Here is a 62,574-nt window from a genome sequence, read left to right on the forward strand (position 1 = left end):
ACTCAGCAAGGCTCCTTTGACAGCGCCTTCCAAACCCACGGCCGCTACCGCCTTAAAGGACAAAGGAGCAGATGCATCACCACCACCAGCAAGTTCCTCTCCAAGTCACTCACCATCCTGACTTGGAATTATACCGCCACTCCTTCACTACCATTCGGTCAAAATCCTGGAACTCCCTCCCTAACAGCGCTGTGGGTGTACCCCACCACATGGACTGCAGCGGCTCAAGAAGGCAGCTCACCACCACCTTCTCAAGGACAATTAGGGATGGGCAATAAATGCTGGCCCAGCCAACGCGCTCATGTCACATGAAAGAATAAAAAACACATGTATTTACAATTACGGAGGGAATTCCAGAACTTAGGGCCCAGACAGATGAAGACACAGCTGCCAATGGTGAAGGAAACTGAGGATGTGGAGAGGCCAGAATTAGAGGAGTTCAGGGATCTTGGAGGAGGTTACAGGCATAGGAAGGGACAGAGACATGAAGGGGTTTGAAAACAAGGATGAGAATTTTAAAATTCAGACATTGGCGGACCAAGATCAATGCAGTTCAGCTATCACTGGGACTTGGTGCTTGTTAGGCTTCGAACAGCAGGTTTTTGGATGAGCTCAAGTTTGCGGAGGGTGTGAGGTGGTGGGTGAACCACGTGGGAATCAGTGAGAGATTGGTCAGGAGTGCATTGGAATAGCTGAGTCTTGGGGTAACAAAGTTATGGATGAGGATTTCAGCAGATGAGCTGAGCTCAGCACAGAATTGATCCTCCTATAGCGCCTGTCTCCCAACCTCTCACCGCCAACTTCGCCAAATGCTGTTAGTCTGGCTCATCGTCTTTGTCAACCGTCCATCACATTAAACTCCGGATTCCATCACATTATCCCTCTGTCTGTCACTGACACCTCCTCTGCTCACAATTCATGCATTTGGATCTCAGCCTCTCTTTCTCCCCAGTCACGGACACTTGCACTTGTCTCTGCAACTCAATTAAAAGCAGAATATTCTGGAAATACACCAGGTCAGAGGGCATTTATTCATAAAGAGAAAACACAGAACTGATTGGAGGATTTACACATGATATAACACATGCAGTCTTGCCTCTGTACAGATACAGACTGATCTACTTTTCACTTGTAATATTTAGTTTTATTTTGTATTTGCAGCCTGGATTCAGTGGGAGCGATCTCTTACCTCAGCACATCAGAGGGTCGGGATTCAGTTTCCATTCCAGAGACTTGTGTACAATAAACCATGACTGACACTCCACTGCAGAGGGACACCTATGGAGTAAAGGGTTAATGGTTATGTTAATTAGACAAGATGTTAATAATGATGTATGCATGATGTAAGCTTTACATCAAGAATCAGATGACCAAAAGGCTCCAAGAGAGCAAGACACAGAACGGTCTGTGTCCAGAGAACAATGTACTTACCACGAGGTCTTGGATGAAAATAGTTCTGAATAAATAGTTTCAGGAAAATAAACACTGACTATCTTCAAGCCACTCATAGAATAGGTGAAAAACCTCATCAAAACACTGTTTTTCAGACGAAATGTTAAACTGAGGCCCCTAGTACCCTTTCAGAATGTAATGGACCCTTTCAAGGAAGAGCAGGAGTTCATGTTGTTGCCTCATTTTGGGACAAAAATGTATCCTTTAATCAACACTTAAAGTAGATTATCTGGTCATGGATGTTTGTGGGAGGTTGCTGGGTGCAAACTGGCTGCTGTGTTTTCCTACATTGCATCAGTGACTGCACTTCAAACATTCCTTCATTGGGGCTATCCTGATGTTCTGAAAGCTGTTGGATAAAATGCAGGTTCATCCTCTGCAAAGAGGGGATTGCCATTGATTCCCACCCTGCTCATCCACCAATATCCATTTCACTGCATATGGCATAAGGAACTTTTCCAATTATAATCCCCCCACCTTTGACCCACCACCCCCGCACCGCACCTCCCCCACCCCCCCAACCCCCCGACCCCTCCACCAGCCCCCCGCACCCCACCACTCCTAACTCCAACTCCCCTCCCCCCACAGCCAGTGACAGCTAAATTAGCTTCAGTGGTGGGCAAGATTCTGGAAACAATTATTTGGGATAGAATTAATAGTCACATGGAAAAATATTTGTCGATAAGGAAGAGCCTGTATGGATTTATAAAGAGGAAATCACGTTTAACTAACTTGGAGTTTTTTGAAGAGGTAACAGAAAAGGTCGATGAGGGTAATGTTGGTGATGTAGTGTACATGGACTTTTAAAAGGCATTTGGCACAGTGCCACACAACTAACTTGTGAGAAAAGTTATTGCCCATGGGATAAAAGGGACAGTAGCAACGTGAATACAAAATTGGCTGAAAAATAGGAAGCAGGGAGTAATCGTCAATGAATATTTTTCAGGTTGGAGGAAGGTTTGCAATGGAGTTCCCCAGGGATTGGTATTGGGACCCATGCTGTTCTTGATCTATATTAACAATCTAGATCTTGGTATGCAGGGAACAATTTCAAAGTTTGCAGATGATACGAAGCTTGGGAGTGTTGTGAACTGTGAGGAGGATGGTATGGAGCTTCAAGAGGACATAGGCAAGTTGGTGGAGTGGGCAGATAGGTGGCAGATGGAGTTCAATGTGGAGAAGGGTGAGGTGATGAATTTTGGCAGGAAGAACATAGACAGACAATATAAAATAAGGAGTGGAATTTTGAGTAGAGGGTTAATGGTTATGTTAATTAGACAAGATGTTAATGATGATGTATGCATGATGTAAGCTTTACATCAAGAATCAGATGACCAAAAGGCTCCAAGAGAGCAAGACACAGAACGGTCTGTGTCCAGAGAACAATGTACTTACCATGAGGTCTTGGATGAAAATAGTTCTGAATAAATAGTTTCAGGAAAATAAACACTGACTATCTTCAAGTCACTCATAGAGTAGGTGAAGCAGAAGCAGAAAGACCTGGGTGTATCTGTGCATAGATCAGTAAAGGTGGCAGGACAAGTAGAGGGACTATATGCTTAATAAAGCATATAGTATCCTGAGTTTTATGAATAGGGGCATAGAATACAACAGCAAGGAGGTTATGCTGAACTTATAAAAGACACTTGCTAGACCTCAGCTGGAGTATTGTGTACGGTTTTGGGTGCCATATTATGGGTAGGATGTGAACACATTGGAGAGAGTGCAGAAGAGGTTTACAAGAATGGTTCCAAGGATGAGAAGCTTCAGCTATGAGGATAGATTGGAGAGGTTGGGACTGTTTTGGAGAGAAGAAGGTCTAAGATGAGATTTGATGGAGACATTCAAAATCATGAGTGGGCTGAACAGAGCAGATAGGGAGAAGCTGTTCCCTCTCGTAAAATGATCAAGAACAAGAGGGCACAGATTTAAAGTGATTTGCAAAAGAAGCAAATGTGACATGAGAAAATGTTTTCACACAACGAGTGGTTTGGGTCTGGATGCACTGCCTGGAAGTATGGTGGAGCCAGGTTCAACTGAGGCATTCAAGAGGGCATTAGATGATTATTTAAATATAAACAATGTGCAGGGGTACAGGAAAAAGGCAGGGCAATGGCCCTAGGTCATAATGTTCATTTGGAGAGCCAGTGCAGACACATTGGGCTGAATGGCCTCCTTCTGTGCCATTAAAATTCCGTGATTCTGAGACTAGGGGTTGAATGTGCCTTCATTCCACATGAAGCATTACAACCACTGTAGGCACTTTGAGCTGCATCCATGTGGATATTTCTAGGGCAGAGCTGAAGAGGTGGCTCATAGCTACTGTGCATTATGCACCGGGTTTATTCTTTACACAAAGGCTACATGTTCCTATTAGGGGAGATATTTTTATTAACACACACAAGATTCTCGTAGAGCGCTTGACAGGGGACATCCTAAGAGGTTGTTTCCCCTGGCTGGGGAATCTAGAACTAGAGCATACTCTCAGAATAAGGAGACAACCATTTTGGACACAGATGAGGAGAAATTTCTTCACCCAGAGGCTTGTGAGTCTTTGGAATTCTCTGTCCCAAGTGCTCAGTCCTTGAGCATGTTCAAGACTGGGATCAATGGATTTTTGGACACTAAGGGAATCAAGAGATTAGACAAGAAAGTGGAGTTGAGGTAGAAGATCAGCCAGTATCCAATTGAATGGCGGAGCAGGCTCGATGGGCTGAATGGCCTCCTCCTGATCCTATTTCTTATGTTCTTAAGAACCTTGCTTCTCAGGCCCCCTTGACAATCAGGTAGTAGTTTTCGGGCTGGTGAGGGATGTTGGTTTGGGGTGGGGGGGTGGGTATGGGGAAGCAAGAGGGAACCACAAAGAAAAAACCTAATCCACTACCACACCAATAACTGCATCTTCTGCAACTGGGATTGTGACTGTCTCCTCTCCCCTTCCCAAACTCCGTCTTTCTGCCGGCTGCCCTGACCTAACTTTATGAGCTGTAGTGGGGCAGGCCTACTGGTCAAAAGAGGGAACAAAGAATTGTTGGAAGCCGGGCAACTACATGGGGTTGGGACTATTGCACCTGTTGAAGATAAACAGACCAACACAGACTGGATGGGTCGACTGGCCTGATTCTTTGCTGCAGATAGGTCTGGCAGGTAGGTCGGATTATACAATCTGCCCTTTCGTTTCAAAACATGGTCCAACAGTAAGGAAAGACTGGCATTTATGTAAAGTTTTCCATAGGCTCAGGACAACTCTAAGTGCTTTATAGCCACTCAAGTATATTTGAATTGTAATCACCATTGTAATGCCCAAAACATGGCAGCTAATTTGTACCAGCGAGATGATCAGGTAATCTGCTTTGAGGGATGTCAGTCAGTTGAGGATAATTATCAACCAGGACACTGAGGGGATCTCCCTGCTCTTCTTCCAAATAGTGCCCAAGGGGCAATCATCTGAGGGGGCGGATGGAGAATCAGTTTAAGGTTTTGTCCGGAAAACAGCACCTCCGGCAATGCAGCACTCCCTCAGCACTACCATTTCCTGCAAAGCTCTACATAAATTTAAATCTTTCTTACTCTCCTGCATGACACGCTCAGGTCTGAAATGGAACTGGAACCCACAACCTACCAACTCAGTGCCAAGAGCGCTACTCACTGAATCAAGGGCCGGAATATTCCAGCACCACCTCCTCCCCCACAAAATGGCGGGTTCCCCCATGGAGGGGCCATTGAAATCTCCGTCCACGTTGGTGGGACCGGAAGATCCCATTGGTGTGAGGGGCTGGAAAATCCCGGCCAAGGTTAACACCACAACAAAAATGTAGCACAACTTCCCCGATTATCCCCAAAACTACGAGAAGTCAAATTGCAGGTACATGTTGATCCAGATTGTTAAAAGAACTCAATTTTGCTCTAGTTTCTGCCTCCATCAGTCTTTAAAATTCTCTTTCATCGCCTTCTCACTTGATCCTTTAATTGGAAGCCATGACTTGGCATGCCACATTGTATCCTAGGTTTAATCATGTATTTAAATTCTGGACTGTGTATGGTCCAGTTAATTTATATTATTTATTGCTTCCCATTGTTGTATGATCATTGTTCCATGTGTTCCTAAGCAGCTACTTTATCACTGCTTTCCTGAAGGCTGCTTTTTCATCTTATGTTCATTCACCAGTGGGTTTTTCCTGTTCATGATTTATGCTCCTACTGACCTGTGCTATTGTCGGAATTTGGATCCTGAGACAAGGACGAAAATCAGATGCACGCTCACGAACAGCCCCTTGGTCTGTCTCGGACCAGGGGCTGAAATTTTGGACCCTGCCAAGGTCGGGAATGGAGGTGGTAGTATAAAGGGTTAACAGATGGGATATGCTAATATGTGATGTAGATGATGATGTACCACTGACATCAGTCAGTCATGTGTTAGAGTCTAGAGAGAAAGAGGTTGAAAACATACTTAGGAGCAATATGCCTTCTCTGTAACCTGTTTAGATGTGGTACTAATAAACAAGTGTTAAGCAGATACCAGAGTATGTCTGCAGTCTAAGAACCAAGTTCCACGCCAAGAGTCCAAGATAGAGGGACCATCTCAGAACATGGTGGCAGCGGTGGAGACATCAATATCAAAAACACATCGGTGTTATCAGAGGAACCACAGAGTGAAGAAACTTTTGTTAGCAGCTTGTAAGAAATCGGCAGAAGGAGGAAGCACACTGGAGAGAGGTAACGATGACCGTACCTAGCGAGCAGGTCCCTGCCCTTGCCCTGCCCGTTTGACTGCCCCTTGAGAGCTGGCAGATAGGCCAACAATGGGAGTTATGGAAGCGTAACTTGCTCCAGTATCAAACAGCAGCAACAGGCCTTCATGAAAAGAGGCCAAAGCTTCAAGTCAGTTCTGAAGAAGTCATATGGACTCGAAATGTTAACTCTGTCTTTCTCTCCACAGATGCTGTCAGACCTGCTGAGTTTTTCCAGCAATTTTTGTTTTTGTTTTAGATTTCCAGCATCTGCAGTATTTTGCATTTATCTTCAAGTCAGTACCTTTCTTTATAAGACAGATCCAGTGGCAGATGACATTCACCTAAGGCAAGGGGTGAAGGAGTCCACCACAGAATTTGAGTCTATTCTTAAAGCCTTTGACACCAATTTTAGCCCGAAGCAAAACTTATTATTTGAACGAGTACATTTTAACCAGTGGTCATAATGACCTGAGGAAATCAACTGAATTAATTCTAACCGATTTATATTTCCTAGCTAGTTCTTGAGGATACAGGGCCCCGAAGGACAAGCTAATCTGTGATTGCATAATTGTGAGTGAGCGTCCGAGATGAAAACCTCTCCAACTTTCTGCAGACCAAAGATGATCTTACTTTGGATCGAGCAGTCCAGTATGTGAAGCAGGCTGAGCTTACAGAATTTAACTGGGCTATAATCTGGTGCAACTTGGAGGTTTCACATGCCTCCATAGACTGGGTAGACCCATGGGCAGCAGCCCCACCCACAAGAAAGCCCACCAGACCAGGTGAAATGGCGGAAAACCCCACGCTGACAGCCATTTTGAAATGCTTGCGTTGTGGTGCGAGAAACCATCATAGACGCCAGGACTACCCAGCCGGGGGTGCAGAATGCTTCCAGTGCGGCAAAACTGGATGTTTCAAGCATTCCTGCAAATCCCACAATTTTAATCAGTCAAGGACAAGAAAGTATTTAAGAAACACTTTCCATCCAAGAAGTTGGTAAGTAAGAAAAAGACAAAACTACAGAGTTCCTAGGGGAAGTTGAGAGCATAGTCCAGACTATTGGTCAGTTACAGTCCAAGTCCAAGGCATTGATACTACTTTTAAAATTGATACTGGAACTGCTGCTAACATGTTAGCAGATGATCTCAACTTGGCTTCAGCCAATGACCTTTCATCCATCAGACATCAAACTACAAGGGCCAGGCAGCATAGACATTCCAATTAATGCCTTGGCTACAAGGGGTGATGGATCATTGATTCTCTCTAAGTTCTTAATAATCAATGTACATCCTGTTATGACACAGCAGCTGGCAAAGTCTGAGTTATTTAAATCCCAGATAGAAACTTGAAACAACCGTCAAAACCTTTATTTTCAATTGGTATGTTGGAGATGCAGCTCTGAATTAAGGAATAAGACCACCAAGCCTCAAGAGGTTCTTTATATAAAACTAAATTAAACATTTATTAACTTACGACAAATTAAACACAGACACATGTCTACAAATTACTACCATAATAAGTTTTAAACAAATCCCCAAATTAATCACTCCCAGGTAAATCTCCACCAAGGCAACATTAGCCCATGGGGAGAATTTTAGCTCGTTGGGCCGGCGCATGACTGACCCCGACTGAGCGTAAAATGGAGCGCAATGACTTCAGGCAAGCTTCCTGATGTCATCGCGTACTCACACAATATTTCGGTCGGCAGGCGCACACCGAAGTCGACAGCGCGCCCGCCGACAGTTAAAAGGCCTATTAAGGCCATTGAAAAGGCAATTGAAAGACATTTTTCGTTGTCCGTCCAACCTTATGGCCAGGCGATCTTTGTATTTTTTAGGAAACCTCATCCACAACCGGGACAAGGTTTCCAATAGCAAATAAAAATAAAATTAAAATGCTTTAAATTTGATTAATGACATGTCCCTGCTCATGTGACAGAGTGAAACGCAAGCGGCTGCCTGTGGGTGGGGGTGGGGAGGGCGAGTGCAAACTTTGTGCACGGAGCTGCCTCAGGGAGATGAACATTTTTCAAAATAAAAAAAAAGGGTTTCTAAAATGTCATAAAACATGTCCCCTCATGTGGCTCAGGGAGATTAAAGTTTTAAAAAGCTAAATAGAGATAGGAAAGAATTTTAAGACAAGTCCCCTCATGTGACAGTGTCACATGAGCTGGGACATGTCAATGAATTTTTATAAAAATGTTTATTCAATTTATAACCACTTCATGAACACTCATTCCGCCCGTGGATGAGGTTCCACGAAAAATGCGAAGGCCGCCTGGGATCTTCGCCTTGCCCCCCCACCCCCCCACCCGCCAACCTTAAGGCTGGACGGACAGCTCAGTTTATTGGTTTAATTAGTTTTTAAATGGCCTTAATAGGCCTTTGACAGTTTGGCTGGTGCGCAGCCGACTGGACTGTGCGCCCGCCAAACTGAAAATCTAAATGACGTGCAGTGCCAGTGGGACGCACGCCCGACATCACTCCGTGTCATTTTACATCTCAGCAAGCCGAAAATTCTGGCCCTAGACACAGACCCCACCACAACTCCATTTTATAAACAATTTCCAATAACACTGGAGACATTAATATCTCTTCATGACAACCCTTATTGAGTGGTGATGTCGGCATCCTTCTAGGAATCCTAGCAAAACCAGATGATGCTCACCATTTGAATGACTCACTGTCCTCTTTGCAACAATTGTCAACCTTTTATTTAGAAGTAGTGGAAATCCTGCCTTCGGAAGCTGAGGAAGTTTAAACAGTCATCAGTAAGTTCCTTCCTTTCACAGAGGTACCATCCAATAGAGCCCGGGTGGAGATTGGAGTGATGAATCTCTCAAGTTCTTCACAAAGTCAGGCCAGAGATGGCAGATACAGAAGGTATTGCAGCAGATGGTGACCATCCCCATGAAGAGCTGCTGGACCTGAATTGGCTCTTCCTAGAGAGTTTTGAGGAAGAATCCCTTGCAACATTGAGTGATCTGGAGGTTGAGGTCCTTGAGCATGATTCATCTTTCCAGTTGACGGAAGCACCACATGAAGTCTCTGTTGTCTTTTTAGAGGAGTCAGCTGAGTTTCTGTTGGCTAAGCAGCATTCAGTTCTTAGTTCCATTGAATCTACCAAAGTATTGCCGAGTCTATTTCTCGTTGTCGATGAAGAGCCTTCCAGACAGGATGCCTTGCCTGAATCCATGTCAGAGTCCATAAAGGATCACACTGCTCAAGAGCTGGCTCTTTCCACAGATGGAAGTTAATTGACTCCCCTACCTCAGTCCCAGCTGAAAGTCTTCTTCCCTCCAGAGCTGGAGACCAGCGCAGAAGCTGTAGCAGAATCTTTAGAACTTCTGAAGCTGCTGAATCTTGTCCAGCAGCTTGTCTCCAAGTTAAATGTCTGCAGAAAATTCATCTTATTACAGAAGATGAGGCTGTCTTGTCTCCATATTCTCAGCAATTCTTCCCACGGACCACAGTGGAGCAACCTCATACAGCGAGAAGTGTGGCTCTCTTACCACTACCTACAGAAAGTAGGTGGTCCTCATGAAATGTCATCAGGAAATCATCCCTTCTACTTTTCCTGACAGTCTTACAGGAAGTTGATCCTTTTTTTTCCCTTCATCGTCTAAGTTCATTGAAATCTCAGATCGTCAATGCCTTTTCAGTCTTTGATGCTGTAGTCGAGGATACAGCTGTGACAGTCTTCCCTGGAGCAGCAGGTCATTCGTCTTCGGGAGGTCTTTGCCTGAGTGCCATGAGGAAGTAACCAGTTCCTCAGAGAGTCCTGAGTTCTTCTCGTCTAGCTCCAGAGGATCCAAAGGTCGATTTTCTTCAGTCTTCTCTTTTAGATCAGTCTTTCGTTGAAAAGTCTTCATTGTTATTGCAGTTCAGTCATCCTGCACCCTACACCCTGCTCCCCAGCAATGCTGACAGCAATGCTACTACAGCATTGTCCTATTCTGAAGATGATGATGTTCTACCAGCTGCAGAAGAAAACCTTCATGTCAACCTTAAGACGTCTTCCCTAGGGGCTGAGAACACTGAGGGAGTTTGAATCCTCCAGGACTGTGACTTGGAGAGGGGAAGGATAGCAATCAGAGTTGGGTAGAATCTGTAGTTGTAAAAAGGGAGTTACAGAAATACAATGTAAATGGTTATGGCTGGAATTTTACAGCCCTGTTGTGGTAGGGACAGGACTGTAAAACACGGCGAGCCATTCTAGATCCCATTGACTTCAGCAGGCAGGTAAAATCCCACTGCCGTAAAATTCCGCCCATTGTTTTGTGTTGTTGTTGAAAATAGGGGAGGATACTTGGGGGAAGGTGTAGTATAAAAGGTTAACAGATGGGCTATGCAAACATATGATGATGTACCACTGGCATCAGTCAGTCATGTGTTAAACTCTGTCTCGAGAGAGAGAGGTTGGAACACCATACCCAGGAGCAACATGCCTACTCTGTAACCCGTTTCGATGTAGCACTAATAAACAAGTGTTAAGTAGATATCAGAGTATGTCTACAGTCTGCCTACTAACCAAGCCCCACGCCTAGTGTCCACAGATAAGAAGAACAATCTCAGAACAGCGGATCGAGCCCAAAAATAGTGGCGCCAGCTGGGGTGCTGGTTTCCCAAACCCATTCCCATTGCCAAGGCAGTTTGGGTGTCAGCAGGGCTACCCAACCAAATAGGTCGGTTGTGAATTAGGCTCATTAAGAGCCATGTTAATCTAATGTGATGGGGAGGGGAGGGAGACGGTTTAGTTGCCAGGAAGCAGGTACCCAACTCCTGTTGGTGAGAGAGTGCATCCATGTTGAAGCCTCCCTCTGCATCCTGCTGGAAGGCGTCTTCTTGTCCCTCCAGCTTTGAAAACCCAGCTGGTGCCATTAATTGGACAGGGAACCTGTCTCCGTGCCAATTATGAGGACATCTCTATGAAAATCCCAGGTCAGTGACGGTTTCCCCCGCAGGACAGATTTGGGACCCTAAAATAGTCCCACTCCCAAAGCAAAAATTCAGCCCCAGGAGTCACAACTTTCCCGTGCTCAAGAAAATGCCCAATTTTTAAAGTCCCATTTGATGCCCATATTCCACCTGATTAACAATTTAACCCCTCTCAATTACTGACAATTTTGCAGCAAGAGTGAAGAGAGGAATCCAACCACAATCTACCTGCCATAATGAAAATCTCTTTAAAACTTTTCAAGCACTTAACGAGGCACTAAATACCAAAATGTTTGTTTACCAAGTTACAGAGTGTCCAATTTTTGTGACTGTGCCGTTCTTTGCCTACATTGTTTCTATTGGTCCTTAATGACCCATCGTCAAATGACAAAGGAAAAACAACTGAAGTTACTGCTGGAAAACATCATTACAGCTGGCAGCGACAAACTTGTGGACTGACTCACCTCCCTCTTCTGGATCTAACCATTTGCTCAATAAAAACTTAAAGGAACATGTCTCTTTGTTCAGATATTCAGTCTCAGGATGTGGGCCTCGCTGGCTAGGCCCATCCCTAGTTTCCCTTGTAAAGGTGGTGGTGAGCTGCCTTCTTGAACTACTGCAGTCCCTGTGGCGTAGATACACCTACAGTGCTGTTAGGGAGGGAGTTCCAGGGTTTTGACCTAGCGACAGTGAAGGAACGGTGATATATTTCCAAGTCTGGATGGTGTCTGACTTGGAGGGGAACTTCCAGGCGGTGGTGTTCCCATGTGTCGGCTGCCCTTGTCCTTCTGGATGGTAGTGGTCATGGGTTTGGAAACTGCTGTTGAAGAATCATTAGTTACTGCAGTGCATCTTGTTAATGCCTGTGTGGAGGGGGTGAATGTTTAAGATGGTAACAGGGTACCAATCAAGCGGGCTGCTTTGTCCTCGATGGTGTTGAGCTTCTTAAGCTGCACTCATCCAGGCAAGTGGGGAGTATTCCATCACACTCCTGACTTGTGCATGTAGATGATAGACAGGCTTTGGGGAGTCAGGAGGCGAGTCATTCAACAGCAGCTTATGTTGATACAGCACCATTAACACAAGGAAACGCCGCAAAACCCTTCACAGAAGCATTATTAAACAAAGTATGATAAACAAAGGAGCTATGAGATCAGATGACCAAAGAGGTAAGTTTTAAGGAGTGTCTTAAAGGGGGAAAGTGAGGTAGTGAGGTGGGGAGGTACAGGGAGGGAATTCAAGAGCTTGTGGCCTAGGCAACTGAAGGCACAGTCACCAGTGGTGGAGCAATTGGAATTATGGATGACCAAGAGGCCAGAATTAGAGGAGCACAGATATCTTAGAGAGTTGTGGGACTGGAAGAGATTACAGAGATAGGAAGGATTGAGGCCATGGAGGGATTTGAAAACAAGGATGAAAATTTTCAAATCAAGATATTGCTTGACTGAGGATCATTGTAGGTCAGTGAACACTGGGGTGTTAGGGGAAGGGGACTTGCTGCGGGTTAAGACATGGGCGTTTGAGTTTTAGATGACTTCAAGTTGACAGAGAGTAGAATATGGGTGACCAGCCAGAAGTGAGTTTGAATAGTCATGTCTAGAGGTTACAAAGGCATGGATGAGGGTTTTAGCAGCAGGCGAGCTGAGGCAGGAGTGATGTTACAGAGGTCGAAGGAGTTGATCTTAGTGATGGCATGAACATGAGATCAGAAACTCATCTCAGGGTGAAATATGACACCAAGGTTGTGAAAAGACTAGCTTAATCTCATACTGTTGCCAGGGAGAGGGATGGTGTCAGTAGCTTGGGAATGGAGTCTGGAGCGGGGACCAAAATCAATGGCTTCAGTCTTCCCAATATTAAATTGGAAGAAATTTCTGCTCATCCAGTACTAAATGTCAGATAAACAGTCTGATTATTTAGCAACAGCGGAGGTGGTGAGGTAGAGCTGGGTGTCATCAGCATACACGTGAAAACTAATGGTGTGCCATTGGGTGATGTTACTGAGGGGCGGCACTTAGATGAGAAATAGGAGAGTACCAAGGATTGGTCCTTGGGGGACACCAGATGTTATCAGTGTGGGAATGGGAAGAGAAGCCATTACAAGTGGTTCCCTGCCTCTGATATGCTCTTGTAGCTAATTTATAACACTGATGCAGTTAGGTTTATATTGCTTCTTTTATAATCACCGAACATGCCAAAGGGCTTTACAGCCAGTGGCACACTTTTTTGAAGTAAAGTCACTGTCGTAATGTAGGATGTTGATGGTGGGAATTCATTGATGATAATGCATTGAATGTCAAGGGGAGGCAGATAGGCTGTTTCTTGTGAGACATGTAGACATGGTCACTGTCTGATGGGTGTGTGGCATTAATGCTGCTTGCCACATATCAACTCCAGCATGAATATTGTCCATAGCTTACTGCAGGCAGGCACAGACTGCTTCAATAGCTGATGGTTCTAATAATGTCCATTTCTAAAAGCAGTTTTACAGAGAGTGGTGGAAATAATTGAGCAGATAACTAGTCGAGATACCATGGGCAGAAAGTAGAAGTAGAGACAATGCAGTCTTAATTACACAGAAAGCCTCGAGTGGGGATTTCCAAAGAGTGGGTGTGTGAGACAACCCTAGGGGGTATAATGGAGGAGTTGTCTAATGTTGAATTTTAAGATCTAATGCAAACATTTAACCTTTTTTCTTCCTTATTCATTTTTTAAATTCAGAATTTTTCATTGTGTGTAAGTGTAAAGAAAATAAAAGTTAGGATGCTTCCCAAAGGACGTTTTCCCTGCCTGGTGTACCTTTTCCAAGTGCAAGGACCTGTGGCGTAGTCCAGGGATGGGTTTGCCTCAGGAGCCAAGTCGCAATACCGTTGAGGAACCAGTGAACCCTCAGCCCATTCTTTCAGCTTCCTAGAGGTTGGTCCTCTTCCAAACCACTTTTAGGGACGGTGTCACCTATGGCAATGCATGGTCCAGGAGGAGATCATCAGCTGTACTTACCAAGCCTTAACTGGTGTCAGCTGTGGCTCAGTGGGGAGGACTCTGGCCTCTGAAACATGTGGCCTGGATTCAAGTCCCACAAAAATCAAGGCTGACATTCCAGCGTGGGTACTGAGGAAGTGCTGCACTGCCAGAGGTGTTGTCTTTCAAATATGATGTTAAATCAATGGCGCCATCTACCGTCTCAGAATCACAGAATAGTTACGTGCAAGAGGAAGCCATTCGGCCCATCATGTCTGGACTGTCTCTGCCAAATGAGCATTTCACCTCCTGCCTTCCCTGCATAAACCTGCAGATTGTTTCTTCTCAAATAATCATCCAATTCCCTCTTGAATACCTTGATTGAACCTGCCTCCACCACACTCTCAGGCAATGCATTCCACTCACTGTGTGAAAAAGTTCTTTCTCATATCTCTTTTGCTTCTTTTACCAATTACCTTAAATCTGTGCCCTCTGGTTCTCGATTTTTTCTGCCAGTGGGAGTGTTTTTTTCTCTTATCGACTCTGTCCAGGCCCCTCATGATCTTGAATATCTCGATCAAATCTCCTCTCAGCCTTCTTTTTTCCATGGAAGAGAGTCTCTACTTCTCCAAACTATCTTCATAACTGAAGTTTCTCATCCCTGGAACCATTCTCTCAGGTGGATGTAAAGGATGTCATGGTCACTATTTCCAAAAAGAGCAGGGGTGTTATTCCTGGTGTCCTGGCCAATATTTACCCCTCAATTAACATCACAAAAACAGATTATCTCATCATTATCACATTACTGTCTGTGGGATCTTGCTGTTTGTAAATTAGCTCTGGGATTTCCTACATTACAACAGTGACTATTCTTCAACATTGGCTGTAAAGCAATGTTTGAGATGTTTGGTAGCTGTGAAGGTACCATATAGATGTAAGGTTTTTTTTGCCTGATGTTACAAGACTGCCCTTTGGCCATTGGTGGCTTCCTGAGTTGGCAGGACTCCCGGCTGGAGGTGCAGTGGAGGGGTCTGAAGAAACACCGGGGGATGGGGGGGGTGGGGGGGCACAGGATGGAGTCAACCACTCCAGCCCACTGACACCAACTGCTGACCTTGGGATCTGGGGGGGTGCCCTGTGTCTCCAGGTTGGCTCCTACATGTGTTGTCGGGCCCCCTGAGTGACTCTCTACACCTCAAGGTGACTCTGGTTCCTCTGGGACTCCATCACCGATTGGTGCAAAGGGACCAGAAGGAGCTGCTGGGGTTGGATGTTTCCCAGCACCGTGTGGTGCAGGGTGGGAGAATCCACTGTAAACTTCACTGATATAAATGAGAAATTCACAGAGTTTTCATACTTTGGTCAGAAAATATGTAATTTGTGATATCATACTATCAGGAAGCCTACACATCATTCAACACACCACTAACAAAAATATAATTTACATTTTATATAAATATGTGCTTGATGGTACCAACATTTAAATTATTTCGGCAACACGATAGCCTGAATACAAATTCGAACACAAGCTTGCATTCATATAATGCCTTTAACACAAAGTAAAATATCACAAGGGATTTTGCAAACAAAAGTTGGCAAGGAAAGGGATATGGGCCATGGAGGGAGAGATTATCAGAGCACCACAAAATCTCTTCTTGTTTTTCATATATAAATGACCTGGACTTGGCTATGACCTTCCTTGGTGCTGTAAGATTCAATGATTCTAAGGGAAGGGAGTGTATGGTTTCCACTTTCATCTCGATCTGTCTCCACTGCGTAGTATGGAGTAATAGCAGACAGTGAGAGAGTATTCCCAAAGCCATGAGAGCATCACAGAAGATGATGAAATCACTTGCAGCTTGGACATACTCGAACAACAAGGAGTCGATCACAAGATTCCCATAGTCAGGCTATTGACAACCATTCGACAGACCTGGGACTGGAAGAGGTTAAAGAGGATGGATAGTCTGCACGGTTGGTGGCCAGGTAGAGTGGGTTAAAAAAGAAAAGTTTTGTTCAGCCAAATGCTGCTGCTGGCAGCTACTCCTACCAGGAGGCCTGCTGTCATGGTATGTCACACTCGTCTGTCCTGTGCCATCCTCACACATCCACCGTAGCTCGTCCGCAACCGCTCGGTGATGTCCATCATCCAACATCCTAGGTCAATCCCTCGTTATGCTGCCCTCCACTTTGCCCTCCAGAAGAGATCTCTGTAGCTTTTCAGCCCTGATCAAGTGGCTGAAATACTGACATTTTCTTTTCTGGGAGTCACTTCTTAGTGTTCACTTTGCTCCTGTAATTTCAAACACCTCTTCAATTGTCTTATGGTCTGTATGTGGAATTTGAAGCACATGTTTTAGCATCCCCATTTCAAAGGCCTTTATTTGCTTCCACAGATCTTTATTTGTCGTCCAGGTTTCTGAGACATATAGGAAAGCGGAAATAGGAACGTAGGGGTAGGAGCAGGAGCAGGCCATTCAGCCCATTCTGCCATTCAGTAAGATCGTAGCTGATCTGGTTGTGGTCTCAACTCCACTTTCCTCTCAGCCCTCCATAACCCTTGACTCTCTTCCTATCAAAAGTCTGTCTAACTCAGCCTTGAATAAATTCAACGACCCAGCCTCCACTGCTTTCTGGGGAAGAGAATTCCACAGACTACTGACCCTTTAAGGGAAAAAAAATTCTCCTCATCTCCGTCTTAAATAGCTGACCTTTTATTCTTAAACCATGTCCCCTGGCCCTGGGATCTCCCACAAATGGAAGCATCCTCCCAATATCTATCCAATGAAATCCTCTCAGGTGGATAGAAAGCTGCCTCTGATGAGATTTTTCCTTGTTACAAGTGTGAGTTTTCTCGTTGTTCACACACATATAGAATGAGGAGCACAGAAAAAACATATTGTTATGCATCAATGTCCAATTTACTGAGTAACTCATGACTCAAACTATCATCTATCACTCCCAACATCAGGGGCCTACGCTCAAACAAACAGCCCCATTCAAATTAGTGGTGAGTAGTACTATTAAACCATTGTTTAAGTTGTATATCTGTATTATAATTGCACATGTTGCACAATGCTTGGCCATTAAAGGGGTTGAAATATCAAACTGGTATCCTGGTAAGGATACACATAAGCAGCTGGGAGATTTGGATATGGTTTAGGAATAAGTGAAATTCAGGAACTCTGACCTAGAGGGCCGCCTGCAGCAGTTGCACAATCCCATTAATCCAATAAACTGCATCAGAGCAGCCTGTGCGCTCCACAAACGTCATCCAAGATGGTTTGGATTAGACCACAGCCTTGGAAACATTCCATACAATCAGTTATTATTTACAGCAATATGTCCTGGGCACTTTCATTGGGGCACAGTTTAACGGGTATTCAGAACATGTTTCATCTGAGCCAGTGTGAATTTTTCATTCAGCTTTTAGAGTTTAGAAGAATGAGAGGTGATCTCATCGAAATGTGTAAAACTCTTAGGCGGGTTGACAGGGTAAAGGTCAAGAGGATGTTTCCCCTGGCTGGGGAATCTAGAACCAGTGATCACAGCCTCAGAAAAAGGGATCAGCCATAGGAATGCAAGGAAGAGGAATTTCTTCACTCAGGGGATTGTGAATGTTTGGAATTCCCTAACCCAGAGATGCTCAGTCACTGAGATGATAGATTTTTGGGAACTAAGGGAATCGAGGGATTATGGGGATCAGGCAGGAGAGTGGAGTTGATGCTGAACAAGTTCAGCCATGATTTTGTTTACTGATGAAGCAGGTCGAGGGGCCGAATGGCCCACTCCTCCTTCTATTTATGTTCCTCCTCTCCCTTTTCTGACATTTTACTGGATCCCCACCACCACCTCACTCGCGTGGTAATGTTTTCACACATCAGCCTAGACTGTGAGTGATAGCAGCCTATTCATCCAAGGGGGATATCATTGCTAATCCTGATCGCACCGGCAGATGTATTTTTCAGGTGTGGGATGGGGGACCAGAAGAGAAAGCCTGTGTGGTGTTCCCCTCCTTAACTAACAGGCATTTACGCCAGGGGTGGCTACAATCAGTTATCTTACCAGAGGCTGGAGATCCGACCTGGATCTTGAGCTTTATGGCTCAGTAATAAATGTAGCATTATCTTTTTTCACTACGTCAAATAATTTGTTAGGTTGTTAGCAATGGTTTTATTAGTTGCTTTGTCTCTCTCTCTCTCTCTCTTACTCTTTGTCTCTCTTGCTCTCTCACATCCCAAAGTGCATTCTTCTGTTAATTCCTGCAACGTGGTTTTGCTCGCCAATTCTCTGAAGATATGCAGTCTACCCTAATGCAAGTTACATGACGTACTGTAAAGGTTATGTTTTCTGGTAGACAAGTTTGGAAAGTAAATGATGCCAGAAGTGGGAAATATTGAAAGCATTTGTGGCTTCCACATTTGAGAATTATCCAGAATTTCTTGCTTCTCCTGCCCTCCCCATAGATCTCTGGCATTGTGTTATTAAGGAGATAATCTTAGAATTGGCACTTTTAAAAAAAGAATCCATTGCCAAGAACAAACATCAACTGTATCAAGAAAGTAACACTTTACAGGACGAATGAAAATGGCTGAGTGAGAAAAAAAAAAGTTCTGCATATCTATAGTGCCTTTCAGGGTGTCCCAAAGTGCATCTCACACCAATAATCTTTCAGGTGAAACCAATTAAACCAAATCAACAAAATTGGGATAAATCAGGCACAGTCCCTAATTCAGGTCAGCTGTAAAACCAAGAACAAAGTTTAAAGGAACCTTACAAACTTTAAATCAAAATGTGATTAAAGGGGTCAACAAAACACCCCAGTCCCCACGGTGCCCACCGGGCACGGAAGGCCTCGAGAGTGCCAGCAGACACCGCGTGCTCCCTCTCCAGGGACATCCGGCCGCGAACGTAGCCGCGGAAGAGGAACAATCGGGATCTCACACCAATGAGGTACTTTCGAAGAGTCACTGGTAATTTAGACAATTTGTGCATAACAAGCTCCCACAAACAGCAATTAGCTAATGAGGTAGCGGCTTTGTTTGACTAGTTTGCTAGAGTTCTTTCAAGATGTGACAAGCAAAGTGGATAATGGGGATCCTGTAGATGTAGTATATCTGGACTTCCAAGAGGCCTTTGATAAGGTGCCGCACAGAAGATTAATACACAAGATAAGATCACATGGAGTTAGGGGTAATATATTAGCTTGGATAGAGGATTGGCTAACCAACAGATAGCAGAGAGTTGGGATAAATGGGTCTTTTTCTGAATGGCAAACTGTAACTAGTGGGGTGCCACAGGGTTCGGTTCTTGGGCCCCCCTATTTACAATCTATATTAATGACTTGCGCCAGGATTTCCTGGTCGGTGAGCGGGGGGGAGGGGGGCCGGGCCTGCTCGCCAACGCGTAAAATGACGCGGGATCATGTCAGGCGGAACTCCCGACCTCACCCCGCCTCATTTCAATCTTCTGGTCGGCGGGGGCTCAGCCGAATCAGCTGTGCACCTGCTGACCTGTCAACGGCCAAATGAAGCCATTGACAAGGTAATTAAAGTAATTAATGGACAGGAGGCTGGGAGCCCTGGCGGGCACTAGAAAAAGCATCAAAACTCATCCACGGGCGGGATGAGGTTTCATGCAGGTTTTTAAAAATGTAATAAAAGTGTATTTAGAAGTGACGGACATGACCCAACTCATGTGACAGTGTCACATGAGGGGACATGTCAGGACAATTTTTTTTTCTGATTTTAAGATTTTTTACTGTGGAGCCGATCTCCCTGAGGCAGCACTTAGCCTGCGTGAAACAGTACCCTTGGCTCAGGGAATCCCCACCCACCTGCTCAGGGAGCGCATAGCGCTTTCTTGCGGACATCATGCTGGGTGGGCCTTAATTGGCCCACTCACGTAAAATAGCGCCGATCGGAGGCATGCCCGCTCCTGAACATCCCCCCTCCCCCCGGACAGGGGGGAAAATTCTGTCCCTGGATTCAGGGATAGAAGGTACTATAGTTAAATTTGCAGACGTCACCAAAATTGCTGGGCAATGAAGAAATAAGAAATTTACAAATGGATATGGGCAGATTAGGTGAATGGGCCAACATTTGGCAGGTGGAGTTTAACGCGGATAAGTGTGAGGTTATCCATTTTGGTCGGAAGAATAAAAAGGCGACTTATTATTTAAATGGAGAGAAACTTCAGAATGCTTCAGTGCAGAGGGATCTGGGTGTCCTTGTGCATGAATCGCTGAAAGCTAATATGCAGGTACAGCAGGTAATAAGGAAGGCAAATGGAATTGTGGCATTTATTGCTAAAGGAATAGAGTATAAAAATAGGGAAGTGTTGTTGCAACTGTACAAGGCATTGGTGAGACCACACCTGGGGTACTGTACACAGTTTTGGTCCCCTTACTTGAGGAAGGATGTAGTTGTATTGGAGGCAGTTCTAAGGAGGTTCACTAGATTGATTCCAGAGATCGTCTTATGAGGAGAGATTGAGCAGTTTAGGCCTATACTAGCTAGAGTTTAGAAGGATGAGAGGAGATCTAATTGAGGTATATAAGATGCTAAAGGGGATAGACAAAGTAAGCATGGAGTGGATGTTTCCCCTTGTGGGGAATTGTAGAAAGAGAGGCCATTGTTTTAGACTAAGGGGTGGTAGATTTAAGTCAGAGATGTGGAGGAATTATTTTTCTCAAAGGGTCGTGAATCTGTGGAATTCACTACCTAAGAATGCAGTGGATGCCGGGACGCTGAATAAATTTAAGGAGGAGATAGACAGATTTTTAATTAGTAATTGGTTGAAAGGTAATGGAGAGAGGGCGGGAAATTGGAGTTGAGGCCAAAATGAGATCAGCCATGATCGTAACGCAGGGCAGGCTCGAGGGGCTGAACTGCCTACTCCTGCTCCTAGTTCTTACGTTCGGCTCAGTGGGTAACACTCTCTTGCCTCTGAGTCAGAAGGCCATGGTTTCAGCCCCACACCAGAGATTTAAACACAGAAATCTAGTGCAGAGCTGAGGGAGTGTGATGCTGTCGAGGTGCTGCCGTTTTGGACAAGACAGTAAATCCAAGCCCTGTCTGCCTCTCGGGCAGCTGTAAGAGTTCCCAGGACACTATTTTGAAGAAGAGCAGGGGAATTATCCCCTGGTGTCTTGGCCAATATTTATCCCCCAACATCACGAAAATAGAAGATGCCGAAAATGCTCAGCAGGTCAGCGCCAGAATTCGAAAAGAGGATTTGCCCCATTCTGCCAGGCTTGAATTTCCTGGTGCCACAGGTCATACCAGCTGGCAAACACTCCCTATCATTTTGTTGATGTCACTTCAATGTGGCTGCTGCAAAGCATTAGAGGGAGAGCCAGGGATTTTCCCTCTGTCCCGGTGGGAAATTATATGGCCTGAGCTGTTTACTTTCTGTTAGTGCCGGAGCTGATTTGACCTCAGCCAGAGGCTTTAGTGCATAATTCAGCTGGCACTCCCGGTGCAGGACTGGAGGAGTGCAGCACTCTCAGAGGTGTTACCTTTTGAGTAAAATGTTAAATCAAGGTCTGTGTTTGTTCTCTCAGATGGATGTAGAAGCTCCCAGGGCACTATTTCAAAGAAGAGAGGGGGAATTCTCTCAGGTGTCCCCGACAACGTTTATCTCGTGACCAACACTTGTGGAATCTGGTCATCTCACTGATGTTTGTGGGAGCTTGCTGTGCGCAAATTGGTTTCTGCATCTTCCTAATGGGGCTAAAGGCCAATAAGTCACCTGGACCTGATGGGTTGCATCCTAGGATACTAAAATAAATAGCTACAGAGATAGTGGATGCAGTGGTAGTAATCTTCCAAGAACCCTTAGATTCTGGAAAAGTGCCAGAGGATTGGAAAACTCCCAATGTAGCACACTTATTCAAAAAAGGGAGACAAAAAACAGGTAACCATAGGCCAGTTAGCTCAACATCTGTCATTGGGAAAATGTTAGAGTCTGTTATAAAAGATGTAATAGCAGAATATTTAGAAATACATAATCTAATCAAGCAGAGTCAGCATGGCTTCGTGAAGGGTAAACCATGCCTGACAAATTTATTAGAATTCTTTGAGGAGGTAACAAGCAGGATAGATAAAGGAGAGCCAGTAGATGTAATATATTTGGATTTCCAAAAGGCGTTTGATAAGGCACCGCACATAAGGCTACTTAATAAGATAAGAGCCCATAATGTTGGTGGTTGTATATTAGCATAGATAGAGGATTGGCTAACTATTGGAAGAAAGAGAGTTGGGATATGGGGGGGGCATTTTCAGGGTGGCAGCCTGTAACCAGTGGAGTGCCACAGGGATCAATGCTGGGGCTGCAATTATTTACAATATATATGAATGACTTAGGTGAGGGAAATGTATGTACTATCACCAAGTTTGCAGATGACACAAAATTAGGTGGGAAGGCAAGTGGCAAAGATGACAAAGAGTCTACAGAGGGACATAGACAGGTTAAGTGAGTGGGCAAAAATTTGGCAGATGGAACATAATGTGGGAAAATGTGAGGTTATGCACTTTGGCAGGAAGAATAGAGGAGCTGAATATTATTTAAATCGGGGAAGACTGAAGAAAACTGCAGCACAGAGGGATTTGGGAGTCTTTGTGCATGAATCCCAAAAAGCTAACATACAAGTTCAGCAGGTCATAGGGAAGGCAAATGGAATGTTGGCCTTTATTTCAAAGGGAATGGAGTATAAAAATAGAAAAGTCTTGCTAAAACTACACAAGGCACTAGTTAGACTACACCTAGAATACTGTGAACAATTTTGGCCCCCTTATCTAAGGAAAGATATATTGGTATTGGAGGCAGTCCAGAGAAGGTTTCCTAGGTTAATCCCAGTTATGGAGGGATTTTCTTATGAGGAAAGGTTGAGTCAGTTGGGCCTGTACTCATTGGAGTTTAGAAGAATGAGAGGCAACCTTATTGAAACATATAAGCTTCTTAAGGGGCTTGACAGGTAGATGCTGAGAGGTTGTTTCTCTTTGTGGGAGATTCTAGGACCGGGGGCATAATCTCAGAGTAAGGGGTCACCCATTTAAGACAGAGATGAGGAGGAATTTCATCTCTCAGAGGGGAGTTAATCTGTGGAATTCTTTACTGCAGAGGGCTGTGGAGGCTGGGTCGTTGAGTATATTCAAGGCTGAGATAGACAGATTTTTAATCAGTAAGGGAATCAAGGGTTATGGAGAAAAGGCAGGAAAATGGAGTTGAGGATTATCAGATCAGCCATGATCTCATTGAATGGTGGAGCAGACTCAATGGGCTGAATGGCCTACTTCTGCTCCTAAGTCTTATGGTCTTATAGTCAGAGGCTTGGAGGCAAAGACTCATTAGCACCTACATGAGAAATGCTGAAGTCTCCAGCATAAATAGTTAAAAGGTTGAAGAGGATGTTTCCAGGTACAATTTAATGACACAACATCAAGTTGCATTTATATAGCATGTTTAATATAGCAACATATCCCACAACCTGCCACAGGAGCATAAATCAACAAGAACTTGTACTTATATAGCACCTTTAGCATATGAACATACGAATTATGAGCAGGAGTAGGCCACTCAGCCCCTCAAGCCTATAAGATCATGGCTGATCGGGTTGTAACCTCAACCTAACAAGACAAAGTATCCCAAGGTACATCACAGGGGCATTCTAAAGCATAGTTTCACACTGAGCCACAGGAGGAGATATTAGGGTAGGTAGTCAAAAACTTGATCATAGGAGGTAGATTTTAAGGAATGTCTTAAAGTAGCAGGCAAAGGTGGAGAAGTTTGGAGAGAGAATTCCATAGATGAGGGCCAAGGCAATGGAAAATGGAGTAATTAAAATGGGGGATGCTCAAGAGGCCAGACATTGATACCAAGGCAAAGAACAAGACATAACTAGAAAAGGTGACCAATGAAGTTGAATCATAGAAATAGCTCGAAAGGAGGCCATTCAGTCCACGATGTCTATGCTGGCCAACAAGGAGCCACCCAGTCTAATCCCACCTACCAGCTCTTGGTCTGTAACCTTTGCAGGTTACAGCACTTCAGTTGCACATCCAAATACTTTTTAAATGGGATGAGGGTTTGGTCCTCTACTACCCTTGCAGGCTCCAGACCCCCTCCACCCTCTGGATGGAAAGAAATCCTGTTCAAATCCTCTCTCAACCTCTGACTCTAACCTATGCCCCCTGGTTTGGACCCCTATCCACTCTACCTGACCCCTCATTATTTTATACACTTCAATCTCCCCTCAGCCTCACCTGGTCCAAGGAAGATGACCCTCAACTATCCAAATCGTCCCTGGTAATTAAAACTCTCCATTTCAGGTATCATCCTGATAAAAAACATATGAGTTATATTGGACTCAACACATTTGCCAGGATTTTACAGCGCTGTGTCTCCCCCACCCCCGGCAGATGCAGCGAGCCACTTAAATCTCCGTTCAGTCCAGCAGTAAAATCCCACCAGGCGGGAGAGGGGCAGTAAAATCCCACCAGGCGGGAGAGGGGCAGTAAAATCCCACCAGGCGGGAGAGGGGCAGTAAAATCCCATTGGGCAAGGGGGAGAGGCAATAGAATCCCATCAGGCGGGGTGGGGAGGGGGGTCAGTAGAATCCCACCGGGCGGGGGGTCAGTAGAATCCCACCGGGCGGGATGTGGGGGAGTGGGGTCAGTAGAATCCCACCGGGCGGGACGTTGGGGGGTGGGGGTGTCAGTAGAATCCAGCCCACCGGTCGGTCAGTAAAATCCTGACCAATAACCCTGTCTGTCTGTCTGTCTGTCTCTCTCTCTCTCTCCCACAGACTGTGCCGGACCTGCTGAGTTGTTTTCCGCCCCGCCCTTTCTGTTTATAATTCGGATCTCCAGCTTCCAGAGTGATTCTGCTTTAATTATTAACACCCTGGAAATCTCTGAAGGGCCAGTGAACGGAGAGGGAATTCCAAATCCCAAATTCGCTTGTGACGCTAAATAACGCACGAGCTCATCGGAATCTTTCCTCCTTTATCACTGCCCCAGGATGGGCAAAACTCGAACATGATGATCCGCCTCTCCCCTGCCCTCTCCCGCTAGTTTGCGGGAAGGACACACTTCAAATCCCCGCCCTTTTCCGTGTCTATAAATGGAACTTCCTAGTCTCGCCCAGGCGGCCTGGTCTCTTATCACCCACCAACACCCCCTACTCTCACCTCCCCGCCCAACCCCCCTCCCCCTCTCCTCACACCCCCCTCCCCCTCTCCTCACACCCCCCTCCTCTCCACTCCCCCCTCCATTCCTCCCTCATTCCCTCCCCTCTTCCCTGCCTTCCTCTCCCCCCTTCCTCCCCATCTCCATTCTCCCCCCCCATTCTCCACTCTCCCCCCCCCATTCTCCACTCTCCCCCCCATCTCCACTCTCTCCCCCCCCCATCTCCACACTCTCCCCCCCATCTCCACTCTCTCCCCCCCCATCTTCACTATCCCCCCCATCTCCACTCTCTCCCCCCCATCTCTACTCTCTCCCCCCATCTCCACTCTCTCCCCCCCCATCTCCACTCTCTCCCCCCCGTCTCCACTCTCTCCCCCCCATCTCCACTCTCCCCCCCCATCTCCACTCTCTCCCCCCCCATCTCCACTCTCTCCCCCCCCATCTCCACTCTCTCCCCCCCCATCTCTACTCTCTCCCCCCCCATCTCCACTCTCTCCCCCCCCATCTCCACTCTCTCCCCCCCCATCTCCACTCTCTCCCCCCCCATTTCCACTCTCTCCCCCGCCATTTCCACTCTCTCCCCCGCCATTTCCACTCTCTCCCCCCATCTCTACTCTCTCCCCCCCATCTCCACTCTCTCCCCCTCCCCCATCTCCACTCTCTCCCCCTCCCCCATCTCCACACTCTCCCCCTCCCCCATCTCCACACTCTCCCCCTCCCCCATCTCCACACTCTCCCCCTCCCCCATCTCCACACTCTCCCCCTCCCCCATCTCCACTCTCTCCCCCTCCCCCATCTCCACACTCTCCCCCTCCCCCATCTCCACTCTCTCCCCCTCCCCCATCTCCACACTCTCCCCCTCCCCCATCTCCACTCTCTCCCCCTCCCCCATCTCCATTCTCTCCCCCTCCCCCATCTCCACTCTCTCCCCCTCCCCCATCTCCACTCTCTCCCCATATCTCCACTCTTTCCCCCACCATCTCCACTCCACCTCTCCCCCTCCTCCACTCCACCTCTCCCCCTCCCCTCAGCGTGAGTTTAATTGTTAAGACCCCAAAAGAAAGTGAAGCTGGAAAGAATACGAGAAGCTGAAAATGATTCCAAAACCCACGGGAGAGGGGTTCCCCCCCTGTACCCAGTGATGGGTGCTGACGTGCCTGCTTTCGCTGTGTTTTCCCCAACTCCGCTTTAGTTACATTGGGAAAGCAAGAGTGTGCGGAAATTACGCTACAGACGGGAGGCGGGGAGAAAGAGAGAGGGCGCAGACCAGTACAGTATAAAAAGCCAGGCGGCTTACACAGGGAGACACTGCAGAACCAGTTTGCTCTCGGAGTCAGTTTCACGGTGTAACTTACCACCACCACCTCCCGGCTGTGACTTCGCACGCGATCGAGGAGGGGGCAAAGGAAATTGACGCAAGAAAACTCGCTCGCAAGTTTTTTTTTCTGTAACGCTCCCGTCCAAGGAGAGGGGAGAGCCGGACTTAATAAGAACCGACTGCGAGAGAGCGCTACCCAGTCGGGTTTTGGACAGAGACAGAGAGCGAGAGGACAAAACAGGAGCCCATTAAAGTTGAGGGGAAACTTCCAACAATGTTGAAATTCTGGGCACTAGTTACGCTGCTTCTCGTTTCCCTCTGCGGTATTTCTTCAGCTAAAACGGTAAGTACCAGAATTATACAGATCTAAACTTTTTCCCACTGTTTTCAAACATCAATCCTTCCTTTATTTATTTATTTTAAATAAAAGCCTCGGGACAGGATCCCAGCCACTCGGCTGCTAAAGGCACGAGTTGTTGGGACCTTTTTTTCGGTTCCGAGGTCTCTTCATCTTTTACCTTTCGATCGATTTATTATTTCATTTTTGACGTTGAAGATTAAACGGGGATCGAGAAGGGGGGGGGGGGGATCAGTTCGTGAGACACAAACCGGTGTCTTCGGGTGAATTCTGCAGTTCATTTGACATGATTCAGCGGCATCTGCTTTACTGTCTCTCACTTGAGTTGGGACTAAATCTTAGGGAGGGAGGGAGGGGGGTGTTAAATTCATCATTTAACGACAGTCGGAGGTATGTTTCAGGCTCTCTCTCCACAGCTTTAACGATTGAACTGGCAGCAAACGGGCTTACAGTACCTCCCCGGGTTGGAGTCTGTCCGCCCCCCTGTATCTGTTTTCACACAGGATCTGAAACGTGACTAACAACACAACTCTGCACTCTGAGACGAGAAGAAATTGGGAGTGGGGAGTGGGGTGGGGGGTCTTGCACTGAATGATTTTCATCCTCTGGGGTTCAGTAGAATTTCCAATGTGGGGTGGGGTGGGGTAGGGGAGAAGGGAGAAAATAATGCACTCGAAAGGGAGGGGGGGTGGTGGTCTGAAACACTTCTCCGCCACCCCCCCCCCCCCCCCACCAAATCTCTTTACCGCTAGTGATAATTGCCCCTTTGGACTGGTGTGAGGGGTAAATGATAATTACCGTTTGTATTAATAGCCCTTTTTTTGTTTTGGATGTCTTTCCAATAACTGTTTTTGAAGGCATCTCTAAGAAGGCTGAATCGCAAATAAACATTCCCCCCTCGGTGTAAACTTTATATTGTCCCAGCATTATCAGCCACGTGTTAATCCTGCACTGAATTCTCCCACTGTACAGGTCAGCGCAGTGTTTGAGTGCATTGGGCTAAGCAACTCGGGGGCTGATCCTGAACTTTGCTAAAGTGTTTGCTTTCTCAGCTAAATCACAGCATCTAGATCACAAACAGAAATGAGAGATTTGCTGTGATTAGAATCTGGCAGCAGAGGAGATCATTTGGCTCATCACGTCTGTGCTGACCTAGTAGCATGGCTGTCCAATTAGCCCCGATCCACTGTTCTTTCCCCACAGCCCTGTAATATTTTTCCTTTTCAATTGTTAAATTATATCCCCATGGAAAATTACTGGCTGCATTTTTACTGACTGTTCTTGCCCATGAGTTAAATTACTCCCTTTCAGTATTTTGAAAATGAGATGGGGATGTAGATAATGAAAAATGGTTTACTAACAGAAATTGGTAATGTTCCAATATAATCTTCTGCGGCACTGAACGGATAAAAGTTAATAGATTGGAAATTAACTCTGAAAGTCAAAATGTCATAAATATCACCAGGGCAGTGATTCTCAAAAGGTGGCTGTTTGACTTCATAACGCTGAAGACCAGTTATGAAAAGGGATGTGTTGTTGACTACATCTTGGAGTTATGCCTCTTCTTGAGAGTGGTGTTTGTATGGCTGTCTCTCCTGCATTGCTTAAAAACATTGCTTAAAAAAGTCCTGGTTGTATTCTAGATGAGCTCACTTGCCTTGTTAGCAGGAAGCATGGAGGGGGCAGGGAATAACCCCCCCACACATAATCACCCATATGTGATGTAACTCTAATGCCATGTATTTGGAACCAAATATCAAGATTGCACTTCTATGTTTGATTTCTGGAACTTTCTTTGGCTTCGTTTTTCATAAACATATGAGACTTTTTTAAAAAAAAAAGGTTGTTTTAATTATTCAAGCTCTATACCAAGTCTTGATAAGAATGTTATTTTGGAATGGTGCAGCATAAAGCTGTCCTATCGTGCATTCCATATAGTGACAAGCGTGTTTTGTTGTTTTTTGCATAATGATTTGCCGAAAGCATCTATGTGCAAACATTTCAGGAATTCCTACAGTTTAAAAGTTAGGTCACGGTTACTTGAGAGACCCTGGGGTTTGTTTCTTCTCAGTGGAAAAATTCCCTTACTAAATTGCTCTTGTAAAGTAATAAGTTTTTTAATTGAAAGGGTTTTTTCCCCTCTTAAACTGTACACAAAGGCCATGGCTCTGTTCTGTAGGGAGGTACAATGTAACTTTCACTGTTACCATGTGCAAGAATGTTATTTATCACAGCCCCAAGCTGCAGTGTTTGGCAAACACATCGGAAAAGTTTATCAAGGCCTGTTTCAATGAAGGCAATGATCTTTTTAGTTTGTTAACTTCCATGGCATTGGAAAGAATCATGACTATAAAACAGCATCAGTTGCTACCATATAAGATATCTAGTGAGCACTACATAACCCACCCTGTTCTGTATTGGCCTATTCAGAATTGCCAATGTTTCGCATAGACTTGATGAATTTGGTACCCTAGCCTTGACTTTACTACTTGTGACTGAACTCTTGATGTTGCAAGAGTTTGTTTGCCTTTTTTTTAGTTCAACCGCCTTCTGTTTGTCATCATCTTGGAACTGAGGTTTGAAGCTAATTTTTTTTCAAATCACCTGACTTACAGTACTGTAGTGAAATGACCAAGCAGGTTGGGCAACTAAACTGCAGAGGTTCTTTGTGTAATTGTAGCTGTATTTCGATTTTGTTGTCCAGTCCATGCTGGAGTGGAATTGTAAATCTACCCCTTAATGCCTCCGGCAAGGCACTGTGCACAAGAACCAATGTTTGCCTCTGTGTGTCTGTGCATGAAGCTGAAAGAAGGAGCTTGCTTTGGGGTGTCTTGGAGATGCTGTACAAAATTGCTTCAGCACCAAGAAGAATTCATTTTGCAATCCAGCCATTATGACCATAAGACGCAGGAGCAGAAGTAGGCCATTTGGCCCATCAAGTCTGCTCTGCCATTCAATGAGATCATGGCTGATCTGAATCCTTACTCCACGTTCCTTTTCCCCATAACCTGACTGATTTAAAATCTGTCTATCTCCGCCTTGAATATACTTAATGACCCAGCCTCTACAGCCCTTTGCGGTAAAGAATTCCACAGATTCACTACTCTCAGAAGAAATTCCTCCTCATCCCTCTCTTAAATGGGTGACCCTCTTACTCTGAGATTATGCCCTCTAGTCCTAGACTCTCCCACAAGAGGAAACAACCTCTCAGTATCTACCTTGTCAAGCCCCCTAAGAATCTTACCTTTCAATAAGGTCGCCTCTCATTCTTCTAAACTCCACTGAGTACAGGCTCAACCTCTCCTCAAAAAATATCCCTCCATACCCAGGATCAACCTAATGAACTTTCTCTGGACTGCCTCCAATGCCAGTATATCTTTCCTTAGATAAGAGGACCGAAACTGTTCATAGTATTTTAGGTGTGGTCTAACTAGTGCCTTTTATAGTTTTAGCAAGACTATCCTATTTTTAAACTCCATTCCCTTTGAAATACCGATTTTTTTTTATCTTAAAGAATTTAGTAAAAAGGCATCCTCTTTTACAGAGCAAAGTAAATCTCAGGAATTTTTTGTTTGTAAATCGTACTTCAGAGGAGAGCTTTGCTTCAGAAGGAATATCTAATGCACACATCATTTTGCAAAACAACCTGCCCATCACTTGCCAGATCTGTAGGGGGTATTGAAAGGGTAGCAGATTCACCAGAATGTTACTGAGCTGAAGAGGTTAAATTATGAGATAAACTAAGCTTGTATTCGCTCGAGTATAGAAGATTAAAGGGGTGAGCTGATGATTAAAGGATTTGATAAATCTCTCGCTCTCTCAAAACTGAGAATTGAGGGTATTATGGGTTATGGAACCAAGGTGGACAGATGGAGTTGAGATACAGCTATGCTGTAACTGAATGATGGAAGAGGCCAAAGGGGCTGATTGGCCTCCTCAGGTTTCAGAGGATTGCAGACAGGCATCCAATCAGCAGTTCAGCCAAAGTATCAATGTTGTCAGTAGATTGTTACACCTCGGATTAATTCCCAAACTGTGACTGCTGTTAATTATTTCTATATTACATCAGTTTTAATAATCAGTCTAGTTGCAGGATATGGAATTAATTTGAATGCTGATTTACCTTACACATGACACAGATTAGTCTTTTTCTGAAGTTTATTTAATAAGCAAGATGACCAAATGCTCCAATCAGACTCTTAATTTTGTTTTTAACATTTTGAATGAAACAGACAATGATGCACTTAAAGAACTTGGACAATGGAAACTGCAATGTTAGTGCTGCAGAAATTGGAGTGCTTTCTTCAAAGAGAGACTTGCATTTATATAACACTTTTTCATGACCATGGGATGTCTCAAATTACTCTACATCTGTAATGCAGGACACATGGCATCCAATTTGCACGCAAGCTTTCACAGACAGCAATGTGATAAAGACCTGACTGCTTTTCTGATCTGAGGATACATCATTGACCAGGACACTGGGGAGACCTTCCCTGGCTCTAAAAAATAGTGTCATGTGATCTTGTGTGTCCATTTGAGAAAGGCAGCTGGGACCTTGGTTAAACATCTCATCTGAAAGAAGGCGCCTCTGACAGTGCAGTGCTCCCTCAGTACTGCAGTGGAGTATTAACCTTGGTTTTTTTTGTGCTCAAGTTCTGGAATGCAACCTCCCCCTAAATGAGTTCGAGTGTTCTTGAGCCATGACCCTTTGCACCAGTAGGGAGGGGTGAACTCTTATTCCATTGATCTGGGTTGCCAGAGATGGTGATTCCAGTAGATTTTGTTCTTGGTCTGCATACACACCAGGCAAAAAAAATCAACATCTTCTCAAAACACCCTATGCAATGCTGAAGCAGCATTGGATATAGGCTTCATGATGCTTGAAGAACAAAAGTTACATTGAAAGTGCAGTAGGACATGGGTAGGTCATAGGTAGGCTTCAGATAACATTCACATAACCTTCCCCTGCAATAAAGTGATAAAAGGCTTAATGGGCCATTGCATTCAGACCAAGGTCCATCCTTGTATTGTCTCCATTTATAATGAATGCAGGTAGTTTTGCTGAAAGTGGCCCTTTGTGTAACAGCTGGGCATGCTCCCTGAGGAATATTGGTTTTAAAACCTCATGGAGGGGCTGAAACTAAATGAATGCACAGTGAATCTTAAACTAATGAGCCTAGTTTTCCATTGCAACCAAATAGGAGAGATGAGATTGAAGATACAGTGATGCCTGCTTCTGGTGAAGTGAACTCTCGCTGTCCAACTGATCTAATTGGCTGATACTGAGCATCTCCAATTCCTGTAGGCAGGTCGTGAGGAAATGATTTCCCCCCCCCCACCCCCCCCCACTCCGAACTCCTGTGAGATTTTAGATCATACAGCCCAGGAGGACAGCCAGCCCATGAAACCTGCACCAACTCTAAGAGCAACCCAGTTATTCCCACTCCTCTGCTTCATCCAACCCCCCTCCCCCACCACACCTCCTCCCCCCCCCCGCCCCCACTTCCCCTCAATATTCTTTCACTTTTTTTTCCCTAGTAATTATCCATTTCCCTTTTCTGAAAGCCAGTATCGAATCTATATCCACCTTGTCCAGCAGCACATTCCAAATACTAACCTTGGCTGGCTGGAGTTTTACAGCCCTATTTGGTCAGGGCTGTAAAATGCAGCAAGCCATTCTGAACTCCACTGACTTCGGGAATGTCAAATTCTGTCCCCATGTGTTGCATAAAACCTTTTTCCTCTTGTCAACATGGTGTTCTTTTGCCAATCACCTTAACTCTGTGCCCATAGGTTATTGCCCTTTCAGCCATTGGAGACTGTTCCTTTTTGCTGACTCTATCCAAACTCTAACTGATTTTAATCTTCTCCTGGTCTTTTCTGCTCTGAAGAGAGCAGCCCTAGCCTCTTCGGTTTATCATTTCTTATCCCTGGATTCATTCTAATAAATCTCTAATCCCCTCTCCAAAGCCTTCATGTCCTCCCTAAGGTCTGGTACCCGGACTTGGACACTACTCCAGCTGGGGCCAAACTAGTATTTTATGTAGGTTTAGCAAAATTTCCTGCCTTTATGCACATGCCCCCTGTCTGAAGCTTTGTGCATAAGCACCCCATGTCTCTGTCCAGGCAGCCCTTTTTAAAACTCTATTTAGAGACTCCTGACATAAATATACAAGTTTCATTCCCAGTTTCATCTATCATGCGTCCACTCGTTTGGGCAGCCTGCCCATATTCTCTTCCTCAATGTTTACTACATTTTCCAAATTTCGTAGTGTCTGAAAATATTGATGCAAGTGTTAAGTAGCCATTCATGTAACATTGATTGTTATCTTGCCACCATGTGCCTTCTGTGCTCAAAGCTGTGGAATTCCTCCCTAACCCCCTCCCCTCCTGTGAAGAGTTGCTTGAAACCTATATTTTTAATCATGTTTTTAGTGGCCTGTCCTAATATCTCCTTTGTGTCTCGGTGCCCCCTTTTTTTTCTTCTTGTCTGTTTATGTTCCATGGTGTTTTTTGTTAATGGTGCTATATCGATACAAGTTTGGGATGCTAAAGAGATTTTACTGTGGGATCCTTGGGAGCATTTAGCAACTTGCAGAGTGTGCCTGCCACTTGGTGATGAGACACCAGCTCCCCCTTGTTCAGTGAAAGCATTTTATCCTCCAATTGAACTGATTTCTGTGCCCAAGCGTCAAAAGGGTCTAAACTACCGTAACATGAGCATTGCAGAAATGCTTGTTTATGCATCAGCTTTTTCTTTAGTCGTGGGGTGGTTTTGTATTTTAAAACAATGCTCTGGCTGACTGAGTCAGGTGGAAAGGGCCACTTTTGACTCGATGGGATGGGGGTTAAGGTCAACTTGTTTTTGTACAGTTCAAAGTGAAAGGTTGCAGCAATAATGGTTGGCAAAAGGAGCACTGAGCCTGGTACAGCGACATTGATTCAGGCAGAGTTACATTGCGTGGCGTGCCCTTGCTTTCAGATGTTTGGCAGAGTGCGTTTGAATTCCATCTTGAAATGACCAAGTACTTTCCACTGTCCTCCTGAAGGGGTTCTGTGGGCATTGGTATCTACAGTGGAAATGAGCCTGGATATTTGAGGGTAGCTGCACTTGTATAACTGGTCTGTATCTTAACTCTATTTGCCTGCCATCTTTCCAGGCGCCTTTAATCCCTTTGCCCAAAAGAATGCGGCTGATTTTAAAAATTAGAAGCAGGGGAAAGTGGCCCAGGTGAACACTACTTCACCTGTAAGCTGCTACCTGACAGGCTTCCAAACCTGGCTCTGTCGTTGCCCAAACATTAATCCTGCAAGGAGTTGCAGTAACAGATAGTGATGAGCAGCAGAATCCCAGGCTAACCTCTCCCCCTCCCCTACTACTCCTGGGTGCAGAACCCAGTCAGCGTTGCTACCACCAACCCTATCAAATGTTGGCTAAAGCTGAACTTGTGATCCACTCTTGTATGACTATGCACATTGGCTGTATTTTCCCACTTGTTTTGTGGTCACAATGACTTGAGGCACAATAGATGTGTGGTGGCTTTCTGCGATGCAGAGCTTCATTGACTTGTCAGTCTTTGGGATGTTCTGAGGCAGTGAAAGATGCTATATAAAGACAGTTTCCTTGTTGTCTACCTGAGGTATGATTGATGTTGGAGAGGAGCGGTGTCTCTCTTGATCCATTGTTTACTAGCTTCAAAGAAATGATTTGCATTATAAAATACTTTTTCAGGATGCCTTGAAGTGCTTTACAGCCAATTAAGTGCTTTGAAATATATAAAAAAGAAAATGCTGGTAGGCCAGTCAGCATCTGTGGAGAGTAACAAAGTTTAAGGCTTGAGGTCATACATTTTTGCAAAAGATCAATCACTTTTGTAATACAGGGAAATGCTATATCTGGTTTTTGTCCACATTAAGGTGCCATTAACAGCACTGAGGTAAATGACCAAACTACTGGCTGAGGGATAAATATTGGACAGACCACCTCAAATTTCCCCTGCTTTTCTTTGAACTTAGCACCAATGTCTCTTTTTGATCTAGTTGATAGGGGGGCAGGCAGGGCTTGGGTTTAACAAAAACAGAATTACCTGGAAAAACTCAGCAGGTCTGGCAGCATCGGCGGAGAAGAAAAGAGTTGACGTTTTGAGTCCTCATGACCCTTCAACAGACGGTTCTGTGGAAGGATCATGAGGACTCGAAACGTCAACTCTTTTCTTCTCCGCCGATGCTGCCAGACCTGCTGAGTTTTTCCAGGTAATTCTGTTTTTGTTTTGGATTTCCAGCATCTGCAGTTTTTTTGTTTTTATCTCTTGGGTTTAACATCACATTCCAAAGAAGGCCCCTCGGGCAGTGCAGCACTTACTTCTGTACTGCGCTGGAGTTTTAGCATGGATTATATGTGGTCCGGTTCCTGCAGTGGAAATGGAACCCATGGCCTTCTGACCCAGAGGTGAGAGCTGCCCACCAAGGAACAGTGGACATCAGTGTATTCCACAACCTATTGTGTAGTGAATTGCTAAGGCTTCTTGACGTTGTGCCTGTCCTGGTAGTTTGATACCCCTGTGGCAGCATGGTTGACACTAGGCTGACATTGAATGCCCCATTGACCAGTTCTACTGGGATGTTTACTCTGGTGGGGCTAGCTGAGTTGCTCTAGCAGAGGGCTGGCATGGACACAATGGGCTGCATGGCCTCTTTCTGCCTTGTAACCATTCTATGAAATGTTTTTGCTTTCTTGGCATGAAACTTGAGTCATTGCCAAGGTGGGTGGCATGTCACACCGTGATTAGCTTCGTAAAACTAGTCTCAAGCAGATAATGTTGTAATTGAAGAGCCTTACTTCAGAAGGAGACTGCAATATCGGATAAGATGGATCCCATGTTTCATTTGGAGTAGATCAGTTTCTCCCCTATGCTTCCCCACCCACCCCATCCACCCCCCTCCTCTAGATGGCAATTTTTTTTTTCTCTTTGGTAGACTCACTGACCCCTTTTTAAACTGCTACTATCGGTAAGGCTTGGTGCTATTTACAGAATCAAATGGAATGCAATCCCCCTAGATTAAACATAGTCTGCAATCCAAAGGGGTGTTTTCAATTGGAAAGCCCGTTGCGTGTTGATGCTTAGCTGCTTTGATAAGCACTTTGAACTAGGATGTTGAGGCCTTGTGATCTGAAAGCTGTGGTTTTCTCTGAGCAGATAAAATTCTATTGAATGGTTTGAGAAAAGTCTTTGTAATTTTGACATATTATTACCTAGTTAAGATGACTTATGTATAGAATAGATGATCTGTGCCTCTATTGCTACCATTAACATCATTGTTCTTGTAAGCAGTTCTTTTAATTTGCTCTTGCTCTCTTGGATTGAGGGGTCTATTTGTTGACCCTACCCATTCTTTGAGCTAGTTGTTCTCAGCCTGGTCAGACCTGTACCCCTGGGTTAGGGCAGATGGGGACAAATCAGCCAGTATTTACTACATATAGTAGAATGTCTGGCAAGGGCAGAATTTGGTTTGTATTGTGCTGCCTCTCACAGTGGACCAGCTGACTAACTAGACTGAAAATGCAAAAAGACTAGCCTCTTGGAGAGGGAAAAAAAAGGTAGGATGACTGTGTAAGCCTTCAGAAGATGGATCTAATGGTGGGATGCCCCTTTAACAGAAATCCCACACAATGTTAATGCTTCCATAGCCTGCCCTGTTCAGGTGTTTTATTACCAATGAGAGGCTAACTTGAGCTGTTGCATATCTTCACTCCACAAGGAATAACCGATTGTAAGTAAACCTTTTTCTATCTTGAGGCTTTAAAACATTTTTCTTCCTCCAGTGACAGTGCCAAAATACCCAGTCCAGTTTCTCCTGTACTGGGCCCTTGGGCCTGAAGCCCACACCCTCCTACGACCAGCCTTGACCTTTTCTGTTTCAGTTGGTATCAAAGTACCTCTTCAGAACAGGGAGTGGCTGCAAAACATTCCTTTACCTGAAGGCAATGCAGCAGAATCCATTAAATTGTGCAGCAAATCTTTCTAACAATTTTTAATTGCTGTGATGTTATTGTTTATATTGAACTTCATAATGCAGCACCTCTACCTCTTTGCTTTACATAATGGAAAATACAGGGGTGTTCCAGTGGCTTCTAAGTTGAAGAGATTTGCTTGTGTTTTCTGGGGGAGGCACGTGTGTGCTATTGAGCTGAATCTCATGGGGGCCCTTTTTTTTGCTGTTGGTTTCTCTCCCCACCCCCCCCCCCCCCCCCCCCCATGAGATCAAGTTCTTAACCTCCAGACTCACCAAAGCGTTTTACAGCCAATGCAGTCATCATTTGCAACGCCGGAAACAATAGTAGCCAACTTGTATATAGCTAGTTCCGACAAGCAACTATGTGATAACGACTGGATAGCTTGTTTGTAGTGATGTTGGCAGAGGGACACTGACTATTCTGTTCAGTGTACAGATCAGCTGGGGCTTCTGCAGGTTGTGCCTCAGGTGCTTGATATCTCCAGTGGATGTAGGGTGGGGTGGGGGAGGGAGGAGTAAGAGGTGGGAAACACAATCTAAATCCCGAGCCCTCGATTTTAATGTGTTCCAGAAAGAAACTTTATTCTTGAGGCAAACGAGATGGAGACTGTGTATAGAATTTGAGCCTCTTAAACCACCCCCCTCAGTGCATGGCAGATGCTTTTAAACTCTGCCTGGGATTCACTGTCTATCTCTCTTTCCTTCCCAGCCCCCACCATTGTCTTCTGTTTCAAGTGTAAATAATATGAATGTAGAAACCATTGTCGAGCAGAACAAAGGAAATCAGAATGACAGCCAAGTTTTTTTTCTCTCTCTCTTAGGAACAGTGATTTGAAGGCCTCATTGACCCTTTGGCTACAAAAAGGCTTTTTTGTCACATTTGTAGTGCGTAACCGGGGCAAGAGTTGAGGTGGAATTCTGTTGTCTCTTAATGACCAGGGCCACCAAGGAGCTTTCAACCAACACTGAAAAGTTAGAAAATGAAGAAATGTGCACAAATTGGCTGCCACATTATAATAATTACTACACGCCAACTGCTTGGAGATATCTTGCAGTTGTAAAAGATGCAAAGAGCAAATTCCACCTCCCCCACCCCCAACCCCCTCTTGACTGCCGAAGAGACTTGGACAGAGTGTAACACCCTGGCGCCATGGCAGTGCTACTTCCAAGAACTTGAGGCCGTCCTTTGGCCTTTGATCCACCAAGGAGTACAGTTGGTGTGAAGAGATGCCATGAATCGCATATTTAAATCTCTAAACTGGCTTCCCTCGCAGTGCCCGCTCACCTAGGAATGCCAAAACCCAGGTTTTTAAAAATATATTTGAAAGCCTTTAGATGTACTGAAGATATGCAACCTAATTTTTGTTGTTAAGAAATTTGTCGATCCAGGAGCCTACACAAGTCTATTAATCCCTAACTGGCTTTATTAGCACCTTTCGACCCCCTTTAACATGTTTTTTGGCTGTTGAATGCATTGCCTGCTGATTAAGATTAATGGTGCTCTGAGGACACTATCATAGTCATTAATTCCCCCCCCTCTGCCATCAAACCTGTCTCCATCTGTTGTGGCTGGGTACAGACCCTGGCCCCTCCTTTCTCTTACTCGTTCTTTCTGGCCTTTTTGCAGTTATTTCAGGTCAGATGTCTTTTTTGTATGTGTTAAATAGCTGCCCCATACTGACAGCAGAACCAATGAGATTTGACGCATCCTGCTGCTCCTGCTACCCAAAAGATAACCTTGTCTCGATGTGATCTAGGCCATATTTTCACTATTTTTAATAAGCTGGGCTGCTGAGTTGTAATGAAATGAAATTTTGTAGACTTGTTTTTGATGGGTTTTCTCAGCAGAGGCTAACATTTTATATACTTTTTTTAAATTTCCTGCTGTTTTGGGCATATGGATCCTAACTGAGTGACAATTCTACCCATCCCCAGCCTGTCTAATTGGACTTCTTTATTTAATGAAACAGTCGCTGTACTACTGCCATGCTTAGCTCTCAACTTGCACATCAGTAATGGTCAAAAAGAGTTTGCAACTAACATTGTTTTGCTGAAGGGTCATGAGGACTCAAAACGTCAACCCTTTTCTTCTCCACCGATGCTGCCAGACCTGCTGAGTTTTTCCAGGTAATTCTGTTTTTGTTTTGGATTTCCAGCATCTGCAGTTTTTTGTTTTTATAACATTGTTAGCATGGTGTCGGAAACAAAAATGTTCTGGTGCAGTAGAAAACACTCAACAGCATGCATTTATATAGCACCTTTTTTTAACGTAGTAGATGTCACAAGATGCTTCACAGGAGCATTTTCAAACAACAGGTTTTGCCACTGAGTCGGGTAAGTTAGGACTAGTGACCAAATGCTTTGATTTAATGAGGTAGTAATATATAAGCGAGAGTAGCAGTTTAGGGAGAAAATTCCTGAGCTTAGAGTCCAGCCAGCTGTAGGTAGTGATGGAGTGATGAGCTATTTAAAAAGTTGTGGAGTTGGAGCAGGGAGGATTGAGGCTATGGAGGGATTTGTAAATGGATGGTTTTCTTTTCCAGTCCTGGGAGTAGCTGCAAAGTAAAGAGCACTTTGAATTCCGAGTTAATATGGCAAGAGTAAAAGGGAGTTGGAATTTTTTAATGCCAGGGCTTTATTATAATATGGAATTATACTTTATAACAAGTGACTGTTCAAACTTGAGTCATTTGGAGACATTTTGAGGCAATTAGTGTGAAATTATTAAAGGGCACAAGGAAATTGTATTGAAGTAGATAGCTCCCCGGAGAGCAAGTACCATCCACATGGGCTTCTTCCAAATGAAAATGTCTGTCGTTTTGATGCTTCCTAAGGTCGCACCATTTTACCTCTGCACAAATGGGAGGGAATTGCACACGTGTGTGTGAGTTGCCAGGAGGTCTTGAATTTGGACAGCTCCCAGGAGTTACAGGTTTAGACTTGAGAAGGATCAGGAGATCATTGCGTGATCAACATTGAAACTGAGAAGAGTGAAGTCACTCCCCACCATATGTTTAGCTTGTTTTCATATGAAGTTAAAAATACCCTAATTATTGGTGTATTTCTACTCCCTTGGTATTGTCAAAGGACCCAGTGTGGTATCCACCCCTCTTTAACTTTGCAGCAAACAAAATAAAACTGGGAGTGGTTTGGAAAGTTGCTGAGTATTGGGTCATTATCTCTCTCTTTCCTTGTTGCAACAGAACGACCCATACATTGATAGCTAGTGAGAAGTCTGTAAGATTGGCGTTTGTGGCAAGGCTTGAGTTGCTTGGCTGGGAAATGCTGTTTCTTTCAAGTATAGGTGAAAGCTATTTCGTGTGTGTGTGTGTGTGTGTATAAATTCCTTCAACTGATCTGAGCATTTTAATTAGGTGGAATAATGAGTGAACTTTAATCAAATCCAGAAGGTTAGTTAGATATTTGTGGAGATCAGATGAGATTGCTCCCACAGAAATGGCTCTTTACATGATAGGAAATGCAATCATCATCATAATCAGTTGCTAACATGGTATTGTGTTCAACTTGGCAAAAGGCCACTAATTTAATTGCTGCAAATCCTGAACTTCATTGAGAATTAAGACTTTCTTGTTAAGCCTAAAGTTGACACCAATGACTTTACAGAGACCCCCTTCATATTTCCTTTGGAAATGCAGCAACTCAACCATGACATTCACAAGACTTTCTTTATAGTTGAAAATGCTCTGTTTAGATCAACTGTTCACTAGAAAGAAATGAGATTATCAACTGGAAATCGCACTGCAATGAGTTAGGATCTAGAACATAAATAGTGTTAAAATTTTTGTTTTTATTGACATTAACAGCCAATGCTTCCGCTTAATCTTGACCTAGGGTCACATTCCCTGGAATATTAGATTAAAGGTTGATTTGCTAGAAGTTTGAGATATTAAAGTGGAGAAAAGAATTGTTTTCACTTGCAGAATCTAGAACTAGAAACTTAAAAATAAGTCAAATTCAGAGTTGTCTTTACCTGAAAAAGGATGGTAGAAGTTTGGAACATTCTTCTTCCAAAGGACAATTGGTATTGGGTCAATTTTAAACCTGAGATATTAAGAGATATGGGGCAAAAATGGGGAGCTTCTCAAAATTCACTCAAGATGTGGGTGTCTCTGGCTAGATGAGCATTATTGCCCATTGTAATTGTGGATTAATCTAGAACTAGGGGTCACTCATTTAAGACCAAGATGAGGAGAATTCTTTGAGGTTTGAGTCTTTGGAACACTCCTTTTAAAGGTGGTGGAAGCAGAGTTTGAATATTTTTAAGGCAGAGCTAGATAGATCCTTGATTAACAAGAAGATGAAAGGTTTTTTGGGGGTAGGCAGGAATGTGGGGCTGAGGTTACAATCAGATCAGCCGTGATCTTATTGAATGGCAGAGCAGGCTCAAGTGGCCTACTCCTGCTCCTAATTCATATATTTGTATGTAATGTCCCTTGAAGGTGGTGGTGAGCAGCAGTCCATGTGCTGCAGGTATACCCACAGTGCTGTTGGGTCCAGCTCAATTTCTGGTCAATGGTAACCCTGCCCCCTCCCCCACGATGTAGAGTTGGGTCATAGATCTGCCATTATTTAGTTGAATGGTGGGACAGGTTGAAGGGGCTGAATAGCCCACTCCTGTTCCTGTTTTTACATATTGTGACTATTTTCAAGGTGACCAGGGATTAGAAGCCCAGGCATTTTTTCCTGATAGAACTACTATTCTCATGGGGACACTTATGTTTTTCTTATATTGAAACTTTGTAGATCTGTGACTTGTGCTATGGCATGCTGCATTGCAAGTTGAAAGGGATAGGGTTAAATGGAGGATTAGTAACTGGATATGCCAAGAATAGAATCTTGCAGGGTAAAGAGAGGCCATTTGGCCCATGGTGACTGAGCCAGCTCTTTGAAAGAGCTATCCAATTTAGTCCTACTCCCCTGCTCTTCTCTTTCTCCCACCATTTCCTCCCCCCAACCACAAACCCTGCAAATTGGTCCTCTTCACGTACAGGTCTGCTTGCCATTTCAGATGTTACTATGGGGTCTGGTTCTACCACAGACTCCTTTTTCATCTGGGTTTTTCCAAAAAACAATATCTGCAGATTGCCCGTACTATCCAACCTTTATTAGAGTTAGAAATGGTCTGATTAGCTAGCAGTGTATTTTTCGGAGTTGTCCGTGACATTTATTTCTGTGGCTCTCCACTTGAGGCTACTGTGTGAGTCCTGACGCTGCAGTCCTGCTAACTGATGGTGAAGGTGTGTTAGTATATGCAAATCTGACACCTGTTTGATTTCAATCAACCTTTTTATTAAAAAAAAGAATAAAAGTTGCTTTTGTGAAGACTTGTAACATGACCCCATTTTCTACACGTGGGAGCAACCATTCAACTGTGTTACACAGAATTTGACAGCAGTGTTTAATTAAACCAGAAGATTTATCATTAGGGGTTCAATCATTAGGCTGCAGAGAATGGGAAGTGTGATCACTTTACACAAAGCACAAAAAAGGGAGTGTAGCAGTATCAGCTGCAAACATCGTGATTACTTGACCTTGGAAGGGATCAGAGGGTCTGAGAGCTCATAACTGCAGAGGCAATAACGGAGGAGGATTCGCGGTGCTGTGTGTGGTTACTAGGACCTTTGGGTGTTGGCTTGAATTACCTTGTGCTCATGGTCTTGAATAGTACAACATGGAAGGAGGGTATTTGGCCTCTTGAACCTGCTCGCCCAACACATTGGCCATCAAGTCCATGTAGGTTGTTGATGGCTCCAAATTCACGATGCCTGTGCCGAATTTGCTGGTTTGGGTGATGTAGCTTGCCTTCTACAGCAGACCTTGGCTGTCTAAGGTTAGGAGGAGAGGAGAAATGGGGCCTTTGAATCCTGCTAGTCACAGAAATTGACCTCCATGGCAACTTCTCCACTGGAGAGTACCTGACTGGTGGCCTTAAAGGGACAGTCTATACCTTAGCCACACTAAGCAGTGGCACAGGAGATCAGCTAGTGGGCGTGGGGGGCAGATTTCAATTTGACTTATGTAAAACCATTCCAGGTTTTTGCTTTAAATTGCAATGGAAGTCCGAGATTTGTGTGGCTCACACATCCAGTACATATGCTCTAGGTGACCCTTCCCGTCATCAAGGTGCAAAGCTGTGGATGTGGGATGTGACTGCCCCAGGCTAGGAGTTATCCTGGCAGTCAACCAGCCAGATACCAAGGCTGTTACCAGTCACACTGATTTTAATCAGAAAATATGCACTTTTCACCACCACCCGCACCTTCCATTTCAATCTTTTTGTTTTTCTCTGTTGCTTTAGTGTTTGGAGAGTTTCTCTGCTTCACTGTTCCTTTTTTTGACTGTGCAGGCCATTGACCAAGCTACAACTCGCTCGGAGCGCCCAGCCATGACTTTCTTGTGATGATGCTTTTGTGTTTTTATTCAACCTTATCACTCAAATACCAGGCATTTACTGGAGTTTTGTGTGTTTACACAGCTGAAAGTGTGAGGGTGTTTTCGACTGACTGACTGACTTAATCTGGCTGGTGCTAATGAGCAGCTAATTCAACAGCCCCTTTATCATAGTTTGTGATAAAACAACAACTTGTATAGCACCTTTTTTTTAAATAAAAAAAAGCAGTAAAACATCCCAAAGCCCTTTGCAAGAGCATCATCTGATATTTTTGATCAGAAGCCACATAAAGAGCTATTGGGGCAGGTAACCAAAATGTCAATCAACAGTGCACATGCTAAAGAGGGGGGGGGGCGGTGTGGAGAGAGGGGGGCAGAAATGATTATGGAGGGAATTCTAAAGCTTGGGTGCCGAGAGCATAAGAGGCCAGGTTTGCAGGAGTGCAAAGATCTCTCAGGATTGCAGAGCAGGGGGAGGAAAGGAATGAGCCATGGAAGGATTTGAATATGAGGATGAGACACTGCCTTGGCAGTCATCTCCTGGCTGGGTGGTTGTGGCGTGTAGAGATTTGAGGTTTTGTTGTGTGAGTAAATAGATATCCTCTAATGTGGCCTGCACAGATTAGAAGGCCTTGGATTTGGCCACAGAAGAGGCAGAGGTTATGGAGATGGGGTGATCAGCCAGGGTTTTCTTTTCTTATCAATGTTCAGAGACCTTTCTCTCTGTCCTTGCATGGGCAATGTGCCATTTGGGCCTGATACTGGAGCTTGTGAAAATCGTGCCTTGAGGGGGAGAGAATTTGGCATGAGAGGGAAATTTTTGACTTGTACAAGTCTGTTAATTTTCATAACTCAGAAGGACATGTTGCAATGAGGACATGTTGCAACTCTATGACTCGATGTCCTAAACAAATTGTGTGAGTAACCTTGTAGTCACTGGCTCTCCCCCTCCTCTATAATAATTCTCTAGTTTAATGCTCTTGTATTAATGCGCTCGTATTATCTCGTATACATCCAAGAGGGATTCTGCAGCCCATCAGTGACTGCTAATCCACTGCCATCGGTTGTTATCAGCCATAGTTCTGGGTGGCAGTCTCTGATCATCAGAAGATTGTGGGTTCAAGCCCCAATCCCAGAGGCTAATGTACAAAACCTTAACTGACAACCCAGTGCAGTTCTGTCTGAGACAATGTCCTTCGGGGAAAAAGCGATTAAAGGGCCAATCTGCCCCATCAGGTTGGTGTAAAAGATCCCATGGCAGTGGCTCGAAGTTTTCTCCAGTGTCCTGGCCAATAGCTATCCCTCGGCCAACTTAATAATAAGATAGATAAAGTAGTCAACATCGCATTGCTGTTTATGGGACCTTGCTCTGTGCAAATTGGCTGCCCCGTTACTACATTACAATAGTGACGGCACAAAATGCTTCATTGTCCATAAAGCATTTTGTGATGTGTTGAGGCTGTGGAAAGGCGCTATATAAATGTCAGTCTTTCTGTCAAAAATCACCTTGAATCCCAACAAGATCTTTGTTCTATTCTCACTGCTTGGCTGTCACTTTGCATAGGTCATCTGAATTCAATATCCAGTAAGTTATAGAAAGAGGTTTCCATTTGAGAGGGAGAGGTGAAAATAGCAGCCTTTCGAACCCAAGCATTGTTAACACCAAGTGTTGGGCCTCGCAATAATGTGACCATGGTAACCTGTGCTGTTGGTAGCTTTATTTTGAAAAAGGTATGGTGATCTGGGATATGATTCCTCCATATCTTCTATGTATGAGAAGTGGGTTTGAAAGGGAAATTGACTGGAGGCATGTACCACGGTAACTGTATCCCTGGATTAATTGGCTGGGAAACATCTTGCATTCCAGCTGCATGTTAGTGCTGTCGTCAGGAGATTGGTTCCAATGAAAAAGACCCATCAGCCCATTTTGATCCAACCCTTTTTGGAATTGCCTCCAACCCTCTTTGCTGCATCTAGTTGCTTTCAAGTAGTTCTGGAAAAGGACCAAATCCCTGTCACATGGGATTGACTTGCACACACTGAGACATTAGATCATTTTAAAAATGTAAATCCCACATGACAGCAGGTTTGATCTGCAGGCAAGGCACCAGTCTGAATTCACTAGTGGTAACTTTCTCCATTGAAAAGCAACAGTTTTTTTTTTAAAAAGCTATTTGTTGTCACTTGCTGATGGAATGTTACATGTGTGGCTGTCAGGCTGATGGGCTGTAACTCTGCACCGCATCTATTTTAAATCTGCCATCTCTTCTGCCCCATATTTTTGCACTTCTAGGCTCTCCAGAGTGTGTTCACTGCTCTTGTTCTGGCCCAGGTGTCTGAGTCTCTCTCTCATTCCCTGCCATTCCTCATGTGCACTCGTTGTCACTGCAGATGTTTGGCTGGTGTGTAGCCAGTCCCAGCTTGATTTTTTTCGCTTGCTACCTAAATTTACATCAGGAGGCTCTTGGTTCCAATCTAGAATGGGAATCCTGGCTGATCTCCCCTTTCTGGTAACCTGAGACCAATTGTAGCAGTCATTTGGTGTGATCATTTCATCCCTATGGGTGAGAGTTTGATCATGATTCTACTGGCCAGCAATTGCAGTTCCACTTCAGAGGTGCCCAATGTTGTTTAGCTCATTTATAAACTGTAGTGGTTTACAAATGGCATTCGGTACATCCCCCACCACCACCACCCCCAAACTGCCCCCAACTCTACATTTGTCATAACTCCTCACCTTTGTACATGAGCCAGACCAGATCTTCCAGTCAACCTCTTCCCATTGTGAACCAGGTTCTGTCTGCTATAGTGAGTTGAATGTTGCTCTTGATGAGATGACAGTGCAACGTTAGGAGGCATATAATATTCAGATCAAATTACTTTTTTTTTCCTGGTTCTGATCATATTTCAATGAAGTTTTTTTTAAAAAAACAATGGCAAGTAAATGGAAAGATTCAGAAGATTACATGTGGCAGAGCAGAAAGACGATTAATCTCTCTTCCCCTCCAGTTGCACTAGTAACCAGGGTATATATTTATAACTTGTTTCCTGTTTACTGCCTGATTGGAATGTTTCTGCTTTAACAGTAAGAATGTAGCGCTTGTTTCTGTTTAACATGTGATTTGGATCTTGTGCTAGACTGACCTCCTTGGGAAGGAGGGGGGTGTGGTGGGGGGTTAGATTAAAAGAAAAGTCTTAAATTCCCACTCTCCAACCATGAAAAAGAATGAATTAATATTGTTTAAATGTCTGGGAACCAAACCACATGTTCAGTTATGCTGCCCAAGATCTGGTTCCTGAATTGCATACTCTGTACTGATCTGAGTATCCTCTCTCTCTACCTGATATAGCAAAGGGAGTTCTTTTCCGAAAGGAACCACTTCAATGACCTGGAGGGTTCAGGGTTCGACGGACTAAATAAACTTCACCCTGATGAGCTAGAAGATGGCTCTGGTTTTGCCTCTGGAGATGACAACGATATGGGTAACTATCTTGTTTCATGTTGTGTAGTTATACTAATCCAGGTTAATCGATGTGGATTGCGACTTGACAAGTTATTTTTCACTTCCCTACACACCCCTGCAAGCCAACAACTTTTGCACCTGAATTTAGCTTCTGGGCTCTGAGTGGGGCTGAAGGTTAATTGTTCGGAACAGAGACCAAGGCGTTAACAAACTCCGTTCCAAGGTTCAAAGAACATTTATTTGCATCACTACAGCCCTTCTTAAAGAGACGAGACATTCGCAGTTTCTCGCTGCCCTCTGTGTGCAGCCATTTGCTTAGTGTATAGGATTGTGCTCAGTCCCAGGGTGAAACAGATGAGCTAACTTAAGCACCTAACCATTCCTAATGTCACGTCTCGAACACATTGCAGTTCCACTAAGGACTCAAGACCAGTCCAATGCACGCATCCATCTGTAATAAGTTGGTTTCTTTTTCCAACCTGGTTTGAGGGTAAAGGCTCTTAGGAGCTTCGAGTTCAAAAGGGAAGCTGTTCTTCATTTCAAAGGCAGATGGAATTTTGATAGCATTCTCCCAACAGTCCATCTTGCATAATCAATCTCTCATCATGAAACTCATTCCCTTTGTATACATTAATGGAGCTGTAATATGAAATTATCTCTTACTTCAGAAATAAGCGAGTCTCCTGCAATCCTCATCTGCTATTTGCAAGGCACAGTCTATCACATGCTAACAATTAACCTCATTCTACAATTAATCTGAGACCTATTTTTAAGCTCTCTTGCAGCTTACAATTTATGCCAAAATTGTATAAATTGTGGTTTTTATGTAGCTTAGTTGACCGCATGTGTTCTGTAATCATTTATGTAGATGTTCCTTTATTGTGGTGGTGGAGGAGGGGGGGGTGTTGGTGGTGTGTGTGTGTGTTCTCTCTATTAAAAACTGTTTCACAAGCCCACTCAGCCTTTCCAAAAGTGGGTGTACTTCTAGCTATTTAAAAATAGATTTTCAGCAAACCAAAAATGATTATTTTTCCTCAATCTGTATCCTTAGTTTACTCACATAAATCTATGATTCTAGATGGGCCCAGATTATCCCTCACCACCACCACCCCCCAACTCTGGGATTTGCATATTGCAAGAGGCTGAGCCTGATTTAATCTAATCTACTTCAGTGGCCAGGCCAGTCTGTGCTTGGGTTGACCATTCAGGGATCTAGTGTCACTGGCAAGACCAATGTGTATTGTCCATCCTTGATTGCCCTTGAGGATCAGCCACCTTGAATACGATGCTTGCAAAGCTATTTCGGGTTTGGCCACGTTTTGTTGGCCCAGAATCACGTACAGGTCAGTCAAGGAAGTGAATGGAGTCACTCTGGCCTTCGCTGACTTGATTTCAGATGAAAGGGAACCTGAGAAGGCAACAGGTCTGAGATGAAAGTTATTCCCAATGGGTGGGTGATGCTCTTGATCCTTTTGCCTTTTAGACAGAAAAAAACATCAAATGCTTGAGGTGCCCTTCCCTCATCTTTGTTTTTGGGGAAAAATTCATTTTTTTTTTTCATGTTTGTTAACTAAATGTAGAAATTTAACAAAAACGTCCATGGATAAATGCCAGTGGGCACTTTTTTTTATATATAAGAGCTAGAACTAGAGGTTTAGTAGGGTGCTGAGGGCTGGGAATTTTGACTTGTCGTTGAAGTACTGACATTCAGAAAGTTTGCAAGATTTTCATATCTCAATTCTCCCCTGTTCTCTCGTGGGGGCCTGTCACCTGCAACTGAGCAGCTGGTGTTAAGAGGAAGTGGTTTCAGCAAGAGAATGCAATGCTCTTCTATGAACCAGACTACAACTTCCGCAGTTCCTGTAAAAGTCTGTACAAGTGCAAGGGTTTTACTCCCATCTACCTATTAACACATTCCCCACCCCCACCGTTACAAATGCACCTCATTGGCACACAGTGGAAATTCCAACTATCTTGAGTGGAAACTGCATAACAACTCATTTGAGTTGACGTCACCTAATGCTGAAGCAGGAGTTTAATTCTCCTTTTGCCTCGGGTGGGTCAGTGTTCAGTAATGTTTTTAACTACACACTTGACTGTCCAAATATTCCCCTCCATCCATTCATGACCATCATATTTGCTAGTAACATCACCAAGCGTGTAGCGCAATTTCTGAAATAATTCTGTTAGCTGCAGCCACTCCTGCTTTCTGCCCTTAGCTCTTGACTGCAGTTGGGCACGAAATGAAAGTCTTGCAGGTATATAAAGCTATTACAATCTTGTGACACCCCCAAAGCACTTCGGCTCCATTTCGTGTATTCGGTGGCTGCAGTATGATTCTGGAAACCTAGCCAAGTTATGCACAGCAAGCTCCCATGAATGGCATTGCCACAATGACCAGATCATCTCTTTTATGGTGATGGATGAGGGATAAATTTTGGCCAGGACACCCCCTGCTCTACTTTAAATATTGTCATGGGATGTTTTGCATCTACCTGAAGAAGAGGACAGACAGTTAGCATCTCAATTGAAAGACGGCACTTCCAACAGTCCAGTACTCCCTCCAGAACTGCATCAGAGTGACTGCCTAAATCTTTGCTCTTGTCTCAAGAGTAGAAGTACAAGCATAACTCTAAAGAGTCTGATGCTATTTGGATCAGACAGTCTAAAGTATCATCTAACATTTGCAGCACTGAACCATCTCCAAGCAATTGAGTAACTGCTTTGCTACTATCATACCTAATTATTCAGATGTACTATATTCTTTGAGCCTCATATACTGCTTATCTAGATTTTACAAGTTGCAATGCTTAACCTGTTAATTCTTTACTTGCAGATGGGGGTGCAGAACCAATCGATGATGAGGTGAGATGTGCTTCATTCTTTACTAACTGTCATTAGGGTGATATGATTTTCATAGTGCGCAGGATACATAGAGTCAAGTGGGCCCAAAAGCATAGGTGTTTGGGAGAATAGTTGACTTTACAAAGTACCAGTGAATTTCATGGGATTTCTCCACTGACTTTAGGACTTTGGTTTTGTACAAGCTTCCCAACCATAAAACGTTACTGCACAGAGGCCATTCGACCCATCACCTGCAGCAGCTCTGTGCTAGTGTTACACAAAGTTAATGCCACTGCCTTGGACTGTTTCTGTAATGCTATTGCATTGAGCTGACACTACAACAGCCACAAGTTTTGGTGTGTTGGCATCAATAAAGGACAACCTGACAGGAGCACAGTTAGTGTTGTTGCAATATTTTGCTGTCCTTGACTAAATGATGCTCCTAGATATGTTGCTGAGTCACACTGCTCTGGAAGATCCCATCATCAGTTCTCTAACTGTGCTAAGTTGAGCCCTGATCTAAGCTAAAGTGGCAACAATTGGACTCTGTGCCAGAAAAAGGGAAGGGGGGGTGGTGGCAGTGATAGAAAGGAGGTGACCAATATTACCAGAGCTCCCAATGCCCACTGGCCCTCCAGCAATGCTTGTTGGTAAGAGAGCAGTACTGAATTACCCATCACCTGGGTTATGACCAAGAGCTAGCACCCATCACAACAGGAACAGCACTTTTGGCTTCCATTCTCATTAAAAGAGAAGATTTTGGTGGGGGTGGGAGGGTGGTCGGGAAAGGGAGAAGGGGACTAAGTGTAACGGAATTGACATTTCTGTTTAGGATGATATTGACAACGGAATTGACGAAGGTGATGAGGCAACAGATAACTACGTGGATACCGCTGTTGAGAAAAATGAGGTGCAGCAGGTGAACAATGTCCCAGCAGAGAAAGACCTTGACAACAGGGTTGCCATGGCAAGCACAAACAATGGCAGCAGTGTCTTTGAAAGCACAGAGATGCTAGCAGGTACCTGTCTGACACAACTCAAGGGGCTGATACAAACATCTTATCCATCCACCACATACAGGAATGATCTGTACAGAATATTTATGCTCTCCCTACAAAACCTATCTTTAGTAGAGTTAACATTGTAGTAACGGGCCACTCAGTCCAATCGGTCTGTGCTTTTATTTTCTTCACCCGCCGCTCTTCATCTCATCCTCCTTTGTATTTAAATTGAAGCTGGATAAACATCTATATTACTTACCTCAACTACTCCCTGTGGTTGTACATTCTAATCCACTAATTCAGTTTCTGCTGAATTCCCTATTGGATTTATTAGTGACTATCTTATGTTGATGGCCTCTAGTTCTGGTCTCTTCCCACAATTGAAAACTGCTTCCCAATGTCTACACTACCCTATTGAACACTTTCCCATAGTCTTCAAGGCTTTCTATCAAGCCCTTGAACTGAATGCTCAAGACAGTTTGAGTGAACCACATTGCCGAGGATCTGGAGTCACATGTAGGCCAGACCGGGTAAGGACAGCAGATTTCCTTCCCTAAAGGGCACTAGTGAACCAGATGGATTTTTCTGGCAATCAAAAATAGTTTCATAGTCACCGTTACTGAGATTCCCTTTATATTCCAGATTTATTAATTGCATTCATTCCAGCAGCTGCTGTGGTGCGATTTAACCCTGTATCCCAGAGCATTAGTTTGGACTCCTGCATATCTAGTCCAGTGACATTATCATTATGCCACCCTCCCACTCCCACTCAAGGGAGACTGAGGAAATGCTTCATTGTCTGAGGTGCTGTCTTTTGGATAACATGAGAAACATCAGCTGCCCTCATGGCTCAGGAAGATCCCATGGCGCTATTTTGAAAGGCTGGGGATGTACTCTTCGGGCATCCTGACCAATTTTTAATCCCTTAACCCACATCAAAAACTGATTTTCATCTGGCTATTTATGGGAGCTTTGTGTGAAAATTGGTTGTCACATCTGTTACAACAGCAGCTACACTTCAGAAGAAGTGCTTCGTTGGGTGTAAAGAACATTATTTTATGTCCCCGAGGTAGTGAAAGTCATTACATAAAACTCAGCAAACTTGTGTGTGGTGGTGATTTTTGTACATCGAACATGCCCCCAATGTAAAACTAGACTGACCGACTCTCCTTTATATTTGCAGCAATGATTGTCGGGGGTACTATTGGCCTTCTGTTTGCCATCCTTCTCATCCTGCTGCTAGTTTACCGCATGAGGAAGAAGGACGAAGGCAGCTATGACCTGAGCAAAAAACCCATCTACAAGAAGGCACCAACCACTGAGTTCTATGCGTAAGCCTCATGGGTGCCTGAGCTTCTGAACAACAGACTTTATCTTTCCAAGAGCTTCCGCCTTAAGACAAAGACAAAAGTGGAGCCAAATTCTGCAATTAGTTTAAAAACTTCCAATAAATATATATATATATATATTAAGAAAGGCCACTTTTAAGTGCTGGAAAAAATGTTGCCTAACCCAGATTAAAAGCATTTTCAAATGGATGTGCCTGGACAAAAAAAAGTCATCTGTTATCATCTGCGATGAGTATCTCTACCGAGATCTGTTGAGGGAGCGAAGAAAGGTTTCACGTTTCCAATCCCTGAAATCGTGGCTGGTTTTCAATACTGCCATTCCTGGGAAGGCAGGAAAATCCACGGATTTTCCACAGAAATCCACGGATTAAACACTAATTGGCAACTTGATCAACGGCCTTTTTTTTTAAGAACCGTGGTTGCATTTCTACATTTCTTTTTAAGAATTTTAAATATTTGACTGCTCAAGTATTTTTTTTCCCCCCATGCAGTAAACTATTAGTTGCTTGTGTTTTCCCCCCAACCTTAGAACAAATAAATTGGAATTTTTATAAATGGGTTGGTGACATACCTAGAGTAACAATGATTATTACAAATACTAATAGCATAAAATTATATTCCTATAACATCACTGTCAAAGAATTTTGCAGAACTGGTTCTAACTAAAATTTCATGCTTTTTTTTTAAAAAAAATAATTTATCTATAAAATATTTTAATTGCAGCCTCTTCATTTATTTCAAGGTGTGATTTATTTTGAATGTTTCAGTTGAATGATGTTTAATTCCAGGATGTATGTTTCTGCTATTTTTATTTTATGAACAATATGACAGTACCACAGTCGGGTTTCATACTGGAATAGTCACTATTTAGAAGTCAGTGCATCACAGGATAATGTGGGGTCAGTCACTCTGAAAGTGATAAACGTTTTACTGTTGTTATTTTAAACCGGGTTTCTTTTTATGTATTATTAATTTAACTCTGTTCCTGAAAGTGCCCATTTTACATCCTGAGCAATTTTATGACCTCTCCAATCTTCATCCAATTAGTGACGAGCTTGACCTAGGCCCATGTTGTTGCTAGGAAACTCCAGACCTTCTGTGCAAGAAAGATGCAAAAAGTCAAACCCTTTATCAGTTCAAGTTCCTCTTCCTGGCTATTTGAAGTTGTTGTACAAATGACAGAATTAGAGAGAGCAATTTATGGATTAAATTGTTTTATAAATAAAGGAATGTTTTCTCATGTACAGCTGTAGATCCTATGACGTAAAAAGGGTTTTGATGTGTTTCATAATTTAATAGCAATGCCATTGATACAGAAACACTAAGAGAAAATTCCCTTTGGTTCTCCCGGTGGAAAAGCTAAGCTTTCAACTGGTATCCATGTGAGACTAAGAAGAAATACACTAAACAGTGTGGTGGTACCAGCCCTGTTGAGAGACCAAAATACAACAACATTTCTACTGAAACAACATGCAGTTTCATATTTTTGTAATCAAACTTGTCACAAGAGCTTTGCAAAAGCATTTTTCCAGACCACAATTGACTCTGCCACATTACAGCAGCTTTAAGGACAAGTTGATGAGTTTGGTTAATGTTTTTTTAAGGAGAGGCTTAAAGGAAGAGAAGTTTAGGGAGGGAAATTGCAGAGCTGGGGCTTAGAGGGTTGAAAGTATGGTTTTAAATCCTCGAATGAGAATTCAGTCAGGCTTTTCAAAACCAAAAGTGTAATGCCAAAGGTTTAGTTTTAGCACTTTAGTTTTGTTAAGTAGTTTCTTTTGACATCTTTTTCGCTCTGCACATTTTGGGTATTCTCCACCAATTAGCCCCAATTCTTCTCCCTTAAACATGTGATTGCCACAGAGAGTAAGGTACCCCTTTAATCCTGTGGGGACTGGACTCTTTTTTAATAGAGGTTAACATTCTGTGAACTGACTTAGATGACTTGCCAATGTGACCTAGCGGGTTGCCAGGTGGATAACAAGGAAGATGGCCAGAGGAGATGATGGCTTTGAAACCATTAGCTTTTATCAATAAGGCCTCAATATCTGTTGCTTTACTAGGGCCTAGGCCATTGGAGAGGCAGCCAATATCCTCACTTACTATATAAAAAGAAACCATTTTGAGGGCTCATTCAGTTGAGTTAACATTTGTATAGTAGGTGACCAAAACCCAACGTCCAACCATTATTCCCACCTCTTCAGCTGTTCAGTAAAGGGGATTGAAATCTAAAAGGTTATTTTCTTTAGTCAGAGTTTGTCTCTGAAAAGTTTTAGCAAAAAGTGTTCACTTACTGGCTCCAGTATTTGAAAAGCGCACCAGGTACAGAACTTTATAAAAGTATAATGTTTTTTGGTTCTTCAATAAAACTATATATTTTGATATATAAAAGGAATTGGTGATTCTTTGGATTGATATTGGTGTAAATACTAATGGCAACATTCTTAATGGCAGCTTGATGTGGGGGTGCGATTGGATTTTTAAGAAACTCCAATGCTTCCACTCCTTTGTGCAGCCAATTAGTGGCTGTTGAGTTGCATACCGCCCTTGGTGCTATTATACGCAAATAGAAAGTGTCATAAAATATAACTGAAGCAAGAGGTTCCAGCATCGTTTGTCAAGCTGGACCTTAAAAGTGAAGCTCCTTTCCTTAGCCCACAACTAGGCTTCGAATAACTGCAGGGTAAAAAGTGTTTGGATAAGGGAAGGAGCTTTCTACACGTTTCAGTATGTCACTACCTGCTTATTGAAGATGTTGGAATGGTTGTGAGTTGGGACTGCTTTTGAACCGAGATATCCTGCTTATTGTAGCTCTTGCATCCTGTTGCGCAGTGCTTACGAGGACATATCCTTGAAGCTCTTGTGATGCACGAGCACAGCAGGGTGAAGGAGAGGGGCAAGCCTGGGAGATTTTGGGATATCTCTTCCTTTGATATTTATGGGGTTTGTGCCTTCTGCCCACAACACCCCCCATTTCTTGCTCCCTGTTATATTCCAAGTATGATCTATGCTAGTAGATAGGAGTGCTTGGAAGTTTTAATCAATGAGTGAGTTTGGCACTGGTGGCTGCAACATAAGTTCCAATTTGAGTGTTGTTACTCTGAATACCTTTTTGTACATGCAGAATCCACACTGGTCTAGGCTTTGTTGTGATCCACATGGTAACTTCCAGTGTCCTATCTAATGGGTGCAATTTTAACCCAACTTGCAGGATGGGGTAGCACGTCAGTTTCACATCCCTCCCAACATGGCTCTCTGATTTCAAGGGGAGTAAAACCGGCTGTTGTGTAAATACCTGGGTTGCTTCTGATCCTGCCAGTATTCCAATGGGCAGGTTAGATTCAATGACTGTTTTCCACCCTCCTACCCCCACCAACCCCCTGCCCCCCCAAAGTTCCAAACTGTCTTAGTACCAGTGGAAAAGCTGTAACTTGTCTTCCTGTTGACTAATTAGTTTGTCTATGGAGAAAAAAGTGATTTTTTTTTTTTTGCTATTTTCAGATCTGTACATATTCATGTTTTAATTTGTTCTATTGCTGGATGTATTGTGTATAAATAAAACATTATCTTTACGCAGGAAGGATGTCACATCATTTCTTTCTTCAATGAGTTAAGAAACACTGCACTTGTATTGCGCCGTGATCTCAGGACGTGCTCTTTACAGTCAATGAACTTCTTTTGAAAGGTAGTCAGTAGTGTAGGAAACATGGCAGTTGGCTTGCACACAGCAAGATCCCACAAACAGCAATACAATAATCACGTAACCCCTTTTTGGCGTAAGTTTAAAAATTGGCTAGGACACCAGAGAGAATTCCCCTGCTCTTCTTTCAAATCGTGGCCATGGGATCTTTCTTGCCAACCTGATGGGGAAGACGGGGCCTCTGTTTAACACCTCATCTGAAAGCTGTCACTCTGACAGCACAGTGCTCCCTTAGCACTGACCCTCTGATGGCTCACCGCTCCCTCAAGACACTTAGTGATAGGCAATATATGTTGGCCTTGTCAGTGCCAGCCATATCCAAGGAATGAATGAAAAATAATATTCAATGTCATTTGATAGCAATGTTCTGAAAATCTCCAGAGTTATTTCCAAAGTCTTGAAGGGAGAGCAGCAGACCCTCAAGGATGGAAAATCCACATGTAGCTGTTTGCTGCATTTTCCTGGCAGATCCTGGCAGGATATGTGGCAATTCCAGCCACACATGGTTTACCTCAGTACATCATCGAGGGAGAGCGCACACATTTCTTCAGTGGCATCCAATACCTGGGAGCTTTGTGCCACCTGAGAGCTAATGTTGCAGGCAGCATCTGGTGCCTCGTCACAACAGCTGGTGGTGGGCCCAAAATGCATATCTTTGTCAACTCAGATTTGACTATTCAAACGTTCTCATCATTGGTCTTCTGAATACATAAACTTGATCTCATCAAAAACGCTGTTAGCTGTATTCTAACTTGCACCCATCACGTCTGTGCTCAATGACCTGGATTGTTTTTATTATGGTCGTTTGGTAGTACAGAACTTGAGTATTGCTGAAAAAAAGAGAGCCATTCGCTGACTCATTCTTCATGGCAATGCTTTGACCAATCAGGGTCAAGATGCCTGGTTTAAATTTAAAACAGTGCTTGGCAGTTAACTGTCAGTCACCATCAAGTATTGCATTCTCCATGGCCGCACCTCTACTAATCAGAGTCCACTTGCCCAACTAATCAGCACTCTCTTCTCATACAGTTTAAATTGTTATTTTCCCCTTTAATTGTTTTTTTTTTATATTCATTCTTGGGATGTGAGCATTAGTGGAAAGGCCAGCATTTGTTACCCAACCATAAATGCCCTTGAGAAATTGATGGTGAACAGCCTCCTTGAACTGCTGCAGTCCATGTGGTGCACAACTGTGTCTTGTTCGGTGATTTAAGAGTCAGCCACATTGCTGCGGGTCTGGAATAACATTTAGGCCAGACCGGGTAAGGATGGCAGATTTCCCTCCCTGAAGGACGTTAGTGAATCAGATGGGTTTCTGACACTCCAATGCTGGACTGAGGGACTGCTGCACTGTCACAGGTGCCATCTTACAGATGTAATATTAAACTGAAGCCTGTCTGCTCTAGGTGGGTCAGCTCTGGGCTGAGGACAAGCAGCTGTGCCTGCCCAGCCTTGGTCAGGTGCTGCTGCCTCATGTTATAGGCACCATGCCCGGTATGAGAGAGGGAAGCGTGTCAGTGAGTCAAGTGCAACATGTTTGGTTGATGTGGCTGCCACAGTTGAATAGGTGACAATGTGGGGAAGTTGTGAGACATGGCACGAGGCTTGCAGCAGTGCTAAGTGTGTGACATTGAGGTAAGGTTATGAATGCAATGTATGAGTTGTGGCTGATAGAGACTGTTGGTAGGTGAGTAAAGGTGGCGTGTGGTGAACGGAGTAGCTAAGAATCTAATGGTGCGGTAGGTAGCATGTGGCATATTCACTCATGGACCTTGATCAATCATGAGGTCATTGAACTTCTTCTGGCACTGCACCCAGGCCTGGGTTAGACTGCTTGCATTGACCTCATTTGCTAGCTGCTCCCATTGCTGCCTTAGTATCTGCCTGGAGGACTTCCTAGCTCCCTGTGGGAAGACAACCTACTAATCCTTAAGTTAGTTGTGGCTCAGTTTATAGCACTCTCACTTCTGAGTCGCAGGGTTTGTTGGATCCTGGTATCTAGTTTAGTTGGATTAATGGATCCAGGTTGCACGCCTGTTTTGGGATGAATGAGTTGGTACCATAGACATAGCAGATATGTAGATGGTTCTTATGTAGAATACATTTTAGTTATTTACAAAGGAACTCAGCAGCTACACTTGTGTACTGACAACTAAAACCCTGTCTCTACTTTACAGACTCTTACCCTAGACTACTAACTACTGACTACAGACTACGAAGGTAGCCCGCTCTACTCTGTCATTGGATAATATGATCATGTGATCTATTATAACATTCTTAAAGGTATATTACACATCAGATTACCACATCGCTCCCCCTTTACTCAGAAATACATTTTACAGTTACAATTACAATTTGTCTCAAAACACCAAATTATTTACACAGATAAGTAATTTATAAATTCAGTCTCTCTGTGGGTTCCCTTATGCATGTAGAACGTCTCAGCTTCACAGCTTCAGCTGTTATGTCAGGAACCTGCTTTTCTGGCGCTGTCCGAAAGTCAGGTTCTTTGGTGGGCACCTGCAAATCTGTTTCCTCACCTCTTGCAGGTACAGCCGATCCTTCAGACACATCTGTACTCAGCTGAGTTCCTTCAACAGGAGATGTTGAAGCAGTCGTGAACGCTGGAGGAATCATTTCCTGATACTTTGGTTCTCCCCTCCTTAAATGACCTATATGTCTCTGTATGACTTGGTCTTCTACTTTCACGTGGTAAGATTGAGGTCCAGTCACTGCACTTATTTCACTTGTAACCACTTAGGTTCTTCACCAAAATGTTTCACATACACCGTCTCTCCTATGGTAAATTTTCTGTCATGAATATGCCAGCCATGTACAATTTTCTGACTTCCCTGACTCCTTTCCACCTTCCCCCCCACCTAAATCTAGCGTTAGTAATCTCAATCTCATTCTGAGATGGCGTATCATCAACAATTCAGCAGGTGTGACACCTGTTGTCGTGTGAGGGGTGGATCTATAATTGAAGAGAAAACGTGCTAACTTGGTCACTATGGAATCTCCAGTTAATTTCTTCATACCAGTTTTGGACGTTTGAACCACTCGCTCGGCCAGTCCATTTGAAGAAGGGTGATATGGTGAAGTTTTTACATGAGTGATACTGTTGAGGCTGATAAACCGTTGAAATTCAGGACTCGTAAGTGCCGTGCCATTGTCTGATACGACCACTTCCGGTAATCTGTTAATGGCAAAACTTTGACCTAGTTTGTCAATCGTAGCAGAAGATGTTGGTGACTTCACCTCATTTATGCCCATCCATTTTGAGTGAGCATCAACAATAAGGAGAAACATTGTTCCCAGGAAAGATGCTCGGGCTGGTAATGACTCTTCACAAGGTTCACTAAATCATCAAAACTTTTCAAATCCGGGGCACTGGGTGCCATTAAGCTTTGGATAAATCTCTATGTCTCACTCCCACACGTGGATAAGAGGATTTCCCTCCTCTTCTCTTCTCCCCCTCAATCTCATAAGCTTGGGAAAAGAACATAATGAACCACTGTTGGTTTGAAAGGATCGACTGTTCCAAACTGCAGCAAGCTGCGAGAGGAATGCTTCGACGATCAGAATGGAAATTCTACTTACAATTACCGTGCGAGGTACGGTCTGATTTTGGTTCACTTGATTTCCTTCCTCACTTTTTCTTGCTTTTTCACCTCATCGCCAGTTTGTTGAATGGTCACTAGTTTAGTTGGACTAATGGATCCAGGTTGCACGTTTATTTCAGGATGGCTGAGTTGGTACCATAGTCAGAGCAGATCAGTAGACAGTTCTTATGTAGAACACATTCTAGTTATTTACAAAGGAACTCAGCAGCTACACTTACAACTAGAACCCTGTCTCTACATTACAGACTCTCACTCTAGACTACTAACTACTGACTATACACTACGAAGGTATTCTGCGCTACTGTGTCATTGGATAAAAAGATCATGTGATCTTCTATTATAACAGTCTTCCTAAAGGCACATTACACATAATATTACCACAAAGTTCAAGTCTCGCCCGGTGTTTGAGCAGAAAAATCAAGACTAACGTTCCAGTGCAGTACTGAGGGAGTGCTGACTGTTGGAGGTGCTGCCTTTTGGATGAGATATTAAATTAAGCTGTCTCAGATGGATTTAAATGATTCCATGGCATTATTTTGCAGAAGAGCAGGAGAGGTATCCCCCGTTGTTCTGACAAATATTTATCCCTCAATCAACATCACAAAGACAGGTTATCTGATCACTGTCATATTGCTGTTTGTGGGAGCTGGCTGTGCACAAATTGGCTGCTGCTTTTCCTATATTACAACAGCAACTACGCTTCAAAAAAGTGTAAAACATAAGTGTAAAAGTGGCTCCAAAGTACTTTGGGACGCCCGGTAGTCATGAAAGGTGCTGCAGAAATGCAAGTCCTTCTTTTTCTCCTGCACCAAAGCTTCCAGCATTGCATCAGGGAACACATTATTCTCCGGACCACCTGCTCCTCTTTAACTCATCCTTCACCCGCTTCAAGTCTCTGCTGCAAACTGCAGCTCGTCTTTAAGAGGTGCAGCTTGGCTTTAAGAGGTACAGACCCCCCACACGGAGATGCGCAGCCCCTCAGCAGTGCATTCACCGCTGGGCCGCACACCATACTCATTATAACCAGCACAATGTTTACCTGCTGCTTGCATTACTTCAAGTGGATGTGAGGTCATCACTACTGGTTTCAGGGGTTATTCAATTTTTCTCCCAAAATATTTTTAATTCTGCTTTTATTCCCCCCACTGTGCGTTGCTTGTGGTGGTGTTCTTGAAATTAATCTTCATTCCTGGAGTGTCAAGGAAATCCTAGATGGCTGAGAACCTTAAATATAATTGATGAGATATAATTGTACTGAATGCTTCAATCACCACCGACAGCAATCTGCATTCATATAGTGCTTTTAGCCATGGTAAAGTGTCCCAAAGCACATCTCGGGAATGTTATCAAATAAGATTTGACACTCAGCCACATAAGGCGATATTATAACAGGCGACCAAAGGGCTTGGTCAAAGAGGCAGGGAGCATCTTAAAGGAGGAAAGAGTGGTATAGGGGTGGAGAGGTTTAGGGAGGGAATTCCAGAGTTTAGGGTTCAGGCAGCTGAAGGCACGACCACCATTGGTGGAGAGATTAAAATCGGGGATGCTCAAGAGGCCAGAATAGAAGAAACTCAGGCATCTTGGGGAGTTGTTGGGCTGGAGGACATTACACAGCAAGGTAACCGCTTCTGGTGAACTTTATTCCAGCATTATATTTACAAAGATTTCAATTACCGCACATTCCTGTTGTTTCTCTCTCCGTTGCCAAATTTATTGCTCAATACACTTTGTCACTTATGTCCTCCAGATAATCACTTCCCAGCAAGACAGAGGCAATCCTGGGATCAACTGCCTTCTCCGAATTCTGGACCCAGAGAGTGCGTCAGTTCTTGCGGGTTGGGGGGGGGGGGTTGTGTCAAATGGGCTGATTTGTGGTTTTTATTGGTTTCACAGCTAGCTGCTGACAAGCAAAGGAAGAAATGCCAATGGCTGACATTTCCAAAAAAAAGAAGAGAAATGAAATTTGATTGGGTGAAACAACACAGGAGAAATGATTCATGGGGTGAAGTCCAAATGTGAGTCACTGGGCTCAGTTAACAGCGAGGCCCTGTCATTTAAATGGCATATTTAGATGTGGTGTTATGTAGGCATTAAGGGCCATGGGAAGATCCATACGATCTACAGGAATCATCTGCCGGGCTTTCCCAGCCCCTCGGAGGGTGCTGGGAGGTGGGAGCTGGGAGGGCTGGCAAAATGGCGTCGGGAAGGATTCTCGTCACTCGGGAGCCATTTTACTAAGCCACCAGCATTTTACAAGCGTCAGAACTGCCCCCCCCTCCCCCCACCCCCATTGTGGTGAACTTGCCAGCTGCTGCCCAGCTGTCTGCCTGGAGGTGGGTGACCTTCCTTTCTGGAAGATCCATGTCCCTAAGAAGGGCCCCTCCTGGCGCTAATGGCCACCCCTCCTGCACCCATGCTGCCCCTGCAGGGTCCACCTCTCCAGTTGCCGGGCTCTGCCTGCCTGACCAAGACATGACAGTCCTTTTTAATGCCTGCCATTAAAGAGCTCCTCAGTATGGAAGTGCCCACTCTTTCCATGCAGTTTCAGCCACGGCCACTTCTATTGGTGGCGCTGCTGAGCTGCCGGGTCTCTGATTGGACCAGCAGCTCAGAGAGGTAGGCCAACGTCCTCAATCAGGATGGCGATCCCAGTGGCTGCTTCTTAATTGTCCACCATTGGTAAGATTGTCACAGCGGACCCAGCATTTGCCTTTGCAGGCTTGGGACCTGCATTGTGTCCCAATGTCGGGAGCCACAGTGTGCCAATAAAATCCCAGCCATAGAATCAAACAGCACAGAAGGAGGTCATTCGGCACATGGTACCTTTGTCTGAGTCTATAAATAATGGTAGGATGACATAACATCTTGAACATTTTCAACCAATCAGAGAGATCCAGCAGCATCGGCGGAGAAGAAAAGAGGTGATGTTTCGAGTCCTCACGACCCTTCAACAGAACTGATTTTACAAAAATCAGCTCTGTTGAAGGGTCATGAGGACTCGAAACGCCAACTCTTTTCTTCTCCACCGATGCTGCCAGACCTGCTGAGTTTTTCCAGGTAATTCTGTTTTTGTTTTGGATTTCCAGCATCCGCAGCTTTTTGTTTTTATATCAGAGAGATCCAGCTCATGAATTTGATTGAATTTTTTGAAGAGGTGACTCAAGTAGTGGACATGGGAAATGTTTATGGATGTTATTCAAATGGATTTCCAGAAGGCATT

The 62,574-nt window shown here is 44.1% G+C and overlaps 1 protein-coding gene across 1 annotated transcript; it reads left to right on the plus strand.

Moving 5' to 3' along the window:
- The first annotated feature begins 26,561 nt into the window (after window positions 1-26,561).
- Window positions 26,562-54,422, plus strand: sdc4 (syndecan 4). The gene is made up of 5 exons (XM_041204191.1): window positions 26,562-26,933; window positions 46,727-46,859; window positions 49,677-49,705; window positions 50,517-50,703; window positions 51,869-54,422. The coding sequence occupies exons 1-5, from the start codon at window positions 26,865-26,867 to the stop codon at window positions 52,018-52,020; spliced, it is 570 nt and encodes a 189-aa protein (XP_041060125.1). The 5' UTR covers window positions 26,562-26,864; the 3' UTR covers window positions 52,021-54,422.
- The last annotated feature ends 8,152 nt before the right edge of the window (window positions 54,423-62,574 follow it).

This window comes from Carcharodon carcharias, chromosome 14, assembly GCF_017639515.1.
Source record: "Carcharodon carcharias isolate sCarCar2 chromosome 14, sCarCar2.pri, whole genome shotgun sequence".
NCBI classification, from domain to species: domain Eukaryota; kingdom Metazoa; phylum Chordata; class Chondrichthyes; order Lamniformes; family Lamnidae; genus Carcharodon; species Carcharodon carcharias.

Coding starts and splice junctions, on each gene's coding strand:
- sdc4 (XM_041204191.1), top strand. CDS start 26,865: ATGTTGAAATTCTGGGCACTAGTTACGCTGCTTCTCGTTTCCCTCTGC. Junction 26,934..46,726: donor GTATTTCTTCAGCTAAAACG/GTAAGTACCAGA, acceptor TACCTGATATAG/CAAAGGGAGTTCTTTTCCGA. Junction 49,706..50,516: donor CAGAACCAATCGATGATGAG/GTGAGATGTGCT, acceptor ATTTCTGTTTAG/GATGATATTGACAACGGAAT.